The sequence below is a fragment of the Bos taurus genome, chromosome 18 (assembly GCF_002263795.3).
Source record: "Bos taurus isolate L1 Dominette 01449 registration number 42190680 breed Hereford chromosome 18, ARS-UCD2.0, whole genome shotgun sequence".
Classification (NCBI taxonomy): Eukaryota; Metazoa; Chordata; class Mammalia; order Artiodactyla; family Bovidae; genus Bos; species Bos taurus.
The window spans coordinates 46,326,364-46,395,189 of record NC_037345.1 but is presented as its reverse complement, the minus strand read 5'-3'; the positions used below and the strand labels follow the sequence as shown (position 1 = coordinate 46,395,189).

At 47.0% G+C, this 68,826-nt stretch overlaps 4 protein-coding genes, 1 non-coding gene and 1 pseudogene across 11 annotated transcripts; 1 reads left to right on the top strand and 5 right to left on the bottom strand.

Moving 5' to 3' along the window:
- The first annotated feature begins 7,711 nt into the window (after positions 1–7,711).
- TRNAT-UGU (transfer RNA threonine (anticodon UGU)) lies at positions 7,712–7,783 on the top strand. Its single transcript has one exon. It is a non-coding gene; the product is annotated as a tRNA-Thr (tRNA).
- Positions 7,784–8,183: 400 nt separating this feature from the next.
- Positions 8,184–16,694, bottom strand: COX6B1 (cytochrome c oxidase subunit 6B1). 2 transcript variants are annotated; one of them, NM_176675.3, is given in 4 exon segments: positions 8,187–8,375; positions 13,538–13,638; positions 14,946–15,062; positions 16,623–16,694. In NM_176675.3, coding segments are annotated over 3 exon segments (261 nt in total). In that variant the 5' UTR covers positions 15,052–15,062; positions 16,623–16,694; the 3' UTR covers positions 8,187–8,321.
- Positions 16,695–25,573: 8,879 nt separating this feature from the next.
- ETV2 (ETS variant transcription factor 2) lies at positions 25,574–27,916 on the bottom strand. The gene is made up of 6 exons (NM_001191317.1): positions 27,847–27,916; positions 27,672–27,749; positions 27,317–27,394; positions 26,581–27,039; positions 26,029–26,141; positions 25,574–25,793 (listed from the first exon to the last, which is right to left on the bottom strand). Exons 1-6 carry the CDS (start codon positions 27,914–27,916, stop codon positions 25,593–25,595), a joined length of 999 nt encoding a protein of 332 aa, NP_001178246.1. The 3' UTR covers positions 25,574–25,592.
- Positions 27,917–31,744: 3,828 nt separating this feature from the next.
- RBM42 (RNA binding motif protein 42) lies at positions 31,745–39,221 on the bottom strand. Of its 4 annotated transcripts, none has more exons than XM_005219000.5 (10): positions 39,014–39,221; positions 38,628–38,772; positions 37,251–37,335; positions 37,076–37,150; positions 35,493–35,558; positions 35,239–35,414; positions 34,440–34,772; positions 34,010–34,127; positions 32,069–32,263; positions 31,745–31,988 (listed from the first exon to the last, which is right to left on the bottom strand). In XM_005219000.5, exons 1-10 carry the CDS (start codon positions 39,139–39,141, stop codon positions 31,876–31,878), a joined length of 1,434 nt encoding a protein of 477 aa, XP_005219057.1. In that variant the 5' UTR covers positions 39,142–39,221; the 3' UTR covers positions 31,745–31,875.
- A 5,316-nt stretch (positions 39,222–44,537) lies between these two features.
- On the bottom strand, positions 44,538–55,712 carry HAUS5 (HAUS augmin like complex subunit 5). 3 transcript variants are annotated; one of them, XM_005218931.5, is made up of 19 exons: positions 55,561–55,712; positions 54,729–54,791; positions 54,605–54,637; positions 54,446–54,470; positions 53,785–53,890; positions 53,546–53,705; positions 52,369–52,438; positions 52,194–52,276; positions 51,649–51,706; positions 51,370–51,494; positions 51,121–51,184; positions 50,883–51,013; positions 50,495–50,657; positions 50,196–50,276; positions 49,949–50,094; positions 49,653–49,764; positions 49,443–49,575; positions 47,347–47,479; positions 44,538–47,178 (listed from the first exon to the last, which is right to left on the bottom strand). In XM_005218931.5, the coding sequence occupies exons 1-19, from the start codon at positions 55,656–55,658 to the stop codon at positions 47,061–47,063; spliced, it is 1,902 nt and encodes a 633-aa protein (XP_005218988.2). In that variant the 5' UTR covers positions 55,659–55,712; the 3' UTR covers positions 44,538–47,060. The 3 variants fall into 3 exon arrangements, with proteins under 3 accessions (XP_005218988.2, XP_024833884.1, NP_001095401.1); XM_024978116.2 differs by lacking the exon at positions 53,785–53,890; NM_001101931.1 differs by having other exon boundaries at positions 45,380–47,178; positions 53,546–53,890; positions 55,561–55,673.
- Positions 55,713–66,699: 10,987 nt separating this feature from the next.
- On the bottom strand, positions 66,700–67,324 carry LOC787014 (probable hydrolase PNKD pseudogene; annotated as a pseudogene).
- Between the last annotated feature and the right edge of the window lie 1,502 nt (positions 67,325–68,826).

Sequence of the window (68,826 nt, the reverse complement as noted above, 5' to 3'; positions counted from 1 at the left end):
CATGGACAGAGGAACCTGGCGGCCTACAGTCCATGGGGTCGCAAAGTCGGAAAGGACTAAAGAGACTTAGCACGCGTGCACGTGGAACCAAGATCCCACAAGCGCTGCGGCTGGGAAAAAAAAAAAGATACTAGCTTAGTATAAGACACAAGAGATGTTTTCCAGCCAAAATGGATAACGTGATTTTTAGTCAATCCACTTCACATTTAAAATAGTTTTTCTCTGATGACTTACATCTATATTAGGGACTAAGGAGAACATCAAAATAATATTTATGTATATAACCTGTCAAATACATTTTATAAGTTTTAGCTAAAATAACTTGCAAAATAACAGGGCCATGCTGATAATATGTTATTTTCAAATAGTTCATAACTGTAATTGGATGTTATATAAAGTCTAATAAAAGCAAAAAGTTGTTGTCAGTGGGGGCATTAACATGTTATTTGTCATAAAAGGGATCTATTTTCTGAAACAAGAACCCAGTGTGTTTTGATGTCAAGGTTGAATTTTCACTATTCTTTCTGATTATTATATAAGCTAGTCTTCAAAGCAAGAAGATCTGAAGTGCTAATTACTCGGATGTTCAGAATGCTGATAAAAACCACAGTGCCAAGATCTTCTTAAGATGACATACACCTACACACGATCCAGCCATTTGTCCGTGGGAATTTCGCCACTTCCATCTACTGGATGCTGTGAATGTATTCCACATTGGAAACCACCCAAATGCCCCTTAACAGGAGGCTGGATAAGTCCATGATGGTACATGCATATACCAGATACTATTCAACAAGAGGGAATGAATTATGGATACATCCCACCACAGGGATAAATCTCAAAAGCATTACTCTAAATGAAAAAAGCCACACTTGAAAGACTACCATTATATGATTCTAGATAGGAAGTTCTAGAACAGGCAAAAGCAATAGAGTGATAAAAGTCAGGGAGTGGTTACCCATGGGATGTGACTGTAGGGGACAGGAAAGGGACTTCTCTTTCTGAATCTGGATACCAGTTATGCAAGTGTGTTCAGACTGAAAATTCATCAAGCAGTACCCTTATGATAAGTGCACTTTTCTGTTTTTTTTTGTTTTTTTTTTTATTCCAATGCCTTCAAAAGAGGGTAGATCAAGAATTCCCTAGTGGTCCAGGGGTTAAGAATCTGCCTGCCAATGCAGGGGACACAGGTTCTGTTCTGGGAGGATTCCACATGCCTTGCGGCAACTAAGCTAGTGCTCTAGAGCCTATTAGAGGCGGTGCTCTAGAGCCTGCGAGACACAACTACTGAAGCCTGTGTGCCTAGATCCTGTGCTCTTTAGCAAGAGGAGCCACCATAACGAGAAGCCCCCGCACCGCAGTGAAGAGTAGCCCCTGCTCGCCACAACTAGAGAAAGCCCCACTCATAGCAATGAAGACTCAACACAGACAAAAATAAATGAGAGAGGGTAGATTCTTTCAAAAGAAACATATTTGACGTGTTAAAAGTGGTGTTTCCCAAAGAAGGCACACAAGATAATTTTAGGTGCTCCATGAACAGAAAATGCAATGGCACGAAAGGATATAAAAGTTATATGAAAATGAGCCACTTCTAACCAGTTTTTCTGATGTGTTTTGTTTTCCCTGGTCAGTGGTGAAAGGAAAGTTTTCTCAAATTTATTATAAATATTTCAGTATAGAAGAAAACGGAGAGATCATGTAACTGACACCAACATCCTCATTTCCCAGCTTCGTCAAGTCTATTTTACTGTATTCCCTGCAGATGGTTTTCTAAGGTGCACACATCGCAGATGGCATTTGAAGTCACCTCCTGCCCAGAGACAACTTCACTACTAAATTTGGGACTCCTACTCCTCTACATCCCTTCCCTTGTCTTCCTTTTTAGATCGCAGGTGTCATGGATTGCGTTAATCCCACACCCTCAGTTTATAGTTCATTATCCCCCGCAAGACATCTCTTGATTTAAATTTAATGTATTCTGGCCTTCACCAGTGGCTCAGATGGTAAAGAATCCATCTGCTCTGCAGGAGATGGGGGTTCCATCCCTGGGTCAGGAAGATCCCTTGGAGGAGGAAAGGTCAACCCTCTCCAGTATTCTTGCCTGGAGAATCCCATGGACAGAGGAGCCTGGTGGGCTACAGCCCATGGGTTCAAAAAGAGTTGGACATGACTTACTAAACCACCACTACCACTTCAGCTGAAACAAGAACAGGCTACATGAATGGATCACACATGTAACTGACCAATAACAAATATTCAACAAATTTTTATGTATTCCCTCAGTCTCCATATCCCAGTCTCTTTTGGTGCCCCACCTGCTACTGACAAACATTCTAATATGTTCATATAGTATTTTTTGTTGTTGTTGAGTGAGTTCTTGTAAAATGAGTACCACTGTGTCCAGCGCACGTCTGTTCTAACTTATCTCCTCATGATCGTGTTAATAGCTTATCCTAGTCTTATTTTTCTTGCTGAGCACTAGTGTTATTAAGGGCCATCACTGTTACTCTGGGCTCATTGAGTCCGTGGCTTCTGATGGTTGCTTGGGACACCTCTGGTGCATCCCTCACAGCTCACTGTCTCCTCCCCAGAGAGGACAGTCAGGCTACTTCCAACTCCACCACCTCCACCATTCCCACTGTAAATAATGTGGCAACGAGCACCCTCATGTGTGGCCCTGTAGACAGATGCTTGTGTCTCTTTCTTAGGGAGCAGAATTTCTGGGTCCTGGGTATGTATGCGGCAGTTTGCTTTCCACAATGGCTGTCCCCTTTAACACTCCACCCAACAGTTCATGAGGGTTCTTGTATCCTTCCCTCACCATCCACGCTTGACATTACTCAGCTTTCTAGTTTTTGACAAGAGTAATTTGGTATAAAGTGATACATGCCATTATTTCCATTCTCACTCCATTTTATGACTGAGGATTTTGAGCATCTTTTCAAATGTTTGTTAGTGTTTGGGGTTTCTACTCCTATGCATGCTTTCACATTTTTAATATATATGCGTGTATTCATCAACGATGTATAGAATAGCTTTATTTTTACTGGAGTATAGTTACTTAACAACGTGTTAGTTTCTGCTGTGGAGCAAAGTGAATCAACTATAGGTATACATATATCCCCTCCTTTTTGGATTTCCTTCCCATTTAGGTCACCACAGAGCTCTGAGTAGAGTTCTCTGAGCTATACAGTGGTTTCTCATTAGTGATTTTATACACAGTAGTGTATATGAGTGAGTGAAGTTGCTCAGTTGTGTCCAACTCTTTGCAACCCCATGGACTATACAGCCTACCAGGCTCCTTCATCCATGGAATTTTCCAGACAAGAGTACTGGAGTGGGTTGCCATTTCCTTCTCCAAGTAGTGTATATAAGTGTATATAAGCAATCCCAATCTGCCAATTCACCCCAATCCCCTTCCCCACTTTGGTGTCCGTGCATTTGTTCTCTATGTCTGTATATAGAACAGTTTTAGATTTGGGGGCAAACTTTAAATAAATTGTGTCTTGTGCTACAGGCAATTGATATTTTTTATACCTCAGCATTACGCTTTTGAGATTTATACATCACCTAATATGTTGGTGATGGACAGGGAGGCCTGGCATGCTGCGATTCATGGGGTCGCAAAGAGTTGGACACAACTGAGCGACTGAACTGAACTATGTGGCTCTACTTCATCCATTCTTTTGCAAGAATATGTCATAGGTTAAAATTTCCTTTCCAAATGAACTTATCAAAGAGGATATAGGAAAACGCCATCAATGGCAGAACACAGGTACACAGACTTAGCAACATTCTGAAACCTGAAGTTTGGGTGCTAAGGTGATAAAGAGAGGCTGAAATCTCAGGTGCTCCTTTGGGTCAGCTGAGCAAAGGAAGACCTGAAATTCACGGGTAGGGGTGCAAGAGATGGGCATTACGCCCAAGAAAGTGAAGCTTCAGAGCTGAATGGGGCCAGTGTGAAGGGTGGCTTGATGCGGAGAGAGGAAGGGAAGCAGGGGTAGAGAGAGGAGTCAGGGAAGACTAGGACGTGCTGTGAGGTGGTGAAGCAAGGAGGAAAGCAGGAGAGCAGGGTGGTCAAAAGGCCTTTTTCTTTTTTTTTTAATATGTATTTACTTGGCTGTGCAAGGTCTTAGTTGCAGCATGTAGGATCTTTAGTTACAGCATGCAAACTCTTCATTGCAGCATGTGGGATCTAGTTCCTTGACCAGGGGTTGAACCCAGGCCCCTTGCATTGGGAGCTCGGAGTCTTAGCCACTGGACTAAGGGAAGACCTTTTTTCTTTCTCAGATTTATCAAGCACCAAGTATGTGATCAGGCCTGAACTAAGCATTAAGGATCTGATGCACATACTGAATTTTCTCCCAGTTCTGTGGGAGGCAAGGCTGGGAACACAGCGGTGATCACGATGGCTCTGTCCCTGCCCTCACAAGCTCACGCAAGAAGGGGCTGGCGGCAGGTGGGGGTGGAGGGAGTTGTGTGGACAGACAGTCACCAGAGAGTGATAGCTCAGCACGGTCAAGGGGATGCCAGAGTGACCAAGGGAGGACGCTCAGGCCGAGAGGTCAGGGCCGCCATGGGGAAAACAAAGGGAATGTGTGAACCCAAAGGAAGTGTCCAACCTAGCCAAGGGTGCAGAGGAAGGCTTCCTGGAGGAAGGGACATTGGAGGAGGAGATGGGCTGGCAGGTAAAAGGCAGAAAAGAACATTCCTGACAGAGGGAGCATGATCTATATATACAATGGAATATCCTTCAGCCTTAGAAAGGCAGGAAATCCCGCAATACACAACACGGATGAACCTAGAGGACCCGGTGCTGCATGAAATAAACCAGTCACAGAACAACAAATAGTGTATAATTCCACTTATCACAGGTAATGAAGGGACTTCCCTGGTGGCCTAACAGCTAAGACTCCATGCTCCCAGTGCAGGGGCCCTGGGTTTGATCCCTGGTCAAGGAAGTAGATCCCACATGCTATGACTAAGACCTGACACCGCCAAATAAATAAAAATATTTTTTTAAAAAAGAGGAAAATAGACTCATTAAAGCACAGAGTAGAATGGTGATTGCCAGGGGATGGGGAATGATGAGGAAAATGGGGAAATTACTAATCAACGGATATAAAGTTTCAGTTATACAAGATGAATAAATTCTAAAGGTCTGCTGTCCAACACTGTGCTTTCAAGTTAACAGTACTGTGCTGTGCAAGGCTGTCGTGGTGGAACTGTTCTCCATAGTACCATCCCACAGGTCACCTGCCAGATCTTTCCAGAGGAGACAAATAGTGGCCCCCACTAACAGGGCAATAAGATGAAGACAGAATATACATATTCCTTGCCCTTGTGCAAATTACGTTTTAGTGGTGGGGAGATGATTATCAAGGGCTAGAATGTAGGGAATATTAGTGGTAAGTGCTTAAGAAATGAAAGGGGTGAGGGCTGCAAAGTGTGTGTTTTGTTTTTTCGGCCCTTCTTGCGGGATCCAATTCTCTTGGCAGTCAGTGTGGAGTCCTAACCACTGGACTGCCAGGGAATTCTCTGTGTGGAGGTGAACTGGTAGGTCGAGTGGTCAGGGAAGAGCTCACTTCATGGTACCTGGGAAGAGCTGAATGCAGGAGGGAGCAAGCCGAGTGGCTAGCTCGTGGGAAAGCACTGCAGACAGAGCAAGGGGCGGGTGCACAGACCTTGCGGTTGGAGCCAGCCTAGTGCGTTGACCTCGTTACCTCACAGTTCTGTCACAATCAAGAGCAGTGCAGTAGGAACTGCTAGAGCACATGCGCAGTGGGAGAGCAAAGAGGAAATGCAGAGCTGTGTCTATCCTTATCAAACCAACTATAGACAGAACCCGTATTTATGTTTCTAGATGCTTCTCTGGGCAATCTCTGAAACTGCTCATGGTGGCAGCCTCTGGGCAGAACTGGGTGAGTGGGGTCAAGGGAAGTCCTACATCTTGGTTTTTCACTGGACTGTATTCATTTGAAATTTCACCATGTTTACATTCTTTCCTATTCCCAACACATGCCACAAGCTTCTAGTTTCTCTGTGCGCACTACGCCCATTGGTTTACAGCCGCCCCTCCTCATGGGTGGCCGTTTCAGGAGCACTCTCACAGGGCCATTGTTCCTCAGTATGAGAATCATCTCTCTGCTCTTTTGAACGTAAGTTTGTAAAACAACCATTTATTGTCACCCTGCTTATTTAACTTATACGCAGAGTACATCAAGCAAAATGCTGGGCTGGATGAAGCACAAGCTGGAATCAAGACTGCCGGGAGAAATATCAATAACCTCAGACATGCAGATGACACCACACTTATGGCAGAAAGTGAAGAACTAAACAGCCTCTTGATAAAAGACGAGACTGAAAAAGCTGGCTTAAAACTCAACATTCAAAAAACTAAGATCATGGCAGTTGGTCCCATCACTTCATGGCAAATAGATGGGGAAAACAATGGAAACAGAGACAGACTTGGGCTCCAAAATCACTGCAGATGGTGACTGCAGCCATGAAATTAAACGTTTCCTCTCTGGAAGAAAAGCTATGACCAACCTAGACAGCATATTAAAAAGCAGAGACATTACTTGGCTGCTGCTACTGCTAAGTCGCTTCAGTCGTGTCCGACTCTGTGCGACCCCATAGACGGCAGCCCACCAGGCTCCCCCGTCCCTGGGATTCTCCAGGCAAGAACACTGGAGTGGGTTGCCATTTCCTTCTCCAGTGCATGAAAGTGAAAAGTGAAAGGGAAGTCGCTCAGTCATGTCCGACTCTTATCGACCCCATGGACTACAGCCCATCAGGCTCCTCCATCCATGGGATTTTCCAGGCAAGAGTACTGGAGTGGGGTGCCACTGCCTTCTCCATTACTTGGCTGACAAAGGTCCATCTAGTCAAAGCTATGGTTTTTCCAGTAGTCATGTATGGATGTGAGAGTTGGGACTATAAAGAAAGCTGAGTGCCGAAGAACTGATGCTTTTGAACTAGTACTGGAGAAGACTCGTGAGTCCCTTGGACTGCAAAGAGATCCAACCAGTCCATCCTAAAGGAAATCAGTCCTGAATTGGAAGTCCTGAATTGGAAGGACTGATGCTAAAGCTGAAACTCCAATACTTTAGCCACCTGACGTGAAGAACTGACTCATTGGAGAAGACCCTGATGCTGGGAAAGATTGAAGACAGGAGGAAAAGGGGACGACAGAGGATGAGATGGTTGGATGGCATCACCAATTCGATGAACATGAGTTTGAGCAAGCTCTGGAAGTTGGTGATGGACAGGGAAGCCTGGCGTGCTGCAGTCCATGGAGTTACAAAGAGCCGGACACAACTGAGTGACTGAACTGACTGACTTGAGAAAACACCAATCTGACCACAACATGGTACGCTAGCTGTCACGCCGTCTGAGGAATTCCCTATTGACAAGTTTGCAGCGGATGATATTTTGTACTGTTGTGTGACAATTCCTTTGGGGATGTCAAGAAAGGACAATTCTTAACTTGGTCTACTTACATGACTTCCAACCGTCACTATGATCAACACAATACAGGAGGCCTAGAAAACTGGGAGAAATTAACACATTGCACGTTAGACTGCTTATTAGACAATATTAACTTCTTAGTTTTTAGATGTAATTATGATTGTTTAAAATAAATCTGTACCATATTTCTAGATAAAATATGATCTCCAGTATATGCTTTAAAATTATCTAGATAGGGAATTCCCTGATGGTCCAGGGTTAGGACTTGGTACTTGTATTGCCAAGGGTCTAGGTTCAATCCCTGGTTGGGGAACTAAGATCCCACAACCTGGTGGCGTGGGAATAACTAAATAAAATAACCTAGTAAAGAGAAGCAGCTGAGATGAAACTAATTGGTCATTTGTTGATCACTGTTGAGCTAAGTGATAGTTTTTATTATACTATTTTCGTGTGATTCAAAATATAAGTTTTAAAAATTGTACAGATAACAAAGCAGAATGTATGGATAAATTTTAGCACATACAGTAACTTGAAGTTATTTTGTATAATCATTTACTCTATTGTCTGGTAAAGAGGTGGTCAAAATTTATTCAAAGAAAAACAAATAAAAAACAAAAAACCCCACCCTGAATTCAGTCTCCTTTACTGATCATGGTACTAATTCCGCCCCAGCTTCTGGCCCCATCGTCCAGCTCTTTTACACATACACAGCCTTACACGTTTCCAACGAGCATTTATTATTAGTTATACCATGAGTCAGGATCCCAGGGTGGGGATCACCATGTACCCCGGTCCCCCTTCACCACCCTGGGGAGAAGGACGGAGGACAGAAGAGGTGGGATGGAGCCAGTTCAGATCTTCCCAGGAAACGTGCCTTCTGCCCGGCGATCGTCCCAAGTTGACACCTGTAGATAGACAGCCAGTGTTATTCCCTTCCTCCACAGGGAAACTAGATGGGCGGACTTCTTTGCCTTCCTTAGTCTGCCCACCTGTTCAGTCAACAAGGAACCCCAGTACCTGCTATATGCCAATACTGGCAGCTGTTCCAGGAGCCAGGGGACCAATACTGACCCAGAAGGACAAAAATCAATGCCTTGAATGAGCTGACGCACTGAGGGGAGAGGAGGTGGAAGGTGGGTGGAGAGGAATATCAGGTAGACTCAAAGCAGAGCTGTCCATGGGGAGATGTGTGTACAGAGCTTCAGGAGTGTGACTGTGTGTGCCCTGCTTCAGGAACCCCAAAGTCAACACTCAATGATGTTTGACAGAACAGAGGGAAGAAGGAATACTGGGCAGCTGTGGGGCAGGGGATGGGGGAAAGAGGCTATCTATACTTCAGCAGGAATGCATCTCCAAGATATACAATCAAGTGCAAAAAGATCCAAACTGGATATACAGCATGATCCCACTATTGCTCATGTATGTGTGCACACCTATGAAACCTAACAGAAAGGCCCACAGCAAACTGTTAACACTACCTAGAACTAATGCTCTGCAACGTGTGAACCCTCCTACAGGCAATCAGAAGCACATTTTTATACACACATGCACACTCACATGCGATACAGTAGAGGCAATGGATAAGTGCATGGACAAGGAAGACAGTCTGAACCCTCACTCCATCACTTCCCAGCTGTGATCTCCTCAGGCAAATCACTGAACCTTTCAGGGCTCCAATTTCCAATTCTGTAAAATGATGATCCTGATAAAAGGACCTATCTGTTTTTAACATGTTTGCCCTTTTATGACATAAAATACAACATTTAAGTGCCTTCAGTAAGTGCCTGTTTTATTTACACACACATACACCATGCATCACAAATACTCTGTACTTAAACTGTCATGCTACTTGCTTTTTTCATGAGTCTTAGAGCTCTTTCTGTATTCTGTCATGAAGATCAAGATGAATATCCATTTATTTAACGTGTTTCCGAATGTTCCCCATTACAAACCACTCTGCAGTGGATGTCTTCATACACGTTTTTACAGGATGTGTAGAGGTGAAAAGGCCATATCTGCAGTATGATTTTTTTCATTTTGAAAGATCCTGCCTCAGGACGGACCTTAAATGTGACTGGACCAGTCTACAGAACCACCAACACTGAGCACTATCTACCCCTGCCCACTTTCTTTTATATTGAAGGACCAGGCTGATCTGATCTTTTGGCAAAATAGTCTTTGCTCAATAATCTCATTTCATAGAAAGGAGATGCAAAATATTTCCTGTAGTGGAACTGTACACCGCAGTATCATTTAAAATAGTGAAAAAAGACTGAGTCCAGTTAAAGGGGAAGGAACTATTTTTTAACTATGAAAGACAATGGCTACCCAGTAATCGAGCAGGTTGTACTGACATGAAAATAAAACAAAGTAAAAAAGCCAAAGATAAGACAGTATCTAAAGTATGATCCATAACTATATTTTAAAAGCATATAAACACACACCCACACCTATACAAACATTAGCACACAGAAAAGGAAGTGGAAGATTTATACCAAATTTCGAAGGGAAGTTAACTTTGGATTCAGAAAGGGGATGACTTAGGAGATTTCCACTTTCTGCACTATAAAAACTTGTTTTGAAGCTTTCCAAAAAGCCACTGAATTTTTCATGGAGAAACTACAGATGTTTTAACACTGGAAAATAAAAGGCAGTTAGTTCCCTGGTGGCCTTGTGGTTAGGATTCAGGGCTTTCACTGCTGTGGGGGCCGGGGTTCAATCCCTGACGGGGGAACTAAGATCTTGAAAGCCTCAAGATGTGGCAAAAGAGAAAAAGGGAAAAGCTGATAAGCAAAAATGTTTTAAATGCTCATACAGAAAAAGTGCTGGACTCTCACCCCCATTCTTCTCCAAATACACATTTTGGGGTTAGAGACTAATTTTTAAAAACACACAGGGAACACTTGGAAGATGTTACATTATGATGAGCCAGATCATGAGGATGAAGAACAATTTTTTCCCCTTCCTCTATTTCTTAAGTTTTTATGAAGTGGTTTCATTCTTATAAAAAACAAAAACAAACAGCATTAACAAAACAGTTATTTTTGTGTCACCAATTTCTAAAACAAAGAAGTCACGGCTGCTGGGTATAAAGAGTGTGTTAAAAAAAATGTGTTCATATCCAGCCCTAAGAAGGGCTAAGAAGGCAGATACAGTGAGTGCTTGAAGGGATGGACCACATAATCTGATGATCCCCAGGTGCCAGGGATTGGGGTATGGGGCAGCACTGGGTCCAGAAGCACACTTCCTAGCACCTGGGCCAGTGTGCACCCATCCAATGCAGGCCCAGAGGCTGGAGGGTGGATGGTACCCAAGATCATGTAGGGACAAGGAGAAATCCTCAAAGGGCAGTGGGTATGCACAGGCACTTAAAAGTGTGTGGCTGGAGAGGTGTGAGGTACCAAAGAGGTTGAGGAAAAGTGAATTAAGGCAGTCTGTTCTCAACAAACAGGCCCCAGAGATGCACATCAAGGATGTTTAAAATACTGAAAAATGGGAATATAATCAAAGGGGACCAGTTGAATAAAACCATCTGTATATTAAGAACTTCCTTGGCAGTCAAGTGGTTAAGACTCTGTGCTTCTACTACAGGGGGTGAGGGTTCGATCCCTGGTTGGGAAACTAAGATTCCACATGCCATACAGAATGGCCAAAAAATTTTAAAAAAGGAAAGAAACAAACAAAAATGAGGTAGATCTATACGCAATGTCTTAAAAAAAAAAAAAAGGCTCAAAACATGTTGATAAGTCAAAGCACGACATAGGACAGACTATACAGTATGATCCATACTTACACAGAAGTTCCATAGGCTTATGAATGATAAATGTACACAGAGAAAAAGGAATCTGCTAATAATTGTTACCTAAGGGGAGAGGGCGGAGAAGGCAATGGCACCCTACTCCAGTACTCTTGCCCAGAAAGTCCCATGGACGGAGGAGCCTGGTGGGCTACAGTCTATGGGGTCACTAGGAGTCGGACACGACTGAGTGACTTCACTTTCACTTTTCACTTTCATGCATTGGAGAAGGAAATGGCAACCCACTCCAGTGCTATTGCCTGGAGAGTCCCAGGGATGGGGATTTTGGTGGGCTGCCGTCTATGGGGTCGCACGGAGTCGGACACGACTGAAGCGACTTAGCAGCAGCAGCAAGGGGAGAGGGGGACTGAGGAACGCAAGTAGATCTAATTTTTATTTTACTGTACTGCTCATATTTGTTTTGTTTTTAAAAATGAGCACTGTTAGTTTTGTAATAATATCATATTCTGATTTTAAGACACATTTTTTCATTTTAACATCTCTGAAATTAGCATGCTTGTCACATTCATTTCCAGCATCAAAATAAAAAAAGATTTAAACATCTCTAAGTGTTTCCTGTAGTCAATGGGGTCTTCAACTTGATGAAATAAAGTAATATTTTACTAAAAAAAAAAAAGAGGGTATGGCAGAGTATCAAATAGTAACAACAGGTCTGGTTGGATCAGGCCTAGAAGACTGCCTCACTGCATTCCTAGTTTTAGAGATGCACACAGAAGTAGGCAGGGGTGAAATGACAGATCTGGGGTTTGCTTCAGAATACTCCAGCCAAGGAAACAAACAAAAAGGACAGATGGGACTTCCCTAGTGGTCCCGTGGTTGAGAATCTGCCTTCCAGTGCAGGGGACTCAGGTTTGATCTTTGGTTGGACAACTAAGACTGTGCCCGCTAACCAGAGAAGTCCCCTCGCATGTCACAACAAAGAGCCCGTGTGCTGCAACACAGACCCAGGGCAGCCAAAGAAAACAGGGTGGGGGTGGGGATAGATGGAGGAGACATGGAGAAATCTTGAACTAACTACTCAGTTTGGGTGATGGGTATATTTGGGGTCACTTAATTATTCACGAGAAATACTGGGCTGGAAGAAGTACAAGCTGGAATCAAGACTGCCAGGAGAAATATCAATAACCTCAGATATGCAGATGACATCAACCTTATGGCAGAAAGTGAAGAGGAACTAAAAAGCCTCTTGATGAAAGTGAAAGAGGAGAGTGAAAAAGTTGGCTTAAAGCTCAACATTCAGAAAACGAAGATCATGGCATCTGGTCCCACCACTTCATGGGAAATGGATGGGGAAACAGTGGAAACAGTGTCAGACTTTATTTTTCTGGGCTCCAAAATCACTGCAGATGGTGACTGCAGCCATGAAATTAAAAGACGCTTACTCCTTGGAAGGAAAGTTATGACCAACCTAGATAGCATATTAAAAAGCAGAGATATTACTCTGCCAACAAAGGTCCATCTAGTCAAGGCTGTGGTTTTTTTCAGTGGTCATGTGTGGATGTGAGAGTTGGACTGTGAAGAAAGCTGAGCACAGAAGAATTGATGCTTTTGAACTGTGGTGTTGGAGAAGACTCTTCAGAGTCCCTTGGACAGCAAGGAGATCCAACCAGTCCATCCTAAAGGAGATCAGTCATGGTTGTTCATTGCAAGAACTGATGCTGAGGCTGAAACTCCAGTACTTTTCTGGCCACCTCACGAGAAGAGCTGACTCACTGGAAAAGGCCCTGATGCTGGGAGGGATTGGTGGCAGGAGGAGAAGAGGATGACAGAGGATTAGATGGCTAGATGGCATCACCGACTTGATGCACATGAGTTTGCGTGAACTCTGGGAGTTAATGATGGACAGGGAGGCCTGGCATGCTGCAATTCATGGGGTCGCAAATGTCGGACACAACTGAGCAACTGAACTGACTGAATTATTCTACTTTTATACACACTTGGAAATGTTCATATAAAGAAAGAACAAGACTCCAAAAGCAGATGAGCTCCACAGGGACAGGGCATGTACTCGTAGAGCACCTGGGTGAGATGGATCTGGCTGCCTTGGCTGAGAGCCTGGCTGGTTGAGAGTCCTGGTGAAAAGGAGGAAAGGCGGGCAATTCTAGAAAGAAGCAAAGGTGCATCCATGGCCGGTGTGAAGCCTTGTCCTCCCTCTGCCCCTCACAGAGAAGCTCCCACCAAGTCACCATACGCCCCTTGGCAAAAACCCCACCCCACCCTGGCATCCCAAGGGCCCCAGGAGGCACCTACCCAGGATATGGGGCAGAGGGACTTGTACACACGCCGGTACCATTCACACACGGAGACATCACCTCCTTTAGCGGTCATTGCCTTCTCACAGCGGTGGAAGTCTATGAAGAAAAGGGATCAGGGTCAGCCCACACCAAGGGCTGGAACACATTTCTGATCCAAACTCAGAGATACTTTTTACTTCACAACCAGTTACACGAATCCCCCCCACTCCCAAGTTTCACAAAGAAAGAATATCCTTACAAGGGTAGTACTGAAAAGGGCTAGACACACCACACTAAGCTTATTTTGCAATCCATAAAGAACTACTGTCTGGGACTTCCCTGGTGTTAAGAATCCGCCTTCCATTCATTACAGGGGATCTGGGTTCATGGCCTGGAGGAGGAACTAAGATCCCACAGGGCAAGGAAGCCTGGCCCGTGCATCACAAAGGAGACCCAGAGTAGCCAAGAAAAAAAGAAAAAAGAACTACTGTTCAACTTGGAACTTCCGGGTCAGGAACAACAGGGAAACCTGAGAGGTGTGTGTGGGGATTATGGAAGTCCAGAACCAGGACAAGGGAAGGGGAAGATGGTCTTGATGCTAAAATGCTGGCATCCAGGAGAGGAGAAAGGAGGGGGAGAATCTAGTTTTTAATAGGAGGAGATTAATTCAAAGATTATTCCAAGTATTACACTCCTGGGCACACTCCCTAAGACAGAAAGCATTCACAAAGACATCAAATTACATCAATTATAGCAGCATCATTCATATGAGCCCTAAACTGGAAACCACACCACTGTTCATGAATGAAATGCTGGAAAACTGTACAAAATAAAAATGAGCAAAATATATGCCACAGCATGGAAGACTATTCATAACTACTGAATGAAGAAATCCAAGCATAAAACAACACACAGTATTTATAAAGTTCACAAAGAAGCAAACCTGAAAGTGGTGATAAAACCAAAACATGACTGCCCTAAGTCTGTGCGATTACAACTCTAGTGGGGAGAGCAGAGTGTTGCTTTCAAGAGACGGCATGCAGCAGACAGGGGAGCTCAGAGGACTGACAGTATCCAGTTTTCTATCCAGATTATAATCACATGGAGGATTCAATTTAGAGTTATTCATTTAGCTGTACATTATGGTTTATGTACTTCCTATAAGTATGTTATATTCCATACAGACAGACAGACATACATATACATATCTTGTTGGGGGGGGTGGGCGGAAATCACTATGGGATCCAAAGTTTGTGATCCTAGGTCAGATCTTGAACACAGGTGGTGATGGGGGCATGGGCCCCATGAAGTAGGATGTTCAGAATAAAAGAGAAGAGGCTATGAGGAGGCAAGAGGTAAGTGATATGAGGTGTGGGATCAGGGCAAGGTCAACACTGCCCCCCTCCGCCCCAAGTCCTGCTCACCCAGGTAGTTCTGCCAGCAGTTCCTGGTCTGGTTCTGGTTGGGGAAGCGGCTGTCAAAAGGAGCAGTCTGGTAGTTCTTGATTTTGGCCTGGATGTCTTCTGCCATAGTGCTGACTCCTGGAGGGAAAGAGAGTGGATTCTGGAGAGGTCCTGAGGGCCTAGACACGGGGCTGTCAGCCCACCCAGGCCCAGTGGAGGCCTGACAGAGAAGAATGGGCTGGGTGTGAATGAGCCAATACCCCCTCCCTTTCAACATACAGACAGAGGTGAAGGGCTGGGCAAGAACACATCAGGTATGGAAGTCACAGCAAGATGTGTGGGGGTAGACAACTCCTTGGTTAAAAAAAACAGGCCAAAATAACACTAGTTGATATTCACTGAGTGCTTACTATAGGCAAGGAAGCTTTACTCCTAAAGCTATTCCAAAAGACAGGAACTATTATCACTGCTTCACAGACAAGAGACAGGGTGTTTAAGCAACTTCCCAAGGTCATACAGCACACATGGGATGGAGGTGCACTCCATCACTAACATAACCTACAATGCAAAAGTTCTTAATCTCTATTGGTGCCATGAAGTCCTCAGGAATCTAATGAACCCTTTCTCCGAATATGTTTCAGTGCATTTAAAAATGGCACAGGATCACAAAGAAAACCAATTACATGTAGCTGAGGATTTATGAACTACCACAGTTTCAAATAATCATGCCTGAAAAGGGTTATGCTGTGAAACCTGCAAACATAATGGATATATGATATGATAACCTGTGATTTTCACTGCTGATGATGCCAAATACTACCGCTATTGCCTCCATTCCCAAGCCAAGGAAATGCTACATTATCAATGAGAAACTGGCAAAAATACAGATGTAAATTTACCTCTATTCACTAGCATCCCTTGAGTTCCATCCATTCTGTGGACCTAGGGTTAAAAACCTGTCCCATAATCTTTTATGAGGTGACACACGGTTTTCATTAGGGAATCTGACACCGCCTCTATTCCAGATTATTCGAGGAGTCGTGGTATTACATAGAAGTTAAGTAGACCAGTAATAAATTCAAGCGACCAAGGGTAGTGGTAAGGATTTGGGGCACCGGAGTAGCGTCTTTCCGGGAGCAGAGGATGTGGAACACTAGACGCGGTGACATAGACACGGTCCGAAGAGTTGTTTTGAAAGCCATCTCCATCTGATTTCGGGATTAAGGGTGGACTGGGGATGACGCTGCAGCCCCTCGAACGTGCAAGGGGCGGGGGGTGGGGGTGGGGAGTCACCAGGAAGCCAGGCTGCAGCCCAGCCAAGCCTCGGGGGTCAGGGGCCGGGGAGAGAAATGCCTGCGGCCTGGTGATTAAGAGCAATGCAGTCCTAATGATTTCAAATCCTGATCGCTAGCTAAACTGCGTAGTATCTAAGCCTCAGTTGCCTCCTAGCTAAAAGAGATAATCACAGGCCTTATCTCATAGAGTTGGAGGGAAGCTTAAACGAATCAACATAAATCGCTTTGAAAGTTCTAGGCATCCGAGAAGAACCAAATAATCGTCAGTTACGACTAATAATTGAAACGACCCCAGGGTTCCGGGAGGTCGGCCACCGCCGGATGGAAACGTCATTTCATTTTCCAGTAGGGATCCTCAGTCCTCCAAGATGGGGTTCCAGGTTCCCGAGCCCTCAACACTCACCTAAAGATGCCCCTGAAGTCGCTGGGAGCTCAATGTGACCCTCAGCAAAGACGCCAGTACCGGACCGGAAGCGGAAAAAAGATCGGCCGGAAGCGGGACGGAGCCGCGCACAGAGGAGTCTTCCGCACGGCCAGAGCGCCGTCCCTGGAGCCGTTCGGGCCACGCCCATATTTGCGAATTCCAACCTCCTATTGGGCCGAATGCCTGTTCATCCTATCATTCTCGGCCCAATCGTAAGCTTGCGTGGCACTTGGTAGGTATCTTTCCGAGCTGTTCCAAGCTGTGGACTCTGTTCCAAGGTATTGACGCGACCTGGTCAGCTCTCTGTCTTTGCTAGGAGAAAGGGGTTCTGGGTCCTGGAATTGGCTGGAGAGTGGTCCTGCGGAAAATATTCCAGCAGAAATGCTCCTATTCGTGTAAGAATTACTTATTGAATATTTACCCAGTGCTGGGTACTTCTATTGACCGTTGAGGAAGCATAGTTGAACTAATCTCTGTGATTATTATGGGGCCAATTGTTAGTCTGAAAGTGGCTCAGTCATGTCCGACTCTTTGCGACTCCATGGAATTCTCTAGGCCAGAATACTGGAGTGGGTAGCCTTTCCCTTCTCCAGGGGATCTTCCCAACCCAGGGATCGAACCGGGTCTCCTGCGTTGCAGGTGGATTCTTTACCAACTGAGCTATCAGTTCAGTTCAGTTGCTCAGTCGTGTCCGACATTTGCAGCCCCATGAATCACAGCAGCCAGGCCTCCCTGTCCATCACCAACTCCCAGAGTTCACTCAAACTCGTCCATCGAGTCGGTGATGCCATCCAGCCATCTCATCCTCTGTCATCCTCTTCTCCTCCTGCCACCAATCCCTCCCAGCATCAGGGTCTTTTCCAATGAGTCAACTCTTTGCATGAGGTGGCCAAAGTATTAGAATTTCAGCTTCAGCATCAGTCCTTTCAGTGAACACCCAGGACTGATCTCCTTTAGGAAGGACTAGTTGGGTCTCCTTGCAGTCCAAGGGACTCTCAAGAGTCTTCTCCAACACCACAGTTCAAAAGCATCAATTCTTCAGTGCTCAGCTTTCTTCACAGTCCAACTCTCACATCCGTACATGACCACTGGAAAAACCATAGCCTTGACTAGACGGACATTTGTTGGCAAAGTAATATTTCTGCTTTTCAATATGCTATCTAGGTTGGTCATAACTTTCCTTCCAAGGAGTAAGCGTCTTTTAATTTCATGGCTGCAATCACCATCTGCAGTGATTTTGGAGCCCCCAAAAATAAAGTCTGACACTGTTTCCACTGTTTCCCCCTCTATCTGCCGTGAAGATAGTATTGGATAGGAACCTGACATTATGGGTTCCTGTGCAATACTGCTCTTTACAGCATTGGACCTTGCTTCTATTACCAGTCACATCCACAACTGGGTATTGTTTTTGCTTTGGCTCCATCCCTTCATTCTTTCTGGAGTTATTTCTCCACTGATCTCCAGTAGTATATTGGGCACCTACCGACCTGGGAAGTTCCCCTTTCAGTGGCCTATCATTTTGCCTTTTCATACAGTTCATGGGGTTCTCAGGGCAAGAAAACTGAAGTGGTTTGCCATTCCCTTCTCCAGTGGACCACATTCTGTCAGACCTCTCCACCATGACCCTCCTGTCTTGGGTGGTGCCACACGGCATGGCTTAGTTAATTCATTGAGTTAGACAAGGCTGTGGTCTGTGAACTGTGCTATTAGGGAAGCCCAATTGTTAGTTTGGCCCCAGGTAAATAGCATGGAGAGAACACAGCTCCACCCATCAACAGAAAATTGGATTTAAGATTTACTGAGCATGGCCACACCCATCAGAACAAGACCCAGTTTCTTGATCAGTCAGTCTCACCCATCAGAAAGCTTCCACAAGCCTCTTATCCTCCATCAGAGGGCAGACAGACTGAAAACCAGAGTCACAGAAAACTAACGAATCTGATCACATGGACCACAGCCTTGTCTAACTCAATGAAATTATGAGCCATGCATGTAGGGCCACCCAAGACAGATGGGTCATGGTGGAGAGTTCTGAAAAAATGTGGTCCACTGGAGAAAGGAATGACAAACCACTTCAGTATTCTTGCCCTGAGAACCCCATGAACAGTATGAAAAGGCAAACAGATAGGACACTGAAAGATGAACTCCTCAGGTCAGTAGGTGCCCAATATGCTACAGGAGATCAGTGGAGAAATGACTCCAGAAAGAATGAAGAGATGGAGCCAAAGCAAAAACAATACCCAGCTGTGGATGTGACTGGTGATGGAAGCAAGGTCTGATGCTATAAAGAGCAATATTGCATAGGAACCTGGAATGTTACATCCATAAATCAAGGCAAACTGAAAGTGATCAAACAGGAGATGACAAGAGTGAACATCGACATTTTAGGAATCAGCGAACTAGACTGGAATGGGTGAATTTAACTCAGATGTCCATCATATCTACTACTGTGGGCAGGAATCCCTTAGAAGAAATGGAGTAGCCATCATAGTCAACAAAAGAGTCTGAAATGCAGTACTTGGATGCAATCTCAAAAACGACAGAATGATCTCTCTTCGTTTCCAAGGCAAACCATTCAATATCATGGTAATCCAAGTATATGCCCCAAACAGTAATGCTGAAGAAGCTGAAGTTGAACAGTTCTATGAAGACCTACAAGACCTTCTAGAACTAACACCCAAAAAAGATGTCCTTTTCATTATAGGGGACTGGAATGCAAAAGTAGGAAGTCAAGAAACACCTGAAGTAATGGGCAAATTTGGCTTTGGAATACAGAATGAAGCAGGGCAAAGGCTAATAAAATTTTGCCAAGAGAATGCCCTGGTCATAGCAAACACCCTCTTCCAACAACACAAGAGAAGACTCTACACATGGACATCACCAGATGGTCAATACCGAAATCAGATAGATTATATTCTCTGCAGCCAAAGATGGAGAAGCCTTATACAGTCAGCAAAAACAAGACTGTGGCTCAGATCATGAACTCTTTATTGCCAAATTCAGACTTAAATTGAAGAAAGTAGAGAAAACCACTAGACCATTCAGTATGGCCTAAATAAAAACCTTACGATTATACAGTGGAAGTGACAAATAGATTCAAGGGATTAGATCTGATAGACAGAGTACCTGAAGAATTATGGATGGAGGTTCATGACACTGTACAGGAGACAGGGATCAAGATCATCCCCAAGAAAAAGAAATGCAAAAAAGCAAAATGGCTGTCTGAGAAGGTCTTACCAATAGCTGTGAAAAGAAGAGAAGCAAAAAACAAAGGGGCAAAGGAAAGATATACCCATTTGAATGGAGAGTTCCAAAGAATAGCAAGGAGAAATAAGAAAGCCTTCCTCAGTGATCAGTGCAAAGAAATAGAGGAAAACAATAGAATGGGAAAGACTAGAGATCTCTACAAGAAAATCAGAGATACCAAGGGAACATTTCATGTAAAGATGGACACAATAAAGGACAGAAATAGTATGGACCTAACAGAAGCAGATATTAAGAAGAGGTGGCAAGATTACACAGAAGAACTATACAAAAAAGATCTTCACGACCCAGATAACCACGATGGTGTGATCACTCACCTAGAGCCAGACATCCTGGAATACGAAGTCAAGTGGGCCTTAGGAAGCATCACTATGAACAAAGCTAGTGGAGGTGATGGAATTCCAGTTGAGCTATTTCAAGTCCTAAAAGATGATGCTGTGAAAGTGCTGCACTCAATATGCCAGCAAATTTGGAAAACTCGACAGTGGCCACAGGACTGGAAAAGGTTAGTTTTCATTCCAATCCCAAAGAAAGGCAATGCCAAAGAATATTCAAACTACCACACAATTGCACTCATCTCACACGCTAGTAAAGTAATGCTCAAAATTCTTAAGCCAGGCTTCAACAGTATGTGAACTAAGAACTTCCAGATGTTCAAGCTGGTTTTAGAAAAGGCAGAGGAACCAACAATCAAATTGCCAACATCCACTGGATTATCGAAATAGCAAGAGAGTTCCAGAAAAACATCTATTTCTGCTTTATTGACTATGCCAAAGCCTTTGACTGTGTGGGTCACAACAAACTGTGGAAAATTCTTCAAGAGGTGGGAATACCAGATCACCTGACCTGCCTCTTGAGAAATCTGCATGCAGGTCAGGAAGCAACAGTTAGAACTGGACATGGAACAACAGACTAGGAGTACATCAAGTCTTTATATTGTCAGCCTGCTTATTTAACTTAAATGCAGAGTACATCATGAAAAACGCTGGGCTGGATGAAGCACAAGCTGGAATCAAGATTGCTGGGAAAAATATCAATAACCTCTGATATGCAGATGACACCACCCTTATGGCAGAAAGTGAAGAGGAACTAAAGAACCTCTTGATGAAAGTGAAAGAGGAGAGTGAAAAAGTTGGCTTAAAGCTCAACATTCAGAAAACGAAGATTATGGCATCTGGTCCCATCACTTCATGGCAAATAGATGAGGAAACAGTGGAAACAGTGACAGACTTTATTTTGGGGGCTCCAAAATCACTGCAGATGGTGGCTGCAGCCATGAAATTAAAAGACACTTACTCCTTGGAAGAAAAGTTATGACCAACCTAGACAGCATTTTAAAAGCAGAGACATTGCCAACAAAGGTCTGTCTAGTCAAGGCTATGGTTTTTCCAGTAGTCTTGTATGGATGTGAGAGTTGGACTGTGAAGAAAGCTAAGCGCTGAAGAATGGATGCTTTTGAACTGTGGTGTTGGAGAAGACTCTTGAGAGTCCCTTGGACTACAAGGAGATCCAACCAGTATCCTAAAGGAAATCGGTCCTGAATATTCATTGGAGGGACTGATATTGAAGCTGAAACTCCAATACTTTGGCTATCTGATTCAAAGAACTGACTCATTTGAAAAGACCCTGATGCTGGAAAAGATTGAAGACAGGAGGAGAAGGGGTCGACAGAGGATGAGATGGTTGGATGGCATCACCAACTCCATGGACATGAGTTGGAGTAAACTCTGGTAGTTGGTGATGGATAGAGAGGCCTGATGTGCTACAGTCCATGGGGTTGCAAAGAGTTGGACATGACTGAGTGACTGACCTGAACTGAATTGTTAGGGGATTGAAAACAAATCATTTTTTTCTCCCAGGGTCGTTTGTCACGCTATGAGGGTGCCCAGACTGCACCTCCCTGTTCATTACCATCTTTCCCCAAACCTTAGAAGGTACAAATTAACAAAGATTTGAGTGACTGAGAGCTCATAAACCAAATTCCTGCCTCACAGAGAGGAGGTTAAGAGTTAAGAGTTAAAGCTTGGGTCCGTGGAGGGTCTGGCAGAAATTGACCCATCTCTGAAATGACAACTTCTGGTCACAGACATGTCCTTGTCTCCTTTCTCTCACACCCCATAGCTGATCAATCAAGAAATGCTGTTGCCTCTGCCTTAAAAATATATCCAGAATCTTCTGATTCAAGTCACAGGCACCTCCAGCCTGGATTATTGCAGTGGCCCACTCCCTGAGCCCTAAGCTTCCATGCTGCCCTCCGAAATCAGGTCACTCAGCCAGAGGGACCCTGTGAACTCCTCAGTTAGATCACTTCTCTTCGTTGGCCTGGAAACCTCCCCACGTGCTTGGTCTGACTCTTTTAGTTGAAACCCAAAGTCCTTACAAATGACCTACACAGCTTGGCTCCCTTTATATCCTTGTTATTGTTTGGTCTCTAAGTCGTGTCTGACTCTTTGCAGCCCCATGGACTGCAGCATGCCAGGCTCCTCTGTCCTTCACTATCTCTGGGAGTATGCTCAGATTCATGTACACTGAGTCTGTGATTCTATCTAACCATCTCATCTTTTGCCACTCCCTCTTCTTCTCCTTTTGCCTTCAGTCTTTCCCAGCATCAGAGTCTTTTTCAGTGAGTCGGCTCTTTGCATCAGGTGGCCAAAGTATTGGAGTTTCAGCTTCAGCATCAGTCCTTCCAATGAATATTCAGAGTTGATTTCCTTTAAGATTGACTAGTTTGATCTTCTTTCTGTCCAAGGTACTCTTCAAGAGTCTCCTCCAGCACCACAATTTGAAACCATCAATTCTTTGGCACTCAGCTTTCTTTACAGTTCAACTCTCACATCCATCTGGTGACTCAGATGGTAAAGAATCTCCCTCCAATGTGGGAGACTTGGATTTGATCCCTGGGTCAGGAAGATCCCCTGGAGAAGGGAATGGCAATCCACTCCAGTATTCTTGCCTGAAGAATCCCATGGACAGAGGAGCCTGGTGGGCTACAGTTCACAGGGTCACAAAGAGTCAGACACGACTGAGCAACTAACACATACATGCTCACATCCATACATGACTACTAGAAAAAACATATATTTGACTATACGAAACTTTGTCTGCCAAGTCTCTGCTTTCTAATATGATGTCTAGGTTTGTCATAGCTTTCCTTCCAAGGAGAAAATGTCTTTTAATTTCATGGCTGAAGTTACTATCTGCAGTGATTTTGAAGCCTAAGAAAATAAAATCTGTCACTGCTTCCACTTTTCTCCTTCTATTTTCTATGAAGTGATGGGACCAGACCCTTATCTCCTTTTAACTGCTGCTGCTCCAGCCACTCTCGCCTCCTAGCAGTTCCTTAAACCTGCAAGCTGGCTTCCCCCAAGAATCTTGCTGTCCCCTTGGCCTTGAATGCTTTTCTGTCAGCTGGCTCCCTCCATGTCCTGCAGGTCTTTGTTAAAATGTCACCTTATCAGTGAGTTCTTCTCAGTCCAAATATTTAAAATTGCTATCTTGTCAGTTTATTCCCTACTTTATTTCTCCAAAGCACTTATCTTCTAACATACTATATACTTCCTTTTATTGTTTATCTCTCTCTCTCTTTTTGTTTCCCTCAATATAATAGAAGCATCATAAAGGAGCAATTTTTGTCTCTTACTCACCACTGTATCTCTACGACTTAATTTCTGGTACATAGTATGATTACTCTATAAATATTTGTGGAATGAGTGAATTTTTTGTGTAAATAAAGTGGGCTTCTGGGGACTGGAAGAGGAAGCCATGAAAGGCTGTGCTGCTGCTGCTGCTAAGTCGCTTCAGTCGTGCCCGACTCTATGGGACCCCATAGACGGCAGCTCACCAGGCTCCCCCGTCCCTGGGATTCTCCAGGCAAGAACACTGGAGTGGGTTGCCATTGCCTTCTCCAATGCATGAAAGTGAAAAGTGAAAGTGAAGTCGCTCAGTTGTGTCCGACTCTTAGTGACCCCATGGACTGCAGCCCACCAGACTCCTCCGTCCCTGGGATTTTCCAGGCAAGAGTACTGGAGTTGGGTGCCATTGCCTTCTCCGATGAAAGACTGTGGCTCAACCTTAAAAAAAAAAGAGAACTGTTATTGCCTCTCCCCTCAGTCTGGCCTCCAAAGCTTCTCATGTGCGTGCGGTGTGCAGTGTCGAGGCCTAACTGGGTTGGTGGGTTCTTATGCTCTGTGTTCATCAACGCTGTAATTTTTTGTGGAGCTGCCTGTTTATGTGCCTGCATTACCCCCTTCGATGAGATCTTCCTCAAGCCCAAATCCCTTCCCTGCTTAAACTCCCTGGCTCCCCTGTGCCCTCAGGACATAGTCTAGGCTTCTTACCTCGGCCAACATGGGCACTTCATCTTGGAGCTTTGTGAACTGACTCATGGTCCCCTCTCCAGCTACGCTGATATTTTAATTCATGAAACAGTGCTGTGAGATCTACCTCCAGGCCTTTGATTTCTTCTGACTGGAACATTCTTTGCCTACCTGATTTTTTTTTCTTCCTACCTGACTTCTTAACGGAGAAGGCAATGGCACCTGACTCCAGTACTCGTGCCTGGAAAATCCCATGGACGGAGGAGCCTGGTGGGCTGCAGTCCATGGGGTTGCACAGAGCCGGACACGACTGAAGCGACTTAGAAGCAACAGCAGCAGACTGCTTAAATCAGCTATTTTTCTCCTCCAGTAAGTTTTCCCTGACCAACCCCCAACTTCCTGCCTTAGGCTAGGGCAGGTCCCTCTTTGGGGGCCACCTCTACCCCTGCAGAGTTCTCCCATCTCAGTCCTGACCACTCTGGCCTGTCCCTGTCTGGTGGGGGGTGGGGGGGTGGGGAGGTGTCTCTCTCCTCACTGGACTGTGAACCTCCCATGGGCAAGGTCCAGAGTTGTCTTTGTCATTGCTAAATCCCTAGCAGGGCCCACAGGAGGACCACTTAATAGGCTCTCTTTCAGACTTAGTAGTTCCCCAATCTCCAGTACTTTGGCCACCTCATGCGAAGAGTTGACTCATTGGAGAAGACTCTGATGCTGGGAGGGATTGGGGGCAAGAGGAGAAGGGGACGACAGAGGATGAGATGGCTGGATGGCATCACTGACTCGATGGACATGAGTCTGAGTGAACTCCGGGAGTTGGTGATGGACAGGGAGGCCTGGCGTGCTGCGATTTATGGAGTCGCAAAGAGTTGGACACGCCTGAGCGACTGATCTGATCTGATCTGAATCCGGTAGGCTCTTCTTGGAGTATGAGTTCTGTGTCCCGTGGGTTGGAATAGAGGCTTTTAGGAGGCAAGCACTATGTCTAATTCCGTGATGGTCGCTAGTACTGGGAAGGCACACAGTAGGCCCTTTTTTTGGGGAATATAAGCCTTCTCTTCAAGAGGGGAACAGTTGGTAAAGTGGAAAGTTAGTGATAGGGTCTGATTTCGGTGCAGGTCCCAGCACAAGGCAGGCGCAGTGGGGACTCAGTTTGAAACCTCTGCATATCCCATTACACAGCGAGCACACAGTATTTCCCCTTAGGGTCTTGGGTCTGTTTTGGTCATCGTGTTTCCTGGGATCACATGGGGTTTGTTGGGGGCGGGGGGGCTGGGATGTGGATGTGATGGTGTGCACAGACTCCCAAGCAGAAGTAGTCTGTATCAGTGGGAAGGATGCAAACAGCACAACGAGGCTTGATTGGGTATTTTTATTGGGTCGGTGCTTCTAGCCCGCCTCCCATAAGGTCAGGATAGACTAGACTCGGCAAGCGGCCCCCGAAGCGGTACGTGTACTTGCGCCCCCCGCTCTTGCGCACGATGTCGCGGCGGTAGTAGTAGCGCAGACCTCGGCTCAGCTTCTCGTAATTCATGCCTGGCTTCCTCTTGCGCTCACCCCACAGCCGCGCCACCTAGGGAGGAGCCCAGGCTTAGTCCGAAAGGGCGGGAGAGGGTTGGGGAGGGCGGGGCTAGACGGTGGATGGGTGGGGCGGGGGCGGGGTTCCGGTCTGTCTGCAGAGGGGTTAGTCGGGGCGCAGCAGGCAGATGAAGGCGAGGCTGGGGGCGGGGCCTAGCACTAGGCAAAGTGCTGATGGCGAACACGGGGAGACCTGGGCGGAACTTGGCGGGTCTGGGAAACTGACTTACCTCTTTCGGGTCGCACAGTTGGAACTCTCGGCTATTGCCGGTCCAGCGGATGCAGCTTCTACGCGCTCCGTCGTGGAGCAGCTCCAGGAGGAACTGCCACAGCTGAATGGGACCTGTAGTGTGGGGACAAGTGTACACTCAGGTTTCCTGGCCCCAGATGATGTCGCTTCGATGACCCAGGAATCCGGATCTGCTCCTCCTCGGAGACCAGCAAATCCTGATTCCTCCATCTAAGGGACCTAAGAATTGGCCTGGGGACCCAGGAGTCCAGAGACTCCTGTTGGAGATTTAGGATTTTGGCTGCCCCATCTCAGGGACCCAGGCATTCAGATCCTCATCTCTTTCTTCTCACCTAGGAGCCTAGGTCCTTGTCCCTTGCTCCCTAGAAACAATAGAAACTACTTGTGTCTTATTCCTCTCCTTACTAGGTACCCGGCAGTGAGGCCCCTCCCCCTCCTCTCTGGAGCGCCGCCAATTTCCTGGGTTCCGCCCCCTTAGCGCCTCCTTAGACACCCGCTTCGCTCCCATCCGACAAAGTCTCGCGGACCTCACCTCTGTGGTTAGTTTTGGGGTAACGAGCCAAGGTTGCGCGGTCCGACTGCTGGGTGGGTTCAGAGGAAGTGGTGAGATCTGAGCTCTGGTACTCTTTGGAAGAGCTGGTGCAATCCGTGTGCAGCCCTGAGTCCCAGGAGGTGGTACAGTCCGAAGCCTCAGGCCCGGCCCAAGGAAGGGTCGAGTCGGCACAGAGCTCCCCGCCGAGGCTCCTGCCCCAGCAGGTGGCGCCGTCGGGGCCGATAGAATAGTCCCAGCTGGTGGAGCTGGAGGCCACCCGGGCGCGCGACCACGAGTTGGTACTACCCGCGGAGGTGGTGTAATTCTGGCCAGTAGCCCCTTCGGAGCCGGTCCAGGTGGCGGGACCCGGGGCCTGGGAAACACCGCTGCAAGAGACGGTGCCGGAGCACGGCAGGTCTGTCCAGTCTCCCGGCCACGGAAGAGCTTGAGGGGCGGGCTCTGCGAGGACAAATGGACCCCAAGTGAGAGGAGCCCAGGTGTCCCGATCCCCGCTCCCCTCTGGAGTTCTGGGAGGCGAAGCTCTCAGCCCTGGCGTCTGGGACTCCAGGCTCCAGGATCTAGGTCATACCACCTTAAGGACACAGTGTCCCTCGTCCTAACCCCCTTCCCCTTCATAGATCGCGGAATCTAAACCTCTAGTCACAGTGGAGGACCCTAGTCCCCTCCTCCCCGCCCCGCCCTCCCCTTCCTCCCGCGCTTCTCCGTACACACTCACCCGCCCCCCATGCAGCTTCTGGGTACGGAGTAGAGCTCCAGTCTGGCTGTGGGAGCCCTGCAAGGAATAAGGTTGTAGCTGATTTAGGGAAGGGCGTGCACAGTGCCTGGAGACTCCCCTCAGCCACTCACCCAGTGGACTTTGTCAGGGACTGAGAGTTCTCAACCCCAGCTCCTACTCACTTAGACCTAGGACTCAGGACACTGGCCCCCTCCTCCTCCTCCTTCAACCTCTGCAGTTCAAGCCCATATCCCTCTCAGGGTTCAACTGCAGGAGAAGCATGCCCCCTTCCTCAGACCTAGGTGCCCAGCCTCACCTTCTTCCCCAGTGCCCAGAGGTCCCAGCCCACAGCCACCTTTCCAGCATGTGTCTTCTGTCAGTGTATCCGCTTGGACTGCCAGTTCAGGGATATAGAAGTTGAGTTCAGCTCCTTCTGCAGGCAGTGAAGTTAGACAGAGCCCCATCAGGTTCAGCGAAGGCCCCCACCTGCGTACCCACCGCACACACATTGTCACACCCCTGGGACCTACCCAGCCCTGACATCCTGTGCCCCAGAGGCACTTCCTGTGGTGATACTTCATCCCAGTTCCACAAGTCCATGGATGTCCGTTGTGAATGTACTGGGTCGGAAAAAACGGGGGGGTGCACAGGGTGAGCCGGTGACACTTAGGGACCCTGGAGTCTGAGCCCTATCCCTTGCTTCCCTCACAAGGAGGAGTCCAGGCCTCTGCTCCCTTCTTCCCCAGGGCCCTGAAATCTTGGCCTCCAGTGTCCTTTCCTCTCAGACCCAGGAGTGAGGGCTCCCAGACACCCAGCCAGACCCAGGAAACCAGGCCCCCAGACACCCGGTCTTCCAGCCCCCAGTTCATGGCTCACCTCTGGCAGGTCCTTCTGCCCCTGGTCGGGGGTCTCAGCCCCATTTCATACCATGCACCCCTCCCCTGGGGGCCTGAGCAGGGGGAGCGGATTTTCCAAGACGTCAGAGCTGGGGGTCGCAGTAGGGGTCGAGTTGCAGGGGCTGAGGCGTGGCCAAGCCATGTCACCCCCGCCCCACTCCTCTCTGGCCCCGGGGATGACCGCTGGCCTCCAGGGTAGCTTTAGGAGGCAGCTTTGGTTGTCCCGCTGCATGGCTGGCCTGGACTTGAACGGGAGCTTGGGAAACAGCAGGCTGGGTTGAGACCAGGGTGCAAGGGATGTTTCCGGGGTGACAAGAGCCGGGAGGGGGGTGGGGATTGGGGACTTGATCCTGCGACATGGGAGGTGGTGGGGGAAGCGGGCCAGGGGTCAGCTGGGCTGTGCCAGGCTTATCTTCAACAGGAAGGGGGATTTCCGGCCAGACCCCCGGTCGGTCGACAGACGTCACAATCGGCAGGGGCCCTGTGGGGGATAGGTGGGGGTAGATCGACCTGGGATCCTCCACCAGGCCCAGTTCCCCGCTTCCTAGGGCTTTGATGAGGACATTCTGGATGCTTCCAAGGACAGTAACAATGTAAACAATAACAGCAGTGATAGTAATAGCTGACATTTACTGGGGGCTCATTGCATACCACCAAACTATGGGCCTTTGTTTACTCCCCTTAAGAGGTAGGTATTAGTCTTATCCTGATTTTATGAAAGGGGAAATTGAAGATGACTCCCACTTTTCTTCATCTCCAGAATCTGCGCCCTTTCATGCTATAATAGTTCAGGACAAATGGGGAAAATTTGAGTAGGAACTGAATATGAGATATAGAATGGATCATTTTCTTCCATGTGACAATGCTATATAATATGAAATGCTATTTCTAAGAAACGAAGCTCTTTACAAACAACAAAGGCTCACAGCTATTTAGGAGTGAAGTGTTATGTCTGTAACTTTTCCAATGATTCAGCAAAACTAAACCAAAACATGTATACTTGCAACATATACATACACACATGCAATATTTGGAACATACAATTAGAAAATTATGTTAAGTTCCAATTTAGCTAAGTGTCTTGTATTTTTATTTTCTAAATCTGGCAACCCTACACCCTGGTTGCTTGACTTCAGAACCTATGTTGTTTCTATCCTGAAATATTGATAAATAGATATGTATCATTAAAAATAACCCCTTTAAGACTCACAGACTTAGAAAATGAACTTATGGTTGCTGGGGGCGGGTGTGGGGGAAGGAGTAGTCAGGGACTTTGGGAAGGTCATGTACACACTGCTATATTTAAAATGGATAACCAACAAAGACCTATTGTATAGCACATGGAACTCTGCTCAATGTTATGTGCCAGCCTGGATGGGAGTGGGGTTTGGGGGAAAATGAATATATGTATATGTATGGCCGAGTCCCTTTGCTGTTCACCTGAAACTACAAATTGTTTATCGACTATCCTCCAATACAAAAATTTTGTGTTAAAAAAAAATAACCTCTTTAATATGGACCTTTTCCAATATTCACCCAGTTTGATCATTAACCACTTGCCATTCTGGGGGGTGTGGGCACTGCCTTTCTGTGTTACACAGAGGAAACTGGGCCTCAAGAGGAAGAGCTACTCACTAGGTCACACAGTGGGTGGCTGGTGCTGGGACTGGACCCGGTGTTGGTTGAACCACAGAGCCCTCAGGAGTCATTGGTCCCTCCATCCATCTAACCCAGGGGTCTGAAAGGAATCTCGTATCTCCCATGCCCCACTAGGCCTGGGGCCTCCTCTCCCTGAAGCTGGTCTCTCTCCATGTCTTCCTGCCCTGGGTTGGTGTCCTCTGTTGTACCAGGCCTGACTCTTGGTTGTGGGATCTTAGTTCCCTGACCAGGGATTGAATCCTTGCCCCTGACAGTTAAAGTGTGGAATCCTAACCACTGGACCACCAGGGAAGTCCCCCAAGTCTCTTCTGGTGTCTCAGTCCCTCTCCATCTGTCTCCAAGTGTTCCTATCTCTCTCCCTACCTTCTTATCTGTTTCCATCTCTTTCCCTCTCTGGACTTTTCCCCCAACTCCTTCCTGTTGTACAGCCTCTGACCCACCCACTCTCTTTTCTTCCTCCCTCCCCACCCCTCAGTCTCTGCTCACTACATTCTCTCCTTTGTCCATCTCTCAACCCCATTGATTTTCTTCTCTCCTGGGACTTAAATGCATGTTTAAAACCCTCCTTTCTGGAATCGTTTGCATCTCCTCTCTTGCTTGCAGTGAATAGAAGGGGTTTAGGAGAAGGGAAGGGCTAGTGATGTGGGAATGGGGTTTGAGGATTCTGGAGCTGGGTGGTCCAGCCAGGTGGCAGGGGGCTGAAGGGCACTTCCTGTCATTGAAAGGAGGCCCTCACCCCTCTCACCAGACTGGAAAATGTGACGTCAGAGTGGGCAGTAAGGGAGGAAGACCGGAACAGAGGAAATCTGACACCTCTCCTGGGTGACTGGCTTCCCGAGAAACCTTGGTATTGTTTCTCCCCTCCCAATCTGGGGTTCTGATGGCTATGCCCCTGGGAGACCCTTGTCCCCTCCCTTTGGCTGGTCACTGCTCCAACCTCCTTCCTGGACCTGTTTTCTCTGAAGTGCAAATCTGTGATGCCAGTCCCCTGCCTGAGCTTTGTCTCAGCTTCTCACGGCTGGCTGCTGCCTTCAGGGTAAAGGCTAAGCTCTCAGTCTGGCATTCAAGGTCCCGCACGCACACTTACTTCTGACAGGCAGACAAGCTGGAGCTGGGAAACAGGAGCTGGGGAGAGACTTACAGACAGACAGAGAGGAGAGACTGAGACATTTAGAAAGAGGCAAGAAGCAGAGGGGGACTTAAGAGAAACAGGAGGAGGCATAAACATTCAAAGAGACAGCAGAAGTCGACCAGGTTTTGGCAGAGTGAAGAAACTGGAAAACAGTCTCAGAGACCTAAAGGGTGAGAACGGCAGAGACAAGGAGAGAGAATGATATTAATAGGAAGAGAATGAAATAGTTTCAGAAATGGCCAGTGCCTTCAGGAAGCCTTCCTGGATCCCTAGGGATGGTTCCCCATCCCAACCCTGATAACTCTGGGCTGTCATTGTCTGGCAATGGCCCTATCTCTGCCACTGAACCATTAGCTAGGAACACTGTTACCACTGTATCCACACACTGTCCTTGATGAAAGCGGATGAATGAATGGACGCCTGGAAAGCTCTGAGCTCCAGAAGGGCAGGGCCCAGAAGACCCACTACCTTGGTGCTGAGAACACAGGGTGGAGTCAGAAGACCACTGGTGTGAGCCTCCACTCGGCTTTGACCTTGCGCTAAGCCTCTACTTCCTCCTGTGAGGAATGGGCTGCAATCAGTGTACACTTAAAGAGGTTTCAAGAAGATCTAACGGGCAGGTAGCAGCGTTGAAAACGCCCATCTGCATGTTTATGTAAACTTTCAAGGCTCCCCACTGTCTCCAGAGTGGGGGATGCTAAACCCGGCTCTCCAAAGAGTGCTTCCAAGCCTAGCCAAGGATGGAAATGAACGTAAATTTATTGAAACTGGTATTGGGGAGGATGGGTGGGTAGACAGTTGAGGGTTTTCCAAAGAACTGTGGGGAGGAACCAGCGCCCGGCCGGATGGGAGCGGGTGCCTGGCCACAGACCCTATCTCAGGCCCAATTTCTTCTTCTCCTTCTGCTTCTTGCGCACCACGTCCAGGTTCCGGTCCTTCCACATGCTCTTGCGCAGCTTGATGGGGCGTGAGCCCACATACTTCCCTGTGGGAAGAGACGGTTCAAGGCCATGCTCAGACCAGATGCCTGCCATGCCCACTGACCCTAGGGGAGACCGCACTCACCGTTCATCTCACGCATGGCGCGCACATAGTCACTGGGGTCCTTAAAGCTGACAAAGCCATAACCCTTGGTCTTGCCTGTGCGCTTGTCGCGAATAACCTTAGCCTTAAGGAAGGATGGGAAGCGGCTGAAGGCTCGGGCCAAGATGTCATCGTTCACCTCGTTGCCCAGGTCCCCACAGAAGATCCGGAAGTCATCTGGGGTTGGGAGAGGGAAGATCAGAGGATACACATGTTGCAGCCCAGTGTCTGTCTTACTGAAATGATCCCACCTTCTCTGGGAGCACCCCCTGAGCCCTCTTCCCTCTGTATCCCAGCAGTCTCGACCTGAGGTCCTCTTAGTTATAACAGCCAACACTTGGGTAGTATTTACCCTGTGCTAGACTCTCTGCAAAGAGTCCATAAAGTTTTCACATACCTGGCATTCCCAACAGCCCCTTACACCAAGGCACAGAGAGGTCAAGTCACCTGCCCAAAGTTAATCAGCAAGCAGCAGAGCTGGGACAAGAACTCAGGCATCCATCTGGCTCCAGAGCCTTCACTTTCAACTAATGGCACTGCCCTGCCCCACCCCAGGGCCACCTCACCTACTCCCGTGATGAAGCCCCTACCTTTGTCATCACAGCGCTGGCCTGTCCTCTGAGCCCCCAGCATCCTTTGGTCTACTGAACACCTCTCCATGGACACTCCCTGGGCCCCTGACACCCACTGGTTCCCATAATGGCACCCCAGGACCGCAGACTTCGTCATTCCTCAACTCTGCCTCCTCTGCAAAGCCCTCTCTGATCCCCTTTGAGTCCCTGAAACCTGAACACACTGCCTGATTCTTCTCCAAGGTCAACTTCAGCTGCCATTTTTGGATATACCTCCTGAGCGGAGTCTGGTCTTGACCAAATGTGCTCAAGCTCAAAGAATCCCTTCCCCCACGAGCATATACTATTACTATCTTCTTGCTGGAAAATGAGGCTTGCAAGGCTGAGTGACTTGTCCAAGGTCACAGAATTAGGGTCTACCACCTAGCCACCTCTGGGCCAGTGCTGTATGGCTCTGGCCTGGGGTGGGCAGATGGTCCCAGGAAAAGAGGCAGAAGTAAAGGAATGGGGTGGGACTTAGGCCCCTTTCCTTGGCTACCACTGTGGTTGCCTCACAGCTTTGTTCAAGAGGGCACTCTTGAACAAGTTAGGTCACTCCAGGCAGAAGTAATCTGACAAACTTAAGAGGGTAGGACCGTCCATAAACCAACTGATCTGAACACTTCAAAAAACTATTATACCTGAGACAAAGCAGCGGGAGGGAGACATTCTCTTTAAAAGATAATCTAGTCACACAAAACTACACAAAACTGCATGCCTCCTGGTTTAGGGGAAAAACAGCTATAAGAAAATAGTTTGGAGACAACTGGGAAAATCACAGTACAAACAGAATAGGAGATAACACAGAGTTACTGTTAATTTTCTTAGATGTGTTAACCATGTAATGATATGAAAGAAAATATTACTTTTCTTAGGAGATGAATATTAAGGTTTTTAGGAGTGAAGTGATAACCTCATTTATAATTTACTTCACATGATTGAGCAAAAACCAAAAAAAGATACACATGGAGGGTTACAGTGAAGATAGCAAAATGTTAATTGCTGAATCTAGGTGGTTGATATATAGTTAACTGTGCAACTGTGAGAAATTTATTTCTCACAAAAAGTTAAAGAATGGTCTTTCTTCTTTAACAAGCCAGGCACCTCATGAATGAAATGGGCCAGAGGTCCTATGCACCAATCCCCTTTACCCAGTTCTGTTCAGTGACTAGGTGAGGGCCTGCCCCCTGAGCCACAGTCTGGCTCTCCAGGAGGCGGGCTAACAACACTGCTGCCCTACACTGAGGTGTGGAGCTGCCCGGCTCACCTTCCTTGGCTGAGCAGCACAGACCCTGCACTCGAGCCCACTCACCTGCATCCCACTCTAGCAGGCTGGGGTCCTCCCAGCTGCTCCCAGCTGCTGTGCGAATGCAGCGCTTCAGTTTCTCTGGTTTCCCTTTCTTCTTGTCCTCACTCAGAGGTTCCGGCACCTACAGAGGAAAGGAAGGGTGCAAAGGGCTAGATCTGAGTCTCTTGGGCCCATCTGCCCTCTTGAGGCTCTTCCATTTGGTCCCCCTAGTTCTCCTGTCTCCATAGTTAAAGCACAGGATACGCTTCCGGGTGTCAGGTGTATGTGTGTGTCTGCCTCCCTCTTCCCCATGTTCTCCCAAACCTTCCAATTTCCTGGGTCCCTCCTACCTCCACGGACAGAACATGACCTGTGTTTCTGTGTGGGGAAGCCCATGGGCTGCTGTCTGCCCATCCAGCCCTTTCTGTCCCCCACTACTCTGCTCCCTGCTTACCTCAAGAGCCATGAGGCCAGGGGGTGGTTCAGGCCGAGGTGGCCGGGGTCTCGGACGCAGGGACAGGAGCTCAGGAATGCGCAGTGGGGGCAGTAGGCCTCGCACAACTTCCAGTGGGAGGGGCAGGGGTTCAGGCTCAGGCAGAGGCATGGCCAGGGCCAGTGGCAGGCTGGGCCCAATGACTGCAGGGCCAGCTGGGGCGCCCCCGGCTCCCACCGCCACTGCTGCACTAGCCTCCTCCAGCCCAGCCGCTGCTGCCACCACAGCCTCTTCCTTCTCTTTCAGGCCCAACCCCAGGCCTAGGCCCAGCTCTCGGGGTGTTGCTGGCTCTTCCTGCGGGCAAAAGGAGGGCATGAGTGGGGCCAGATCACAGGCTCAGACCTCCCTCTCATCCTTATCCTGTACAACAGAGCAAGGGCACTGGGACCAGAGAGCAGGCAAGAGACACCAAGACAGGGAACAGTGTCTCTGTTCCTGTCAGACCAACACAGGGATAGAGAAACAGGCAGAGAGACAAACACACGGACCAATAAATAAATACAGAAAAAGAGAGGGACAATCAAAGGAAAAATAGAGACACACACAGAGAAATGCACCTACAATTTGTGTTTTCTCTCTAAACTTCCCTCAAAAAAAAAAAGCAAAAAACAGAATGATATGGCCACAGGAAGAAACAGGGAAAGACAGAGGCAGAGACATGTAAAGCCGGGGAAAGGCAGACTTGGTGGACACAGCTCATTAGGCCAGGATGAGTCTCTCTGTCCACCACACCTGACCCTCAGTTCCCTGACCAACTCACCAGAGGAGGCCTCAGCGCAGCCATGGAGCCCAAGGGCGGTCCGGGGGCCCGAGCCATTGGTGGCAGCATCATAGGTGGTCCAGGGGGCCCAGGCAGCGGGGGGCCCACGAGGGCCTGGTGAGGGGGCCGCAAGGCCATAGGGCGGGGCCCAGCTGCTGCAGAGGTAAGAGCAGAATCTGTCAGGGTGTTAGTGGGGGAGTTGGAGGACTTGGGGAGGAGTTATGTGGCAGGGATGATGACCTTGGCCCCCTCACCTGCTCTCTGCAGCACGTGAGGGACGAAGGCTGGACGCAGAATAGTGGCACTCTGGGGGGCCACAGCTGTGGGAGAGATGAGGGTGTGTGTCAAGGGGGACTGGGGCACTCAGGGCAAGGTATGTGCCTGTGGGTGCTCTGAGCACCCAAGAAATTCTGCCGAAGAGCCTGGGGAACCCTCTGGGAGATGTGGGGTCCTTTTCATTTGTTCATTCAGCAAAACACTTACCACTGATGATCTCCTCTGGGCCGGGCCCTGTCCTGGGCAATGCTAGGGGCACACCTAAAGACCACAGGCCCTACGGGAGCTCCTGGTCCAGAGCAGGAAAGAACATACTCATCACCAGAGTGACAGCCAGAGTGATCAGGGCCGGGATGGGGGAAGCCCAGGCAGGGTGACTGAGGCTGGCAGTAGGGAGCTCAGAAGAGGGACATCAGGGGGACTAGAGAAGGCTTCTGGCAGAAAGGGATCTGTAAGCTGAGACCCAAAAGATAATGAAGAGCTAGTAATGCAAAGGCTAAGTTTGGAAATATTACTGGCAAGGAGAATGCTTATAAACCAAAACCTTTCCCTCTTTAGTTTAGCCTGATTCCAACAGGGGAAGTCAGGAGCTGAAGAGCATCATAAGAGGATGGTCAAGCGGTCAGTAGGCATCCAAGCATAGTCTTGGTGGCTGAAAGACTGTTTCAGTGGTTGTTCTCTGGAGGGCACTAGGGTGCCACAGCAGGGCTGGAAGCTGGGCAGGGTGACTAGGTCAGATGTGCACTTTCATTAAAACCATATAGGAGATACTAAACCTCAGATATCAGGTAAAAGAGTCTATCAGGATTTAAGTGACACAATTAACAAGTTTGATCTAATGAGATGACACCAGAACATTACAGAACACATATCCTTTTCCTACAAGTAAGGAAGTTAATGTCACAAAAATTGACTGTTTGTATAAGTCATCTCAACAACATGAAGTAAGAGTGTCCTGTGGAGACAATATATTTTAGTTAGCTAGATTTTGGTTTAGTTGATAGGTTTGGAAGGTTAAAAGTTGGGTGACAATGAGCAGGAGAGGGAAGGGACCTCAACAAGAGCCTTGCTGGCAAATCCCAGCAATGTCTGGGGCTCCAGGGAAGGAAATGGGGATCTCTCTCCACAAGGGGCTGGCTGATGTAAGGTCTTGATTGTCAGGTGAGGACCATAGGTGCTTGTCTGATGGTCTGGTTTGTTCATCCCATCAACAGAGAACATGTAATGCTTACAAGATGGTAGGCAGCCTCACAGATGTTATATTTTAGAGAAAGCAAAAGATGGTAATCATAATAAACAAGTAAGTTGTATAACTTGTTATAAGGCTATATAGCTTTGTAGCACATGAAGTGCTATGAAGAAATAGCAAAGAATATGGATTAGGAGTCACAAGAAAGGGGCTGGTTTGCAATGACCCAGTAAATAAGGCCAAATCAACGAAGTACATGATTAGGTTTATGCTTTAGAAAGACAATGATATCTTGGGGATGAAATGGAGAGGGTGAAGTAGTCAAAACAAAAGTGCTTGGTGAAATGTGGGATTCTCTGGCCTCAGACCTACCTGCTCGCCGCAGGAACATGGCTTCTCGAGCCTCTGGACTGTCCAGGTGACTCCGATCACCAGGGCCAAAGCCAACTGTTGGGAGGGGAGTGATGAGGATGGGGGGGAGGGGAGGAGAGTCCCAGGCTTCCCTTTTTACCACCCTGCTTCCCTCGTCCCACCACTCCTTACTTACCTGGACCCACAAAAGGCGGGCCACCCACCATGGGAGGAACCACTGTGGCTGCAGCGGCTGCTCGGGCCTCCAGAGTCTGTTGGACCTGTGGGATGGGGGTTGGGGTGAAGGGTCTGACTCAGTGCCCCCAAGCTGCCTGGCAGGCTCACCTGGGAACCAAGGGTTTTGTTCTTTGCACTGTGTGGCTATCTCTCAAACTTTAGGTCTCAGCTAAAACATCACTTTTCAGAAAGGCTTCTGGGATCACACTAGCTCAAGGTGTCCTTAGTCCCTCCCTGGTGCAACTTCTTTCATCATCCTGCTTCACCTTCCCCAAAGCATTCAGCACTACCTGAAATTATGTCCAGCTTGGCCTCCTCATCTCCCATGCCACCACCCTGCTCCAAGCCACCATTATCTCTTGCCTAGAGTATGATGGTAGCCTCTTCCTCAGACTGCTTGATTCTGCCCTGGACCCCTATAACCTGTCTTCTAAACACAACCAAAGTGACCCTGGTGACATCTAAATTGGACCATATCACCCCATTGCTCAAAATCCTTCAACTGCTTCTCATCCCAGAGTAAAAACCAAGGTCCTTATGGTGATCCACAAGGTCCTACTAGATCTGTCTCTATCAGCTCTCTGTCCATATCTCCTCCTATCCTCTCCCTTGCTCAATCCATTCCAGCCACCCTGTTGTCCCTGCTGGTCCTTGAACATGTCAGGTATGCACCTACCTCACAGCCTTTGCAGAGCAACAGTTGTCTGGGAATACTCTTCTCCCAGATATCTGCACAGTTCCCTCCATCATGCTCTTTATATTTTTGCTTACATATCACCTCCTCAGAAAGGTCTTCCCTGACCATGCTGATAAAATTCTGCCCTTCTGAATCTACTTTAATCTGTCTCTCCACAGTAAAACAGAAACTCCAAAAAGGTAGTGAATGTTTATCTGTTTCATTCTCTGCTATATGTTTAGGGCCTAGATTAGCACCTGGCGCAGAAGAGGGACCTGAAAATTATTTGTCGAGAGAATGAACAAGTTTCATTTACTTGTTCACTTTTTGGTAATCTCTTTCTTCACTAGTCACATATAGTTAAATATGGAGAACTTGAATGTGATTAATGAGTCTGAGGAACTATGTAACTCTAATATGAATTTTAAATAAATACAGAACATTTTCATCATTGCATTAAGTTCTACTGGCCATCATGATCTAGAATAAAAGCATGCAAAGGGCAGAATTATTGTCTCAGTCGTTACTGAGTCCTCAGTGCCTGACACCTAAAATATTTGTCATGCTAATTAATCAACAAGCCAGCATCTCAAAAGCTCTCTGTATACAAACGTGTGTCTGGGGCATTGTGCTCTCTTCTATGCCTTATTTCAGCCGTACCTGCTGGTATGTGTTGGTCGCGATAATTGGGCGGATCACAGGAGCTGCTGGGACTTGCATCGCTTCAACCGTGGGGACTGTGGGCACCGCAGGCACGGCAGTTGGGATTCCTGTTACGGGAGCCCCCAGAACTTCCTGCTCAAACCTGGGAAGGCAGGACAGACACCACAGCTCAGGACCTTGCACCAATTCTGAAACGGTGGGTATATCGCGACAGCGCCTTCACCCCTGCCAACCTCTCCTCCTTAACCCTCGTCCCCACAATTCCGAAAGTCCCATTTCCCCAAGACAGAACTATATATCGAGTCTATCGTGGCCTGGAGGCTCTAGGGCTCGACGACTCTGACTCTAGGACGGCTTTTATAGCTCCCTATCGCGGGCCTTACAGGGCCATCTCCGCCTCCATCTCCTTCAAGCGTTCCTCGCCGCTCTTTCCAGGGATGCCGGCACCAGGACCCGGAACCACGGGTCCTCCTGCACCCGGCAGGCCCGGGGCTGGCCCCGCTCCGGCCATTGCTGCTGCCGTCACTGTCTCCGGTACTACCGCCTTAGCTCTGTGGCCTCCGCCGGTTCCGCTGTATACTCTCTGGCTACGTCAGGGTGGGCGCCCGCGGATGACATATAAGCGAAAGCGACGGGCGCCGATACATGACGTCATGCGCCAACAGGGCTGGCCTTTGGAGTGAGAGCCAATGAGAACCTGGCCACACCCAGAGAGCCCGCCCCCAAGGAGAACTATAGGCCAGTCAGAGTGCCGGAGAAAGGAGTCAACGGAAGAAACTGCGTTTAGGGGCGTGCAACCCAGAGAGACGGCCACGCCTTCATGGGGGAACACGGCCCGCCCCTAAAGTGAAATCTTGGCCTTTGAGAACTCTGGGAAGTTCGGAGGTTCCTCCCGTGCCACTGCGAGACCCGTTCCGGAAATTTTAAAACACAGGGACATCCCAGTCACCCCAGTGCAGGATGGGGTTGGAGACAGCTGGAAGCCGTGGTCGTCCACTTTCGGACATGCTACCAGTGAGTTCCAGAAAAACCAGGACCATGATGTGGGAATTTCAGAGGAGGCGCCTGACCCAGGCTTCCTGGAGGAGGAGGTGACACCTGAAGATTTCTGCTAGATAAAATGAGTATAGAGACTCTGGGTAGGAGGAATAGTTCATGCAAAGGCCAAGGGACGGTAGTCAAATATGTCAACTCAGAAGGTCACGTGTATAGGTCTGTTGTTTGTGCTTCCTTGAGACACAGCTCTCTTTCTCTCTTTTTTTAGTCCTCAAGATGTTTTATGAATATTTTCAAAACTACACAATAGTAGAGAGAATAATATAACGGACATCCACGTCCCTCTCAAGAATTTACTAAAATTTTATCCTTCTTGTTTTGTCTATACATTTTTTCGGTTTACATTATAGCAAATTGAAGACATCTGTCAATTCGCCTGTACTTGCTTCATAATGTATAACAGATAAGATGTCTATTAAATAAGGAGTATTTAAAAGAAAAAAATACCATGTTCACATACAGGAAACTGTTCTATTATCTTACACCTACATTGCGTTCTATTTTCCCTGACTCAAAATGTCATTATATTACAATAGTATTGTAAAAATCAGGATCCAAGTAAGCCCCACATTTCATGTGGTCAGTGGGTCAGTCTCCTTCACCCCCCATCCCACCCCTTAAAACTTAATTTTACTGCCTGCCTTGGTTCCTTGAAGTTCGAGTTTGAATTAGCATAAATGAGAGATTTGTTAAAATAGTTTGGTTGCTTCTGTGCTGGAGATATTATAAGAAGAGAATAAGATACCTTAAAAATTATTAACCAGAGTCCGTACTTTATTCAGTTTTCCTAGTGTTTACCTTATCTGTTTTCTGTTCACGCATTCTATCCAGGATAACACGTAACATATAGTTGTCATGTTTCCTTAAGCTCTTCTTGCCAGTGACAATTTCTCTTTCTTTTTTCATGACTTTGATAGTTTTGAGGAGTACTGGTCATGTATTTTGTAGAATATTTCACATTTGGGACCTCTCTGATGTTTTTCTCATTATTAGGCTGAGGTTATATTTTTTTGAGGGGCGGGGGGAGACCACAGAGGTAAAGTATAATTCTTATCATATCAAGGGTACATACTGTCAACATGAATTATTATTAATTTTCATCTCCTGAGGTAGCACTTGTCAGGCCTCTACTATAAAGTTACTTAAAAAAAAAAAAAAGAAACCTCCCTTTTCAACTCTCTTGCAATGTTGATGGCAATGTAAAGTGATACAGCTACTACAGAAGACAGTATGAAGATTCCTTAAAAAAAAACTAGGAATAAAACTACCATATGACCCAACAATCCCACTACTTGGCATGTATCCTGAGTAAACCATAATTGAAAAAGATACATGTACCCCAATGTTCATTGTAGCACTATTTACAATAGCTAGGACATGGAAGCAACCGAGATATCCATCAACAGATGAATAGATAAACAAGCTGTGGTATATATATATAATAGAATATTATTCAGCCATGAAAAGGAACACATTTGAGTCAGTTCTATGAGTTGGATGAACCTAGTGCCTATTAGGCAGAGGGAAATAAGAAAAGAGGAAAACAAATATATTGACATATATATATATATATATATATATATAATCTAAAAAAATGGTACTGATGAATCTATTTGCTGGGCAAGAATAGAGACTTGGACCTAGAGAACAGACTTGCTGACATTCGGGGGGAGGGGAAGGAGAGAGTGTGACGAATGGAGAAAGTAGCATGGAAACATAAACACTACCAAGACAGCCAGTGGGAATTTGCTGTGTGACTCAGGGAACTCAAACCGGGGCTCTGTGACAACCTAGAGCAGTGGGATGGGGTGAAAGGAGGGAGGGAAGTTCAAGAGGAAGGGGACATATGTATAACTGTGTATGATTCACCAGAAACCAACACAGTATTGTAAAGCAATTATCCTTCAATTAAAACAAAAACAAAACAAAAAACCTTTTCAAGCTCTTTTTCTTGCATAGGGGATGTCTAGTCTACCCCCTTCATTTAATTAGTAAATCATTTGTATCAGTATGGACTCATGGATATCTTATACTTTTGGTTATTATTCAATACTTATTTTGTTGCTCAAATTGTTTCAGCTTTTAAGTCTTTTTTTTTTTTAACCGAAAAATGTCCTTCTCTTTATCTTCCTCATTTTTTCTTTTCTTTCTCCCCCAGATCCTCTCTCTCTTTTTCCCCTATTTGTTGGAGAAACTGATCACTTGTCCTGTTGGATTTCTCATATTTTGGGTTTAACTGATTACATTGTTTCACTTGTTCCTCTCCCTTTCTTGACAGAAGCTTAGATTTAGATTTAATTTTGTAAAAGAATGCTTAAGAGGTAGTGCTGTTATAAAGTAGCCATTGAATCCTACATGTAGCTCAGTCCGGTAAAGAATCTACCTGCAATGCATGAGACCCAGGTTTGATCCCTGGATTGGGAAAATCCCCTGAAGGAAATGGCTACCCACTCCAGTATTCTTGCCTGGAGAATCCCATGGAGGAGCCTGGCAAGTTACAGTCCATGGGGTCGCAAGAGTTGGACATGACTTAGTGGCTAAAGCACCACCACTGTCCTGTCAGGAGTGGGTGGTGTCTGGTTGTCCTGCTTCAGTGATGCCAAGATTGATCAGCAGTGTCATCCTGTTCATCCATTTAAAAAAGCTCAATCAGCCCTTCCAGTCCTTCCATTAAGTTTTAGCAGCACTTGATCATCATCACCTGTATCTATTACGCCATTAATGTATTGAAGATAGTGGTTTTCAAATTTTATTATTCTGAAATCATTAGTGACTTTTATAAACTTCCTCTTTTCAGAACTTTGGTTACTTTTTCACAAACAGGAAGGAAGACAGAAAATGTCTGATTCTTTCCCTATTTTATGGGAGGGAGGGAAGAAATGAGTTGGTTACCTAGCACCCTTCAAAGGACCAATGAGGTATATGTGTATGAATATCAATATAAACTTACATTTTCAAACATATGTATGTGCTTCAAGTCATTCTAATTGCTGCTCAAAATGTCCCATCTTTAGCCAATATGTATGGATACACAGATGCAAAATTTTCCATACAATTTTAAATGGTTTACTCAACTATTTGAATCTTCCTAGAGTCAATCCAGAGAAGGCAATGGCACCCCACTCCAGTACTCTTGCCTGGAAAATCCCATGGACAGAGGAGCCTGGTAGGCTGCAGGCCATGGGGTCGCTAAGAGTCAGACACGACTGAGTGACTTCCCTTCCACTTTCCACTTTCACGCATTGGAGAAGGAAATGGCAACCCACTTGTGTTCTTGCCTGGAGAATCCCAGGGATGGGGGAGCCTGGTGGGCTGCCATCTATGGGGTTGCACAGAGTCGGACACGACTGAAATGACTTAGCAGCAGCAGCAGAGTCAATCCATGGACCATGGCTGGGGTAAGGACTCCTGCTCTTCTATGTATAAACTGATTTCCTATCAGTCAAGGATGTTTTCATTTAAATGCAAGCCAGATTCCTTTGGGTATGATATATAAAAATAACTATAAAGGTTAGCTGTATACTTTCAAAAGATCTTGACCCTGTGTACTATTGCATTATGTGTTTAGTTCACGTTTGATTTAATGTGGTTTTTATGAGATTTGTTATAGAATTTCTTTTCTTTTTAATAACTAGTAGCTTTGGCTTATCTTTCATATGCCAAGGAAAAACCATTACAATTTTTTTAGTACATAAATCAATATGGAACCATGTTGAGTATTGTTTTGGAATACATATATTTAGATACCTATCTTTCCAAAACATGACTCCTCCTTTTCTTTCATTCTGTTCATTTTCCTACTGATGTAACAAAGATTTACTAAATACACAGGCTGGAAGTGCAATTCATTGACCCCTAGGACAACTGCTTTTCCTTGTCCTGGCTGTGAGCATGATGTGGATCTTGGAAAATGGGGACTCAATGGTCTGTTTTGAAATTTCACTTGGGAAATTGTTGTTGAAAGATAATGGCAGGCAGCCAGGCCAGCCACAGCCAGTATGTGTGACCTTTGTAAACGATCGCCTCAAGAATCCACAAAAAGTTGCATGGACTGTAGTGCAAACTACTGCAATTAATGCTTCAAAATTTATCATCCTTCTGGGTACTGTAAAAGCACAGCGTGAGTATGTAGGCCCAACTACAAATTTTAGATTCAAGATAAGTTTCTATTAAGATAGAGTATTAAACTTAATGGGCTTGCCTGATGGCTCGGAGGTAAAGAATCCACCTGCAATGCAGGAGACTTGGGTTCATCCCTGGGTCTGGAAGATCTCCTGGGGAATGAAACGGCAACCCACTTGAGTATTCTTGCCTAGGAAATCCCATGAACAAGAGAAGCCTGGTGGGCTACAGTCCATGGGGTCGAAAAGAATCGGACATGACTTAGTGATTAAGAATCAACAACCTCTTCATATTGACTTCTGAGTCCTTTGACTCAATCCCAGTAGTTTTAGAGTACTTCCTTGCTGCTGGCACAAATGCTTCATACTCGTTTTGCACATTTCTTTCCCCAGACTAGAATCAGTTATTTCCCCAAGGATCCTTGGTTCCTTTGAGTCAGACGTGGTATTTAGAGACCACAACCTGGGCATGAGGGTTACTGGGTTTGTTGTATCTAGAGTTTTTCTGTGGACTTAGCTAGGGAACTATATATATTTTGTTTGTTTGTTTAAGAAAGAGGAAAACCCATGAATTCATTCTGGTATTTCCAATTCAAATGAAAGATCACAGGGTATTACTTCTTATATTTGTTTTTTTTTTTCACTTGCATTAAAAACTTGGTCCCCAGTAGTGTTAGCATAGATACTTATATGCTTTAGTCTAATATATATAATTTCAAAATATATGATGTTGGCTTTCAAAATTTTAAACTTTTATCAAAATAAAAAAATCAGTATTATGAACAATAAGACTACTTGAAAGTAAGTTGCAGACATCATCCTTAATACTTTGTCCACATTCTCTCACCTAACCACAATACCATTATCACACCAAAGAAAAGTAATAAAGATAACACTTTCCAATATACCAATTTTCCATTTCTCATGAAAACCTCCCCCATTGATTTAAAAATGTTACTTTCAAACTCAAACACTTAAAAATCACAACAGCTTGTGATACAATCAATATCTTGCATTACATTTGGCTGTCATGTCTCTTTTAATCTAAAACAGCCCCCTCTGTACCCCCACTGACTCTCTGAGGATGTGATCTAGTAGTTTTGTACAAAGCCCCACAACTTATGTTTCGCCCAGTATGTCTTCGGGATAGATTCCTATAGGTAGCATTGTTTTGGCAAAGAGCATGTCCTCATAGTTTTGCTGGAGATTATCTCACAGGTGTTCCATATGGCATACCCACTGATACATCAGAGTGCTGCTTCCCTCTGCCTTGTTGACAGAGGGAGCTGCCCAAATCCCAGGTTTCCTTTTCCCTGTCTGATAGGTAGGAAGTGTGTCAAAGTGGGGTTTTCATTAGCTTTTCTCTTATTGATTTTGAGCATATTTTCTGAGAACTATTCATTCATATATTTTGTCCATTTTTCTATGGACTTGGAACTTTTCTTTTCCATTTTGACACTACACACACATACACACACACTCACACATCCTTTTATGGTATAAACTGCAAATATTTTCCCCTAACTAGCCTTCTTGTTAACTTTGCCTTTTTTTAAAAAAATCATGTAAAAATTTATGTTTTTGTCAGTATTATTTTCCCTTATTGCATATGGATTTCAAATCATATTGAAGACAGTTTGTCCAGGTTCTAGTTTACAGAGGAATTCGCCTTCGTGGAGGTCACATTTTGTTTGAGGAGGACAATAAAAGATAAAATAGTATATGTTAGAAGCTATGTTACAGAAAAAAAAGCAAGGACAGGGTAAGGATCACCTTGTTCAGTAGGGAGGTGGCTGGGAAGTGAGACGAAGAGAAGAAAAAGGAGGGGGGGAACACTAAGGTGGCATGTGGGAAAGCAAGTGTGTGAAGACTGAGAAAGAGCAGCGAGGGACAGGAGGGGCACTGGGAGCGAGGGTGCTCCGGAGGTCGAGAGAGGAGCTATGGGAAGGGAGCTGGAAAATCAGGTTTAAAATCTCAAAGATGGCAAATATCCCTAACTGGCAGACTAACTGCAACCCCAGTAAAACTCCTATCTATGTATTTCTTCAGGAACCAGCCAAATTTCGTATAATTTCACTTAACAGAAAAAGACAGCAAGTAGAGACAGGGAAACACTGACAAGTAAGTGCAAGATGGCAACCAGTCATTGCAGTTAAGACATATTACACAGCCTTTAAAATTAAAACGCTGTGGGGTTGGCACACAAGAGTCAGACAGCGGTCTTGGATACAGCCAGATAAAACAGATACAACCCAGATACAACCCAATTAGCCATGGAAGTTGTGTGTATGAAAAATATCTAAATCTACTTTATAAAGTTTAGGTGGGTAAAATTTTACTTTACAAATTGAAGATAGATCACGGTGAAATACACAGACCTAACGAGTACAGCGAGATTAGTTCTGACAAATCCGTACACCTGTGTAGCCCTCACCACCTTCAACACACAATGTATTTTTAACTCTAGAAAGTTTGTCTCCTCCTTGCCACCCACCCCTCCCTTAGAGGTGACCACTGCTCTGAATGAGAATTTTAGTAAGTGCTTAAAATAAGACAAAATGGAATCCATCTGGATAAATTCCAAATGGCTCAAAGATTTAAATGTAAAAAAAAAACACAACTGTATAAAAACTCAAAGACAATCCCATCTCTTAAAGCTTCCCTTCTTCCAACAGCGACACTGCCTCCTCAGCCCTCGCAGCAACACACGTGAACTGGGGCCGCTGCATGCGCTGCGGTCTCCCCCTGCAGGCCCTCCTCAATAGCCGGGTGCTTCCTCCTCACTGCCTTTACAGTGTCACCTTGCTGCGCAGTCCTCTAACACTGCACCTCTGCAATCGCTTTTTCTCATAGTGCTTCCATGTACTAGATATTCTGCTTACTTATTCTGTCAGCGGTTTGTTCTCCTGTCCTAGAATAACTCCCTGAAGGCTGGGGCTTCTGTCCATTTTTTCAGTGCTGGATCCTCAGTGTTTACAGCAGGCAGTTGATTATTTCTTACTGAGGGTAAAAGCGATGAGGTGAGTTTCAGCTAGGGTGGGGCTCGTAGTATCTCGTTCGTCTGGGCTTTAGTGCAATGACAGGACAGGGCAAGGCAATTGAGAGAACCACCGAGAACAGCCGGGATGCGGGCGGCAGGTGTGGTAGAGACCATGGGCGGATGTGTCCAGGCAGTGCTTCCAGAGGTCTTAAGGGAAGTGATGTGTTGGGATGAACAAGTGCGAAGCTCTTGACTTCTTTTTGAGCTACCTCTTCATCTGCACAACTGCTGCAGGGCACCTTGGGCCTGGACCCAGCGCAGCTGCCACTGGGACAGCGACAGGCCTTGGCAGAGCTCCCTGGAAAGGGCGGCTTGTCCTGGCTGCTCCCACCTGGAGAAGGGGATGGGGTTAAAAGGGAAGGTCTAGGACCTCCAGACGTTCACTAGCTGACCCTCAACACCACGGTCTGCTTGTCACCAGCCCCCCACCCCCTCCCCCGGCCTAAGTTCTGCCCATTGCACCCAGTTCAGCCCCCACCTCGTCATGTCCCCCTCTCACCAGTCCCCCACAACTCCCTGAAGCTCAGGGACTCGCTTCAGTGCTTGTTTCAGCAGGTTCTCCAGCCGCTTCAGAGCCTGTCCCAGGCTCTCCTTCTGCTCCTTTTCCTGGGATTCCTGGATCCGCAGCAGCTCTGTAGGTTAGAAACCCAGGGGGCAGCACTGAATCCTCGGGCTCCCGGGTACCTTGCAGCTAATGAGTCACTGTCTCCGGTCATCTAGTCTTCACCTCAGCATCCCTCCTGAGCCTCTCTCTCCTCCCAGGTCCTCCTACCAGGTGCAAGCCCACCATGCCCCAGGCATCCTCTGAACACCTTCCTCCCGCCCCCTCAGTCTCCATGGTCCATCCCTCAGTGTCCTACCTGCTTCCCTGCTTGCCCCCTAGCCTCCCTCCTAGCTCCAAGCCTCAGCCTCTTACTGGTCCAACCTTCATGTGGCAGCCAGAGTGCTCTCACGGCCTAAACCTGATCCTTTCCCTCTCCTGCTTGGAACCCTCCAAGGCGCCTCAGCGCCTCAAGACCAAGCCCAAGCTCTCAGCCTAGTACTTGAGGAATGCACCACGTGGCCTCTGCTCACTACTCCGGAGCAAAGCCTCACTGTCCCCCAGGACCACTGGAGACACCATCTTTCCTCCTGGAAGCCCTCCCAGCATTCCTCACCCTGGCTGCTTCCTCAGACTGCTGCAGTCCTTCCCTCCACTGGTGTCTTCCCTGGGGACTGTGACTCGTCTAGTCTCTCTCTACAGACTCAGAATAAGCCCAGCTCAGAGTAAGTGCAGATCAGCAGTGTGGTCAGACCCTTTGGGCCTGAACCCCTTCCTGGCTTTGTAATCTCAGGCATGACACTTGCCCTTTCTTTGGGCACTCTTAGGCACAGATGGAATTATTTGAGCCACAGGCTAGTGAGGCAGGGAGCAGATGGGAGCACTCTGGAGAGGGGACCCACAGGGCTTACTGACAGGTTGAAGGTAGGGGTTCAGAGGACTAGGAAAAATTACGGATGACTCCTGGGTTTCTGGCTTTAGCCCCTGCATGAGGGCAGTGGGGTCATTTATTAAGGGAAGGAAACCAGGATGGAAAAAAAACAGAACTGCTTTCCAGACTAAAGGGAACTGAGTTCCAGTTGCAGATGTGTTAAAAGTCCCTGATGCCCACGAAGTAAGACAATGCTGTGCCACGTCTTTGGCTGTTTCTGTTGTTCCTTCACACTGCTCCTTGCCCACTGAAGAGTCGGGGTGGTAAGGAGCTAAAAATTCAAAGGCCTGAAAATGGTCTCTTCCTGCTTTGCTGATAGTACACTGATTCACTTCTTCTCAAGCCACCTCTTCCATCTATATCTCTTTTGAATTCTTTGCTTCTACAATTGGGACACCCTGGGGCTGGAGAGCTCTCACCTTTCTCCCCACTGAATTCTCGGGGGCTAGCACATGGCATATACGCAGTGAGTACTTGCTTAGTGAATCTAGGAATAAAGGACTTCTGCGTTTTAGCTTCCTTTCTGTAGTCTTACACTCCCTTCCCTCATGGTAAGGACTAGAAGAGGCTGTGCATGTGCAGAGAGCGGAGACTGGAATCATGCGAGGGATACAGAATGCTTAACTGCAGCCAGCCTCAGCTCAACACCCTGTTCAGGCCACCTGACTGAGTCTTCCCAGCCGTTCTGTAAGGTGTTATTAATATGATTATGCTTAGTCCACTGCAGGGGAAACTGAGGCAGAGGGAGACCATACAGCAAGGAAGAGGGACTGCTGAGAAAAGAATCCAGTAGTTTAACTATACAGACTGCTTTGTATACTCAAGTATACTGCTGTTTGATGATGGATGAATATTCGGCAGTTTGATGAGCAGTGTCATCTAATGGTTAGGAGCACAGACCCATGTTAGACGGCCTGGGTTCGAATCTAGCTCGGCCGTCTGGGCAGCTTGCAAGCCCTCTGTGATATGGAGAGAACCCCCGGGGATGCTGCGCAGAGGACTCTAGTGAGACCTCAATGCACAGTGGGCACTGTGTAAGCAGTGGGTATTTGTGATTTCTTCTGGAGGCTAAAGGTGCTGGGAAGGGGCTGAGATGCTGGATAAGGAAGTGGGGCAGGCCTACCCTGGGTGGACGGTCCTGGTGGCAGGTTGGTCTTCATGTGGAGCAGATACCAGCGTCGGAGACTTTGTTGGTCCTGGAGGAACAGAAGGTCCTGGCGAAGAGAGGCAGCCCTCGGGAGGAGCAGCTCCGGAGCCTGGAGGGAGGAGGACGGATAGTCACCTGGGGCGGAGGTTGGGGTCGGAAGACAGGGCCGAGGGGACAGGCACTCACCTTTCCTGCAGGCAGCCCCAGCGTGTGGCTCAGTGCTATGAGGCTGGAGCCCCTTGGGGATGCAGGATGCAGCTGGTGGATGGATGGCAGGATAGTGGGGAGGGGCTGCAATCTGTGGAGTGAAGTCCAGGTTGGGAGGGGTGCTGAGAGAGAGGCTGGGTTCCAGAGGCCCAGGAACTTGGAGGTAGGGCTGAGGGTGAGGTCTGGCAGCCTGGGAACCCTAGGATTGTGTTTTAGGAGTGGGCCCAGGGAGTAGCAGTCATCCACGACAGGGTATGTGGCAACCCCTATCTCACCCTCCGGGGCTGTGCTGCAGCAAGGGGCCCAGAGGAAGATGGGGCAGGTGCTGGGCTTCCTGCTCCAGACACCGCACCAGTTCCTGGCTCTGTGGAGCCACCGCCTCAGACGTGGGGACCACTTTTCGCTGAACCAAAGCTAGCACCTGTGGGGAAGGAAAGGGATGGGAAGGACAGTGTGAGGCTGCTTAGTCCCCTCCCGAGGAGGCCCAGCCCTCCCCAGAATTGGCCCCCACTCCCATCTCACCTCCTCGGGGCTCCGGCACAGGCGTGTCTTGCTGGCTGAGTTGCCCTTGATGAGCAGGCGGATCTGCTCCTGTGTCTCCTCCTAGGCAACCAAGAGGCCATGGAGATGAGCTGATTTTCTGTTTTACCTCCGAGCCTCTGCCCCCGCTCACCCCTTTGCACAGGCCCTGACTTCTCTTGGGAGTCTCACTGAGGCCCCCTCCCCTCACCAGGAGGCCCAGTTCTGGCTCCTTAGGGCTCCCAGTCTGACTCAGGCCCTCCATCAAGCCTGGCCACTTCTCCTGCAATCCCACTTCTCACCACTAGTTGCCGCCAGCGTAAGATCCGTTGCTGTTTGGCCTGTAGCTCCTGGAGCAGAATCTGCCGACGCCCAGTGGCCTCCTCCAGCTCCTGGCTCAGGGCACGCAGGGCCTTGAGTTCAGCCCACAGGGCACAGACCCGGAGCCCCAGCACCAAAGTCTGCCTGCGGCCCAAGGAGAAAAGACCAAAGGAGAAGGAAGGTGACTAAGACTCTCGCCGGAGCAGGGAGATCAGAGGCACAAGGATGCACAAGGAGCCGTAAACATAGGGAGACTACCCAGCAGAGCAAGCAGGAAGACTGAAACAGGAGCCAGGGTGCAGAAGTCTATATTCTAAGACCCTTGGGAGAGACATGGCCTAGAGACCATAGCCCTTGGAGACTCTTCACCTCTCGCTGGATCCCAGGATACATCTATCAGCCTTCTCCATCAGGCCCTGGAGGCGCAGGGTCAGGACTTGATGCTCCTTCAGGAGGGGTTCCCGCTGGGTGACCAGCTCACCCACAGACCGCCAGCCCTCCTGGAGTGAGCACAAAGTCAGGGTGACATGGTCCCTGGCAGGGAGGGGACCAACGTGTTTTGGGTTGGGAAGGGGATGGAGTCCTGGGAAGGGTCCTGGGGGGTCACCTGGATGAGATGCACCACGGATGGCAGGGTCTGGCTGGAGTCTGACTGGTTTGGTGCCTGGGACCTGAGAATAAGGGCTGAGCTGTAATGGGAGAAGCCCTGTCCCCTTGTAGGTAACCAGTGTCAGCCTACCTGCCAGACTGGTTACTGGGCCTCAGTTCCCATTGGCAGGTCACCCTGCCTGGTCCTAACCTGTCCCAGCTCACCCAGCCACCTGCCCTGCGCTGACTGGGAGCACCAACACCTCACCTGGTTCTCTCCATATCCTGGAGCCCATCCACACTGCACAGGGACTGGATCTCTGCCTCCCGCTCTGCAGCCAGATGCTGCAAGGCAGCCAGGACGTGGCCTGGTGGGTGGTTTGTCAGTAGGCTCTGGTGGGGAGAGGGGTGAAGTCAGGCCAGGATGGGGGCAGGGCTGCGAGCTGGGACTCCATGGAGAAGGAGTAGGGATCATGAGTGAGGTCCTGGCACCCTGAGGTTTAATCATGGGGCAGGGGGTGTAGCCTTTCTTGAGAGTGCCCCTCACCTCCACTGAGCTAAGCCACTGCTGGTAGGAAGTTCCAAAGTGGTCATCTTGCAGGGTTCTGTGGAGTTGGGAAGGAGGACAGAGAATGTTACAAGAACCATTAATTCACCCTGTAATGATCACTGCCACTCTGTAAGGTAGGGGCTGTCACTGTCCCCATGTTAAAGACTGGAAACCAGGTTCCTCTATACCAGCTAGACTTGAGTGTCCCACTTAACAGCATATCAATGCCTTGGCCTTGGACCCTTTCATGTGTGCTGTTTACCTGGAACATCCTCTCAATCTTTTATCCCTCCTCACCAAAGCACCCATCCTCTCTGCCTCCTTAGCTGGGTAAGGTGCCTCCTTTGGGTACCCAAAGCCTCCCAGGCTTGCCCACCCTCTGAGAGCCCTACCTACCTGGGTTGTCACTATCTCTAAAGGTCTGCTTCCTCTCTTCCCAGCCTGGGAGCCCTGTCAGGGCAGGGCCTGGGGCTGACAGAGCCCAGAGGTAGTGTCTGTAACAAGGTTCTTTACAGGGTCTCTGGTGGCCGAGGGCTACTCACAGAACGCCGCCTCCCTGGGCCTGAGGACTCAGGAGGCTCTGCAGGAACTGGGTTCGGAGGCTGCAGGCTGTTCGGACATCGTGCTGTGAAGAAGAGGGTGTAGTATGAGGGAGGCCCAGAGGTCCATCTAACCCCGGACACCCAACCTTTCTCCCCGCTGGCCCAGGACTCTTACCAGGACCGCAGGCTCCAGGCCCAGGGCTGCTGATATCAAGGGTCCAAAGTTTATATCCACTTTGGCCTTCCTGGAGGGAGGAGTTCAGTTGGGGCTGGGGGTCCTGGGAGGAGGCGGCTGGCAGCACAGAGGTTGGTGTTCCCTCCTGCTGCCAGCAAAGCTAGTCACAGGGATCACTGAGCCTGGATCTCAGAGGCCAACCCCCAGATGAGATCACCTCCCAGCTGGATGACTGCATTAATCTCCTCATCCATCTCCCTGCTCTTACCCTCTGCAGTCTGTTCTCCACCCAGCAGTAAGCCAACAATCCTGTTAAAACCTCAGACAGATCAAAACAGTCCCTGTTTTGCTCAAAACCTTTGAAAACGTAATGGGTTTCCATCACACACAGAATAACAACAATTAGAATGCTTCTAAGCACTCTGCTTGATTTAACTCAATTATCATACCTACCCTTTAGAATAGATATTAATATTATCTCTCTTCTACAGAACTTAGAAACTGAGGCACAAAGCAGTTAAATACTTTGCCCAAAGTTACACAGCTGTAAGCAGCTGAGCCAGGGCATGAACCCGGCCTCCGAATAAAACTCCAATGCCTTCACAGTGCTCTGTCCACCTCTCCAACCTACCCCCTTACTACTCTGCCTCTTGCCTTCAAAATTTAAGCTGAAATGGCTTCTTGGCTGTTCTTCCCACATGCCAGGCTCAGGGGGCTCTGCTCTTGCTGTTCCTCTCAATGGAAATTCCTCCCCTAACTCAAATGTTAACATCCTCAGAGAGGTTTTCTCTGACCACTGTACCTAGGGTAGCATCTCCCTCTCCCTTTCTACATCACCTTTTCTTCATAGCGCTCATCTCCACCCTTGATTATAGGGTTTGTTTGTGTCCTGGTTTAGCACTTGTCTCCTCTGCATCAGAGTGTGAGCTCCATGAGGGCAGGACTGTCCTGTTTACTGTTTTTTTTTTCTCCCCCCAGCACTGGCATTCTAGATATACAGCTGGCACCATGCTAAGCACTGAAAAAACAGGTGGCTGAGACGGCAAAAATTTCTGGCTCCATGGAGTGAAGCTCAGAATTCTAGAACCCAGAAGGGGTCCGGGCAGAGCACTGGGTCTCTAAGAATGTCTGTATGCCCACCCTGGTGAGGGATGCTCCCTGGACACCTGAAGCCCACCTCTCTATGTCCTGCAAGCGCTTGAGCTGATTCTGCAGTCGCTGCATGGGATCCTGGAGCTCACGCTGCTGTCTTCGCATGGCCCCAGCTTGAGCCCGGAGGAGGAGAGCACGGCGCTGGGTATCTTGCATTCTCTGTAGGTTCTGCTCCATGGCCATGTCTGTGAGAGGAACAAGGGTGGCCATCAGCGCTTTCCCTCACCCCATTCTGCTGCCCATCTCTCCAGCCCCATGGGTCACCCTGAGCCTCAGTCTCTTGCTCCATCAGCTCCAGGCTCTGGTCTAACTCCAGGATCTCTGCCCGCAGGCGGGCAACATCGGCTTCCAACTCCAACTTCCGGCGGGCCTGGTGGAATCAGGTACAGGGTCAGATGCATGGCCTGACTGCTCTCTGTGGGGCAGTAGTCTCTTACCTGCCCAGTTACATGGCATAGGGTTTTCCCCAGGCAGTTTCAGTGCCTGAAGAAGAGCACCAGGGTACTATCATGTCCCCCTCCTTCCTTCTGGGATTGCCTCATCTGTCCCCCCAACCTGTTTCCTGTCTCTGTCCTAGTCCTCATCTTCCCATTGAGCCCCAAACCTGGAGTCCTGAGGTCTCCTGGAAGCCTCCCCCAAGATGTCACCTGGGCACCATGCACATGCTGGGTCCCATACTAGCCTCAGCATTTCTCCCAAGCCTATCTCTTCTCCCATCAACCTCACCAGCTTTGATGCTTCATATCCATGTCCCCCCACTCACAGCTCACGCCTCCTCCCCCCGGACTGCAAGTGAGTGCAGGGATAGGGCTGTCTTGTGACACAGTGACCCTTGGCATCACCCAGCACAAGGCTGGGCCCAGAGCAGAAGATCTATAAGTCCTTTTTTTGGATGAAATAAAACCTTGCAGCACATGCTTCTCACCTCTGGATTGTCCTGGTGGCCATACCTGAGGAAATGAGACCAGAGTGAGAGGATGATGGGGACTTCCAGGGGAGAGACAGGAGGTGTGAGGCTGGGGGCAGGGACATGGCTGGATGGGGCTGGGGAAGACAGGAAGGGACAGCTTTGAGGACCAGTTACCAGAGCAGGTTTCCCCGGATCTTCCTGACGTTCCTAAATGGAGAGGCAGGAGGAAGGGGAGTTACAGTGGGGCTCTCCTGGGTCCTCTCCTCTGCCAAAGCTTCCCTTCTGTGGCCAGGCTCACCTCTGGCTGTGCACGTGCCGCAAAACGTAGGCCCAGATGTCGGCCCCCTGGCCCAGACACAGCCTGTGGGAACAGCATGTAAAGGTATGCCTGGGCCATCACACAGGATGGAGGATCCTCACTAACAGAGTGGTAAGGAGGTAAGATCTTTACTAGGGAATTCTCATCTGTATGGGAGGGAGGGCCCATACTTTTAGGGGTAAGGTATTTCCTCCTGGGGAGTTCTCGGCCACTGAGAGGGTGGGCGTCTCACTGGGGATAGGGGTATTCTCATTCTCTGGTGGAGTGCTCCATCTCTCCTGGCAAAGGATTATCTCCAGTTACTTCCAGAGGTGGGGTGAGGGGTACACTGCCAGAAAGGGCCCTCTCATGGTCAGTTGTGGGTCATTACTCCTATACATTCGGTCTCGAATGGGGCGGTCTTTGCTGACTTGAGTGTCCTCACTAGCTGGGGTGGGTGGTGATGTACTGAGGGACAGCCTTACCCTGGAGATCCAATTTTCACACTGATAAAAGAGAGCTTTATTACTAACTCATGGAGGATCCCCACTAGTGCAAGGGACCCCACTCTGGGTGGCCTCAGAGGATGGGGGTGGGAGTCACCACCAGGACTCCCTCACTCAATTCAGGATCCTCTGCCTGGATTTACTACCTGCAGGGCAGGAGCGCCGTCGAGGGTTAATTGCACTGCGGCAGCAGCGCCCTCAAAGGTTATTTTCACTGGGGCAGAGGGGCAAGGGGAGGATGGCGCGTTTTGGATGAAGACGTGGGTCTCATCCCGGGAGACTCCATCTCCAGGGTGGGGAGTCCTCACTCCCAGAGCGGCTCTCACCTGCGCAGCGTCGACTCCGGGACCCGGGCCGCCACGGGCACCTCCATCTCTTCCGCCGCCCAGCAACCCAGTTCCCGCGCTTGCTGCGCTAACTCCATGACAGTGACCAGGCCGCTGCCTCCCGCCCCTTCTTCAGTGTGGCGTCCTTCTCTGACGTCACGCACGCGCCGGAAGTGATGCCACGGTCTCCAGGAAGATGGGGGCTTTCCCGCTCTGCGGGGTCTCAGAGCCGACCCACAGCTCTCTTACCTCGGGGTTCCTGTGAGCGAAGATGAAAGAACTTGAAGAAACGGTGGGATCCGCTTGCCTTCTGCGTCTTCCTTCCTACTACCAGCTGTTCCCTAAGAGGCTAAAGGTCCCTAATGCCTCCTTTCATTTTCTCGACAAAATGGGACTTTCATCCTAGGAGGATGACAATCCAGCGAGGGGATGCCAAAATTACTGCCCTTTGATTTCAGAAACAGGGTGTCAGGTCTGAGCGAGGGACGGGGGCAGTTGGCATGAGCCTAATATTTCCCTGGCATACTTTCTTCTAGGTATTCGTTCGTCCTTACCAATCCGTAACATTCGTGAGCTGACCTTGAGCTGGGGACACCCCGGTGGCTGAGACAGCCCCAGTCTCCATGCTACGGAGCTCACAGTTCAGTGAGGGAAGTAGACGCATCACCAGGTGGGGATAGATAGGACATAAGCGGCAGGGGTGGGTCACTTTGGGGTCAAGGAACGTGAGAGGTCTGTGGAGTGCCCCTAGAAAGCGCTAATACTAGGGCTGGAGTCCTGGAGAGCCCACTCAGCCTCAGACATGGTCCTGAGAAATAATACCTCTCACTCAATATGATTGTGTCATTAATCACTGTCTTCAGTGTCCAGTACAGAGCCTGAATCTCTAAATAGTTGTTGAATAAACAAATGGGGGAGAAAGATGGCGGGGTGAGACTAAAAGCTGGGAACCCAGGGAAGAGGATGGAGCAGGGTGAGGGAGAGGAGGGTGTTGAGGACAGTGCTGGACAACTGTAGGGATGTTGAGTAGAGAGGTAACTGAGTGGATCTCATGTGAAGTTGACTGGCTGTAGAGGGGTGAAATACAGCACTCTAGGCTGGAGATTAGGTGGAACAGACCTTGATATGGGGAGATGAGAGAAGGGACAGCTTTGGAGGAGATGTTGACAACAATGTTATCAACACTATGGGTGTGAGGAGTCAAGGAGGTGTCCAAGGGTCAGCTGAGTCTCTGCTCCAGGAACAAGGGGACTACAAGGTTTCCATTGAGATAGCAGATTTCAGGGAGAAGATGAATTGAGCTTCAAATGCTTCTTATGGGCTGAGATGCAGAAGAGGGTGCCTGGGGCTGATGTAAAATCCAGATGGGCTTCCTGGAAGAAAGATTAGCAGCTTCTACTTCACCATTTTGATTTCTCAACAGTTTTGATTTCTCTCAAACGTCTCCACGCTTCCAACTTTTGTGGGTTGTTTTGCTATTAAAAAAAGCAGTTAGCATGTTTGCCATGGGTCTCTGAGCCTTTCAAGGAGTGTTAGAAAGTATTGACTGTTAAAGGAATAAAGAGACAAATCACAGATTGGGAGAAAATATTTGCAAAACACATATCTGATTATTGACTTGTACCCAAAATATACAAAGAACTCTTACACTCAACCATGAGAAAATCATCCAGTTTAAAAATGGACAAAAATTATGAACATATGTCTCACCAAAGAAAATATACAGATAAATGCAAGTAAGCATACGAGAACTTGTTCAACACAATGTCATCAGGGAGTTGCAAATTGAAACAATAATGGAATACTTCTACATATCTATTAGAATGTCTAAAATCCAGAAGTGAGGTGGCTGACATTTTGCCAGTCATGCAAGTTGTCCCTGGCTGGCTGCTCGCACATCATGTTTGCATAGGGCAGCAGCCAGGTCAGCAAGTGTTGCACTTTCTCCTGGCTCTTCCATCAACTTCTGCAACCCCTGGGCCATGTGTGTGTTTAGCTCCAGCTTCTCTTGTGGGCATTCATACCAATAAGGTCAGAGGCAAGTTTGTTTCAGCTTGTGCTAGCTTTCCCCCATTTACATCTGTCTTCCCTTCCTAACAACTGCCTGCCCTCTGCACTTTGAGTGGCAGCATCAGACACTAAGACAATAATATTAGGGACTGCTTAATGTCTCCACCACTTGCATAAGGTCAAATCCCTGTCTGTCTGTCTGTCTGACTGTCTATCTACCTACTTATCTATCCCCTGCTGTTGGTTCAGTCTCTCTAATTGAACCCTGATATCAGGAGGAGACTGAGGCCAGGGCAGGGAACTAAGGCAGGGGATGGTAGAACTGAAGCATAGCAAGGGACTGGTGAGAGTGATGATAGGGCTAACTGGAGGGAATGGATTCTAAGATTAAGACTTTTCCAGAGAGCAAAGCAGTGTTCTCTTTGGGATAGTAGCTTTCAAGACTCCCTCCCTCTCACATCTGAGCTTTTATTCCTGCTCTGCCCCCTAACTCAATTACCCTTCTTATCTTCAAAGGCTACATCCTCATTCTTTAATTGATTATTTTTACTTTTGGCTGTGCTGGGTCTTTGTTACTTTGCGCAGGCTTTCTCTAGTTGCGGCAAGCAGGGGCTACTCTTTATTGTAGTGCACAGGCTCTAGGGCTAGTGGGCTCAGCAGTTGAGGTGTATGGGCTCTAGAGCACTCGGGGTTCAATAGTTGTGATGCATGGGTCTAGTCACTCTGCAACTTGTGAAATCTTCCCAGACCAGGGATCGAACCCATGTCTCTTGCATTGGTAGGGGTGGGCTTTTTAAGAAACTTAGGTATTTTAAAGCGCTGAAGAATTGAACTGTTGAACATTTGAACTGTGTTCACCACTTTCGAACCGTGGTGTTGAAGAAGACTCTTGAGAGTCCCTTGGGCAGCAAGGAGATCCAACCAGTCCATCTGAAAGGAAATCAGTCTTGAATATTCATTGGAAGGACTGATGCTGAAGCTGATACTCCAATACTTTGGCCACCTGATGTGAAGAACTGACTCATTGGAAAAGACCCTGATGCTGGGAAAGATTGGAGGTGGGAGGAGAAGGGGACAACAGAGGATGAGATGGTTGGATGGCATCACTGACTCAATGGACGTGAGTTTGAGTAAACTCTGAGAGTTGGTGATGGACAGGGAGGCCTGGCGTGCTGCAGTCCATGGGGTCACAAAGAGTCAGACATGACTGAGTGACTGAACTGAACAAAGTATTTTATGAAATTCCTAACAAATAGAATGACGTGGATTTAACAAAAATAATATTAAGCATGAAATAGGTTTTGATTTCAGTTAATACAATAGCAAAATTTTAAGATTAGTGATAGTATCCAATTAGGTAAAACCACCTGTCACAATAAATCAAACAATAAACTTTTCTTCTCACCAAAAAGAAAGAAAGTTGTCAGTTTCATTCTTTTGCATGTGTGTGTGTGCTAAGTCTCTTCAGTTGTGTCTGGTCTGACTCTTTATGACCCTATGGATTGTATCCCCAGGCTCCTCTGCCCATGGGATTCTACAGGCAAGAATACTGGAGTGAGTTGCCATGCCCTCCTCCAGGGAATCTTCCTGACCCAGGGATTGAACCTGGGTCTCCTGTGGCCCCTGCATTGCAGGAGAATTCTTTACCAGTAGCGCCACTAGGGAAGGCCATATTTTGCATGTAGCTGTCCAATTTTCCCATCATCATTATTGAAGAGACTGTCTTTCCCCCATTTTATATTCTTCCTTACTTTGTTTTAGATTAATTGACCATATGGGAGTGGGTTTATTTCTGGACTCTCTATTTTGTTCCATTGATAACTGTCTATTTTTCTACCAGTACCATACTGTTTCAATTACTATTGCTTTGTAGTAGTATAGTTTCAAGTCCAGGAGCATGATATCTCCAGCTTTATTCTTCTTTCTCAAGATTTCTTTGGCTGTTTGGGGTCTTTGGTGGTCTTATAAAAATTTTAGGATTGTTTGTTTTAGTTCTGTGAAAACTGCCGTTGGCATTTGGGCATTTGACAGGGATTGCATTGAATCTGTAGATTGCTTTTGATAGTAAGGACATTTTAAAGATGTTGATTTTTCTGATCCATGAGCATGGTGTGCTTTTCTTTTGTCATCTTCAATTTCTTTCCTTGGTATCTTGTAGTTTTCAGAGTACATTTTTTTTCACCTCCTTGGTTAAATTTATTCCTAGGTATTTTATACTTTTTGAGGCCTTTGTGAATAGGATTTTTCCCTTAATTTCTCTGATAGTTCATTATTAGTGTATAGAAATGCAACAGATTTCTGAATCATATAGTAGTTCTATTTTTAGTTTTTAAAGGAACCTTCACACTGTTTTCCATAATGGATGCACTAATTTACATTCCCACCAACAATGTATGAAAGTTTCCTTTTCTCAATATTCTCTCCAACATTTGTTATTTATAGACTTTCTGATGATAGTCCTTCATATACACAGTGAAGTGATACCTCACTGTGGTTTTGATTTGCATTGCTTTAGTAATTAGTGACATTTAAGTATCTTTTCACAAGCCTGTTAGCCATCTTTTGTCTTCTTTGGAAAAATGTTTATTTGGGTCTTCTGCCCACTTTTTGATTCCATTTGGGATTTTTTTTGATATTGAGTTGTATGAGATGTATATTTTGGATATTAAGTACTTATGATGAAGTGTTAGTTCATCATTTTCAAGCATTTTCTCCCATTGGATAGGTTGTCTTGTTTTGTTAATGGCTTCTTTTGCTGTGCAAAAACTTTTAAGTTAAATTAGGTCCATTATTTTATTTTTGCTTTTATTTCTTTTACCTTAGGAGACTGATCCAGTAAAATATTGTTATGCTTTATGTCAAAGACTGTTCCACCTATGTTCTCTTCTAGGAGTTTTAGTTCTCTTCTGTGGTTTAAGATCTTACGTTTAGGTCTTTAAACCATTTTGAGTTTTTGTATATGTTGTGAGGGAATGCTCTAATCTTACTGTTTTACATGTAGTTGTCCAACTTTCCCAGCACTACTTGTTGAAGAGACTGTCTTTTTTTCCATTGCATGTTCTACTAATTGACTGTAGATATATGAGTTTATTTCTGGGCTCTCTGTTCTATTCCATTGATCTATTTTTTATGACAACAACATACTGTTTTGATTACTGTAGCCTTGTAATATAGTTTGAAGTCTGGGAGGGTTATACCATCAACTTTCCCCCCTCCCCTTGGGATCATTTTAGCAATTTGAAGTCTTGTGGTTACATATAAAGTTTATTTATTCTAGTTCTGTAAGAACTATCATAGATATTTTGATCAGATCAGATCAGATCAGATCAGTTGCTCAGTCGTGTCCGACTCTTTGCAACCCCATGAATCGCAGCACACCAGGCCTCCCTGTCCATCACCAACTCCCAGAGTTCACTCAGACTCACGTCCATTGAGTCAGTGATGCCATCCAGCCATTTCATCCTCTGTAGTCCCTTTCTCTTCTTCCCCCCAATCCCTCCCAGCATCAGAGTCTTTTCCAATGAGTCAACTCTTCACATGAGGTGGCCAAAGTACTGGAGTTTCAGTTTTAGCATCATTCCTTCCAAAGAAATCCCAGGGCTGATCTCCTTCAGAGTGGACTGGTTGGATCTCCTTGCAGTCCAAGGGACTTCAAGAGTCTTCTCCAACACCACAGTTCAAAAGCATCAATTCTTCGGCACTCAGTCTTCTTCACAGTCCAACTCTCATGTCCATACATAACCACAGGAAAAACCATGGCCTTGACTAGATGAAACTTTGTTGGCAAAGTAATGTCTCTGCTTTTCAATATGCTATCTAGGTTGGTCATAACTTTCCTTCCAAGGAGTAAGCATCTTTTAATTTCATGGCTGCAGTCACCATCTGCAGTGATTTTGGAGCCCAGAAAAATAAAGTCTGACACTGTTTCCACTGTTTCCCCATCTATTTCCCATGAAGTTATGGGACCGGATGCCATGATCTTTGTTTTCTGAATGTTGAGCTTTAAGTCAACTTTTTCACTCTCCACTTTCACTTTCATCAAGAGGCTTTTGAGTTCCTCTTCACTTTCTGCCATAATGGTGGTGTTATCTGCATATCTGAGGTTATTGATATTTCTCCCAGCAGTCTTGATTCCAGCTTGTGTTTCTTCCAGTCCAGTGTTTCTCATGATGTACTCTGCATATAAGTTAAATAAACAGGGTGACAATATACAGCCTTGATGTACTCCTTTTCCTATTTGGAACCAGTCTGTTGTTCCATGTCCAGTTCTAACTATTGCTTCCTGACCTGCATACAAATTTCTCAAGAGGCAGGTCAGGTGGTCTGGTATTCCCATCTCTTTCAGAATTTTCCACAGTTTATTGTGATCCACACAGTCAAAGGCTTTGTTGATTGCTTTGTGTAATATGACTATTTTAGTATTAATTCTTCCAATCCAAGAGCATGGGATACCTTACTATTTCTTTGAGTAATCTTCAGTTTCCTTCATCAGTATATTATAGTTTTCAGAGTATAGGTCTTTCATCTCCTTGGTTAAGTATATTCCTAGTTATTTTACTTTATTTTTTTATGTGATTTTGAATGGATTTTTTTTTTTTTACCTGGAGTCTATCTTTAACTGTTGCCATTTTAATTATGTCTTGGTGCAGATCTCTTTAATCTCATCTTGTTTGGGACTCTATGATTCCCTGACCTGGATGTCTGTTTCCTTCCTCAGGAAAAGGTAGTTGGCTCTTATTTCTTCAAATAAGTGTTTTTTTTGTCCCTTTCTCTTTCTCTGTTATCCTTCTGAAGTGATGGGAAGTGAAAGTTGCTCAGTCATGTCTGACTTTTTATGAACTCATCGACTGTAGCCTGCCAGGCTCCTCTGTCCATGGAGTTCTCCAGGCAGCGAATACTAGAGTGGGTAGTCATTCCCTTCTCCAGGGAATCTTCCCAGCCCAGGGATCGAACCCAGGTCTCCCACATTGCAGGCAGATTCTTTATCATCTGAGCCACCAGGGAATGTTAATATGCTTGATATTGTCCCAGAGGTCCCTTAAAAATGTCCTCATTAAATTTTTTTCTTTTTGCTGTTTTGATTGGGTGATTTCCATTATTCTATTTTCCAGATCACTTATCTGTTCTGTATCATCTGGTCTACTGTTGATTCCCTCTGTTGTATTTCTTATTTCAGTTACTGTATCTTTCAGGTCTGTTTGTTCTTTCTTATATTTTCTAACTCTTTGTTGAAGTTCTTGTTGAGTTCATCCATTCTTCTTCTGAGTTCAGTGAGCATCTTTATGATCATTGCTTTTAACTCTTTATTGGATAAATTGTGCTTAGTTGCTCAGTTGTGTCCTACTCTTTGTGACCCCATGGACTGTAGCCTGCCAGGCTCCTCTGTCCATGGGGATTCTTCAGGCAAGAATACTGGAGTGGCTTTCCATACCCTCCTCTAGGGGATCTTGCCAACCCAGGGCTTGAACCCAGGTCTCCCACATTGCAGACAGATTATTTACCATCTGAGACACCAGGGAAGCCCATTGGATAAATTACTTATTTCCATTTCATTAGGGATTTTCCCCCCTAAGGTTTTATCTTGTTCTTTTTTTGTGTGTCTTTTAATTTTGTTTGACTTTCTGTGTTTGTTTCTGTTAATCACTTATTTCCATTTCATTAGGGATTTTTTTCCCCTTAGGTTTTATCTTGTTCTTTCTTTGTATGTCTTTTAATTTTGTTTGACTTTCTGTGTTTGTTTCTGTTAATTAGATGAACCAGCACCTCTTTCAGTCTGGAAAAAGCAGCCTTGTGTGGGAGCATCCTTGGTGTAGACTGCCTGTACCTGGTGGCTTTGGCAGGCCTACTGAAGGAGAACTGGGTGGGGGCTGGGGTTAGTCCCAGGGCACTCTGATAGTGTCCTTGGTAGATACCTGGAAGCTATTGTGGGGCCAGAGGAAACCCTGGAGCATGTTGTGCCAAGGCCTCCTTGGTGGACAGCTGGAGCTGGAGCACACATGGACTGGGCAGTCTAGGGATGTGTCATGCTGTAGGAGCCTTAGCAGGCAGCTGGAGCTGGAGCAGGCACAGGCTGTGGGGAGTCCTGGGGGATCAAACAATGCTGCTTGCTGGAACCTTCAGTCCTGGAGAGAGTTCCAGTAGGTCCCTACCCATTTTGCAGGTACTCTAAGGTTAGTGAGTGGGATTTAAATGTAATAATATGCATAAGTTCCTTGAATTGTGATTGACACAGTTGACTGCTCGGTAGCTACAAGGGTGATGATAGTGATGATGATGGTCCTGATGAGTAAGACCCAGTTTCCTGCTTCTCCACTTCTTAGTACTTGCTTTTTCCTTGGCCCCTCATTCATCCTGAAAGCCCCAGGCTTTTTCATGTGGTTGTAGAATGACTTTCCCTGCTCCTGCGAGGTGAGAGACAAAGATGTGGTTAGAGGCTAATTTGGAAGAGGTGCTCTGCTTCCTTCCATAACCTCTGCATGCATGCTGAGTTGCTTCAGTCATGTCCGACTCTTTGCAACCCTGTGGACTGTAGCCCACCAGACTCCTCTGTCCATGGGATTCTCCAGGAAGAACACTGGGAGTGGGTTGCCATGCCCTCCTCCTCCTTCCCTGACCCAGGGATCGAACTCAAGTCTCCTGTGGCTCCTGCATTGCAGGCTGATTCTTTACCACTGAGCCACCGGGGAAGCCCTCCATAAGCTGTAGAAGCCATTTATTTAAGTTTCATTGACTCAAGCAGGGTCACATGCCCACTGCTGAAGCAATCTCTGAACCAGTATATGACTTCCCACATTCATAATGATCACTACACCATACATCCCAGAGGTGTTTCTCACCTCCTTCTCCAGCTCAGATGAGGGCAGCTCTCTCCTTCAAGCTTCTGAGGCCCCAAATCCCTCTTTTTCTCTTATACTCAGGCATCAGTAATCCTATTTACCTTACCTTTAAAATTCATCAAGGCTTTTCCTTTTCCACTTCCCTTACACTGCCCTGATATTCCATCACATCCCATCTAGACTTTCACAGCAATTTGCTACTGTTACATTTCCCCCACAGTCAGCTCCCCTCCAAAGTCATGGAGAGCCTGTTAATACCTGAGTCAGCTCTTGTCACTCATCTGTTTAAAGGCTGTTCATGTTACTCAGAGTAAAGTAAGCTCACTTCCATCTTATTTTCTGTTTCCTCCCTGATTTCTCTTTTAACCATTCCCTGTCTTCTGCCCTTTAGCTACACCTGGCCTCCTTAATATATCTCAGAAATATCAGACATGCTTCTCCCTCCAGACCTTTGAACTAGCATTTCATGTCCCTGGGATAAACTTCACTTAGATATCTGCTTAGTTTCCTCACTTAAGTCTTACAGGACTTAGGTCAAAAGTCAGATCTGGGGCTTCCCTGGTGGCCCAGGAGATAAGAATCCTCCTGCCAATGCAGGGGACACAGGTTCGATCCCTGGTCTGAGAAGATTCCACATGTCTCGGATCAACTAAGCCCATGTGCCACAACTACTGAGCCCACGCTCTAGAGCCTGTGCTCCACAACAAGAGAAGCCACGGCAATGAGAAGCCTGAGCACTGCAACTAGAGAGCAGTCCCTGCTCACTGCAACTAGAGGACGCCCATGTGCAGCAATGAAGAGCCAGCACAGCCAAAAATAAATAAAAGTCAGATCTTCATTGGAGCATTACCTGCCTCCCTATTTAAAATGACAGCCCCTCACTGTCATTTTGGTTGCCGTTTTGGTGATTGGTTACTTCCAATCACCCTTACTCTGCTTTATTTCTCCCCACAGTCCTCTTAATATTTCACTATTTACTATATTTATTACCTTTCACACCCCACAAGAACATGAGATCCATGAGGTAGGAGTTTTTTGGTTTGCTTTGTTGTGCCCTTTGCCTGGGGCAACAATTGATGCACAATAAAAATTTGCTGAATGAAAGAAGAAAGAACAACTCAACAGCCCTGTGTGGGGGTGAATCTGCCTTGCCCACTGGGCTGTGGGTTTCCTGAAAGCGGGGATGGGGTATGTCTTGGTCACAGCTGTGTTTCTAGCATCACCCAGCACAGAGCCAGGCATGGAGGGGATTGGGAGGTCCTATAGGAGGGTGACTGTATGTGCAAAATATTCCTGTGAGCAGATCTGTGAGAACCAGTGCTGGGTTTCCTCTTCAGTAAAGGTGGAAATGGGGGATATCTTCGGGACTTTCATAAGCACCTACAAGGATTCTTACCAGGAGGAGGAGAGAGCCCCACCTATTTTGGAGAGTGGAGATGTATGACATTACTTACTGCCGCATTGGCTTCCTTTGTGTTCCTTGAATTGCAAAGCTCATTCCAGCTTATGGACGTTTACACTTGCTAGTCCCACTCTGTGGGAACTCTGTTCTCACAGTTCTTGGAACAGCTGTTCACACTTTGGCTCAAGGAACATCTTAGAAAGGTGTGCACTGGGTATCCAGTGTGGGACTACATTTCCCAGAGGCCCTTGTTCCAGTTGAGGCCATGAAATTAGTTCTGTTGAATGGTCTGAGAGCAGATGTGATAGTTGGTACTTTATTTATTTATTTGATAGTTGGTACTTTACGGCCAAAGTTTTATTTAAAAATTATACTGATTAATTGAGGTATAAATGACAAAAATTATAATGTGGTTTAAAATGTACAACATGGTGATTTGCTATATGCATCATTGTGAAGTTATTACCACAACCAAGTTAAATATCATCACCTCACAGAGTTACCTTTGTTTTTGTCTGTTTTTGGTGAGAGTGCTTAAGAGCTACTCTCTTAGCAAATTTTAAGTATACAGTACAGTATTGTTAATCACAGTCACCTTGTCCTATGCTAAATTCTCAGACCTTATTCATCTTATAACTGAAGGTCTTTACCCTTTTACCAGCCTGTCCTCATATCCCCCACCCCCAGTCCCTGGCAACCACCATTCTACTTTCTGTTCTTATGAGTTTGAAAACAAATCTAAAAAAGATTCTACATATGAGTGATATCATAGAGTATTTGTTTTTCTCCACCTATTTCAGTTAGCATAATGCCATCAAGTTTAATTCATATTGTTGCAAATGGCAGGCCTTTGTATTTCTCATGGCTTAATAATATTCCTTTTTTTTTTTTTTTTTCCACTCAGACACGGTAACTTTATTTGCCTTTGGCTGGGTTTTCAGGAGGAATGGGGCTGGCAGGAGCCTGGGCTTCGTGCGCCCTCTGGTGGGCCTCAGAGGCAAGGACCAGAAAGGACTGGACAGTCTGCAGGCCACAGTCAATAGAGTTTAGGGGAGGGCTGCAGTGCTCCTCAGGACTGCACCCCCGACCCAGCTTCAGGAGATGGGGCATGACGGGAGGAGGCCCTGAACCTCTGGCTCTCATACTCGCCCGTGTTGGATGCCCGCATGTTCTGCCGAGCCTTCATCTGCTTCAAACGGTCCTTGTCCACTTCCCGCTTGGTGAGGATGAAGAGGAGGATACCACAGGGGAAGCCGATGGCCCAGGCTAGTCCCACAGCTTTCATGGGGTTCTTGCCCCTCTTTCTGGGGATGTATTCCAGCTCAGGGGAGAGGGGCTCAGGCTCCTCCTTGCACTCTGGGGAGCTGTGGCTTTGCAGTGCCCGACTCCTGTTCTGGGAAGCCTTGTTAGCAGTGGCTCCTGAGAGAATCCCCCGGAGGACGCGGGCATTTCTCGCCCCCCGGCCCTTCAGCGCCGTAGCAGCTACCACCGCCGCCATGTTCAGATCCCAATCCCCAATAATATTCCTTTGAATATAGATATCAAATCCTCTCTATCCCTTAATCTGTTGATGGACACTTAAGTTGTTTCCATATCTTGGCTGTTATGAATATGCTGCACTGAATGTGGGAGTCCAGATATTTCTTTTAGACAGTAATTTTATTTCCTTTGGATATACCCTCAAAAGTGAGATTACTGATTCATATGGTAGTTCTATTTTTAAATTTTTGTGAAGCCTCCATCCTGGTTTTCACAGTGGCTCTACAAACTTACTTTTCCATCAACAGTGCATAAGTGTTCACTTTCAAGTCAAGGCTTTAAAGAAACATGTGGCAGTTTTCCATTCTTATCTTCTGCCTGGACTCAAAGGATTCTGGATCCTTAGGGGATGGTGGAATCACCACATGGAAGGTTCCTGGGTCCCTTGACCACCTTGGCAGGTTCTGTGAGTGAGAAATAAATTCCTATTTTGTGAACTACTAAATGGTGGGGTTTATTTGTTACAGCTGCTAGCATGACCCTAAACAATATACCTTCTAGACTTTTGCTGTCTATCCCAGTGCGTCTCAAACTATTTGTGATTGTGGAATAGGACCTGTTTTTTTGTTTTTGTTTTTTTAATATCTCCCAATCTGTCATGGACTGGTCCTATGCCCTGCACAACGGGACAAGTCTATTTCAAATACTTGGATGCCGTAACAGGTCAAATTGCTGTAAGTCTGAAAGCGCCTACTGGCAATTTCCACACTTAGCTTATTGCAAACTATTAACAGTGGTAGACCACTATTATCACTGCCATAGCTTATTACCCTGTTTTATTTTTCTCTGCAACATTCACCATTCCCTGTAATTATTTGCTTCTATTTGTTTGTGGTTTTCTTCCCACTAGAATGTGGGGAAACTTCCCAGATGTAAGCTCTGTGTTGTGATTCTAGTACCTAGTACAGTGCTTGGTACATCATAAGTGCTCAGAATATTCAACTTACTCAACAGAATAAGTACTTGTTGAATGATGAATAAGCCTCATACTTGGTGGTTAGAGGGGAGAGGAGTTAATCTACCTATTACAGAAGCCCTACAATCAAAATTCCAAATTCCAATGAGTTCACTGACAGTTTCTGACTCCCAGGTTTTCTGGTGGACCACAGCACCCAACATGACCTCTTACAACCCACTTCCCTAGGCTTCCCCCGGTAGAGACTGGACCCTCTATTCTGTTATTGTCTGGTGATATGACTGTCTTTCAGCCTGGTTTATAAGTTCACAGGAGGTACCAGTGGTACTTAAGTGATGACTGCTCTGTCCCCAGAGTATGGCAATACATTCAAAGCCCTTGGTCAACATAAATAGATTTATGACACAAATACGTGAATATGGGCAGAGGAGAACAGTGTTCTACCCTGTCTCCCATGGTCCACATCTTGGCGGGGTCCCAGGATTGGTCTTGAGCTCGGGTCCAGTGGCCCTCCTCCCCCATCACGGTGCTGCCTCAGGTTGGCAACACTTGACCCACCAGAC

What these genes read in the sequence shown, in the direction of transcription:
- HAUS5 (XM_005218931.5), bottom strand. Translation starts at nt 55,658, where the DNA reads ATGGAGTTAGCGCAGCAAGCGCGGGAACTGGGTTGCTGGGCGGCGGAA. An exon ending in ATCCGGGGAAACCTGCTCTG is followed by an intron (nt 54,471 to 54,604) that starts GTAACTGGTCCT and finishes TCATTTCCTCAG; the next exon opens with GTATGGCCACCAGGACAATC. An exon ending in CTGCAGCACAGCCCCGGAGG is followed by an intron (nt 49,765 to 49,948) that starts GTGAGATAGGGG and finishes TTCACTCCACAG; the next exon opens with ATTGCAGCCCCTCCCCACTA.
- COX6B1 (XM_024977923.2), bottom strand. Translation starts at nt 15,051, where the DNA reads ATGGCAGAAGACATCCAGGCCAAAATCAAGAACTACCAGACTGCTCCT. An exon ending in CTGCTGGCAGAACTACCTGG is followed by an intron (nt 8,376 to 14,945) that starts GTGAGCAGGACT and finishes GTCTATCTACAG; the next exon opens with GTGTCAACTTGGGACGATCG.
- ETV2 (NM_001191317.1), bottom strand. Translation starts at nt 27,916, where the DNA reads ATGGACTTGTGGAACTGGGATGAAGTATCACCACAGGAAGTGCCTCTG. An exon ending in GCACAGGATGTCAGGGCTGG is followed by an intron (nt 27,750 to 27,846) that starts GTAGGTCCCAGG and finishes CACTGCCTGCAG; the next exon opens with AAGGAGCTGAACTCAACTTC. An exon ending in AGAAGCTGCATGGGGGGCGG is followed by an intron (nt 27,040 to 27,316) that starts GTGAGTGTGTAC and finishes TTGTCCTCGCAG; the next exon opens with AGCCCGCCCCTCAAGCTCTT.
- RBM42 (XM_005219000.5), bottom strand. Translation starts at nt 39,141, where the DNA reads ATGGCCGGAGCGGGGCCAGCCCCGGGCCTGCCGGGTGCAGGAGGACCC. An exon ending in CATGTTCCTGCGGCGAGCAG is followed by an intron (nt 35,559 to 37,075) that starts GTAGGTCTGAGG and finishes TCTCTCCCACAG; the next exon opens with CTGTGGCCCCCCAGAGTGCC. An exon ending in TCACGTGCTGCAGAGAGCAG is followed by an intron (nt 35,415 to 35,492) that starts GTGAGGGGGCCA and finishes ACACCCTGACAG; the next exon opens with ATTCTGCTCTTACCTCTGCA.